We start from the raw sequence: 72,089 nt of genomic DNA on the forward strand, positions 1-72,089 counted from the left end.
AGTCAACATTTTACTGAGCTGTGTGGGGTTTGTTCAACTTTTAAAAGATGTTTGAATGGTGATATACACAGTGATAGATGTTAAGGACTAACATTTATAATAAATACATTTGTATTTATTATAAGATATTTTAATAGTTCATACAATCATACGTATTGGGATCATTTGTATTAATGTGGACCGGAGGGAGAGGGTGACGAGCAGAAGTTTCACTTTCCTTTTTTATTTCAATTCCAACTTTGGTCCTGAAGAATATGTTTCTCTGTTGTCCACGTTCATAAAGCATAAAGCAACAGCATCAGAGCACGGTGCAGAGTCTCTAGATGAGTTTACAGTAGTCCCTCCTTCTTATTAAACATCCATGTTGTAGTCCGCTGTATAGAAAACTGTAGTTTCCATAGTTTCCCCACAGCAGCAGACGCACACAATGACGTCCGCTGGCGCATCATAAACACGTCAGATAGTGAAAGTGCATTCGGATTCTCCGACCCAGGGTTGCGTTCCGATAATCCAAAAACCAGCTCCTAAATTCTAACCCTATCTCCTATTCCTTGACCTCTGAGTGAAACGTCACAGGGCTAAGAGACCGCGGTACTTTAGACTCCGACTGCACTTTCACTATCCGACGTGTTTATGATGCTCCAGCGGACGTCATGAATGTGCGTCTGCTGCTGTGGGGAAACTACAGTTTTCTATACAGCGGACTACAACATGGATGTTCAATAAGAACGAGGGACTACTGTAAACTCATCTAGAGACTCTGTGCTCTGATGCTGTTGCTTTATGCTTTATGAACGGGGACAACAGAGAAACATATTCTTCATGACCAAAGTTGGAATTGAAATAAAGAAGGAAAGTGAAACTTCTGCTCGTCACCCTCTCCCTCCGGTCCACATTAATACAAATGATCCCAATACGTATGATTGTATGAAAAGATCTTAAAATCAATACAAATGTATTTATTATAAACGTTAGTCCTTAACATCTATCACTGTGTATATCACCATTCAAACATCTTTTAAAAGTTGAACAAACCCCACACAGCTCAGTAAAGACTGTGAGATGTTGACTTTATTTGATCATTTCAGTAAAAACTAACGTTCATATTTCTCTTTTTGATTATAATACTGATGAACGTTCAAAACAAAGCACTTTGGCAACTTACCACATACGTTTTAAAATGCTTAATAAGCACCGTAACTTTCATGATATCATTTCTCGGTCATAATCGGTTGTTTCCATGAACGGCCGACTGTTGAGTGACTAAATGCTGCGGCTGCAATGCATTGTGGGGCAGCATTTTCTCCTCTCCTTTCGTCAAGGGAGGTCCAGTGGTTCCTAAGCTAAAGGAGGTTATAAAGGAAGTTTGAAACCTCCTTTCCTTTCATTTAGAGAATTCTAACGGCACTTATCATGGCTGCCACTGAGGGACTTCCGGGTCATTTCACTCCGTTAGGAAGCTTCCTAAGCTAAATGGACTATTGAAACGCAACCCTGATCTCTGTAGATAAATAAAGAACTACGACAGATGTGTAATATTTAATGCAGCCGAACCATTTATTACAATGCATTCATGTGATGACTTTCAAAGAGTAAAGCAAGCACTGCTGAATAAAGTATGATTTTATCTTTTACGAAACCTTTTTTTTCATATGGAATGCAGTTGGAGGTCAACCAATCACAGAGCTTGAGGCAAAGCGGAACAATAGCTGAGGATTCTGGATAGTGTAGTGTCTTCGGCCATCCTAAAGTCTGAACAAATATTTGTTTCTCCGAAACGAAGGGGAAAAACACAAAAGCATTGTACACAATTTAAACCAATCAATGTTGTGTAATTAACAAGGATAATCTGGTATTCTTGAGTTGATGAGTAGTGCAGATATCACTGTAAAATCAATCGACAGTAAGGAGAATACTTACTTCCGGGTGTAAAAGCCTCCGTTATCCAATGGGAATGGATTGCTCTTTGGGTCCGTAATACAATAAAGGGGACATGATCAAATAATATAATTATCTTTTAAATAACGTTAACTAAAGGGAACAAACAAACAACAAACAAACTTGTTATTTTGGTATATTTTGCTTCCATGTTTTCTTTCACTCTAATAGAAATAAAACTTCCAAGAAACACATATAAATGGTGTTCGTTTTACTACCATGTCTGCATTTATCTAAGTAACTATCTGGGGAAGTTGTGAGGTTTCACCTGCAATGCCTTGATAACTGCATGCAAGCTGTAAACTCGAGGCACTGGCAGTTTAGTAATTTGTTCATCACCACTCACCTTCCAAATAAGCCAAGAAAAGCCAGGCCCTTTCTCATTTAACTAATTCCCCTCCTCGACTCCCCTCCTCGAGACTTAGTCCCGCCCACAGGAGATGCGAGCGAAGGACTGAGGAGGGGAACCGAGGAGAGAGGAGGGGAAGCAGCAGGCGCTTAGAGAAATGAGAACTCCTCTCCTCTGAGCGGTCATTTTAAAGAGACGTCCATTAATGATGACAGGAGGCACAGCATGTGTTCATGACCACTTATATATTTACTTTGATTCATTCACAGTGCGGTATAATGAGACAATAACAGGCTACAGATGCGGACACATACACACACACACACACACATATATATATATGTATATATTTATATAAATATATACAATTTCAGAATCAAACAGAGCACTCTCATAATAACGTAACACAATCTCGACTGGATATTCCCCCCATGCGTCACGACTCTTTGAAACATCTCTGTTCCCGGAAATACATCCAGGAAGGAGCCGTGGAGGACATGGAGGACCCATCAGTGTCTCCTCGGTTAGAGCTCCTCCAGAGAGCCTCCTCGACGCTCGATTCTCGGTCCTTGAAGTGCATTTAGAGAAATGAGATGTCCTTCAACATGGCGCGCTGAAATTCATTTCCGGGTCACTACCGGAGGACCGAGGAGTCGAGGGGGAATTGATGAAATGAGAAAGGGCCCCGGCATAACATGGGACGGTAAAGTGGGAGGTGCTTACACCTGTCTGTCTGAAGTGACTGCCGATGTCCGCACCGCTGTGCAGGAGACGTGGAGGGAGGGAGAGCTACGGAACTTCACAGTCTAATCTCCCGACCTGATATTTTAATTTTGTATTCAATCAATATATTTTGGGAAAGGGAAAATGTGCGCAAACAGCAGTAGATTAATTTATTCTATTGTCGTGATTTTTAGTGTTATGAATGTGTTTGTATTTTTTGCACACCGGGACAGAGTTGCACTCTGAACCTCGTTATACTCTGTGTTTAATGACAATAAAAGGCTTTAACTTTATAAAAAAAAAATTAAAAGGGGGAAAAAGGGCACTTTCTCTGGAGGAAGAAAAAGGGCAGGGGCTCAAGCCCACTTTGATGTCTATGTGTGCACGTGCCTGCTCTCATCTATAGAGTGGCGAAGTCCCTCCCCTTCCGGTGGACCTCCATGGGACCTTATTTCGGAAAAATTATGTATTGAAGTCAACGGCGAGAGAAAAGTTATCTTTCGATCCTGTTTGAATTGTGCCACAAATTACACATATGATGTTTGTCAATTTAAAAGATAAGTTTGCAAGTAAAAAAAAAAAGGTTTTGCCGTAAAACTTTGAAGTAACACTTTTGTGTGTGAAACCGCTCAATGAACTACATCTCTGGTCTCGCACAACAACACACGTCACCAAGATGGCCGTCACTACTGTCTTGCCAAACTATCACTATCACCACAATGAAACCAGAGCTGCCAACATTTGAGTTCAGCTCGGAGTGAGATTTTTTTTTTGGTGAACCGAAAAAAGAAACTTTCATGTGTACAGTGTTACAAATGTATTGAACATGTACAAACTAGGGTTTCCCATTAATGTACCGGGCTCTACAGTGGATTACGCACGTACACAGTGTACCCGCAACTCTTACAATGAAGGCTCGATAATCAGCTCACGGCATATAAAATGGCATATAGGTGTAAGCAGAGGTAAAGTGCTATTTTATAAGTGGGGGGGGGGTCCTCACCTCCGGGGAGCATGCCCCCGGACAAAGATTTTTGTTTTAAATATTGAAGTTAAATGCATCAACCTGGTGCATTTTGAGAGCAAAATGAATTTATGGTAAACAGATTTTCTTTTTCTTTATGGATATTTTACAAATCACTCGCCTTTTAAACTGTATTCTTGTTTTACTGTCACATAGTAGGCCTATTTCATAACTGTTTTTCATTTATTCTCATAAATGGTGACCAAAACGTTTGAGACCCACTGAGATAACTAGACTAAAGTTAACTATCTAAACAGAGAGTCCCTTACCTCACTGAGCTGTAGTTATCTCTCTCAGTCTGACAGGGCAGAGCTCTCCCTCTCATTGTTTTAGAAACAGCTTCTAATATCCGTTAAGCTAACCAGATGCTAACAACAACAATGCAAATAGTGAGTTTGGTAGAAATATACTGTATAATAATAACGTTATTTAAGATGATGCCATATTTATTGAAGATTTTACATTATAAATATTCCCCAAAATTATTCAAAAGCATATTCTTCCAAACTCCTTGCTGTAGTATGACACACAGGAGACTATTGATGTGTGTAGTGAGTTTGGTAGTAATACACTGTATAATAGTGATTGAATATTATTGTATTCTCTTTTTTGGGAGTTGCACTTTTCAGACGGTCCCTGAGCACTCGTTTCTTCTCCAGCTGCAGATAGAGACCAATGTAATGTGTCCAGCTCGGAGGACGGCGCGTATTGGCTTTTTATTTGATCAAAATGTGATTGTAGTTCGTTGTCAACCTTACCACGGTACTTAGGAGACGTCATTTGTGTCTGAATAACGTTTTGTTCATGAGTTATTGATCCGTGAAATCAGAATCTCCCAATATCGTTCCAATTTTACTGAACTAAGCCAGAAGACCGTCTCATTTCGTAGAACGCTCGGTTTGCTGTTCCTTCACTTTATTTTTATATTTATATAGGCCTACATTAAAAAAAACTGGCGTCTTCCCTGATGCCTTTAAAACAGCTGTTGTAAAGCCTCTATTAAAGAAACCTACATTGGATAACAACACAGTAGCAAACCACAGACCAATATCAAATCTACCATTTATCAGTCAAATATTGGAAAGAATTGTCTCAGTCCAAATCAATTCCTATCTTAAAGAAAACAACATCTTAGAAGTGTTTCAGTCAGGTTTCAGAAGATACCACAGTACGGAAACTGCACTCACAAAGGTAGTTAGTGACATCAGACTCAACTCTGATGCAAATAACATCTCAATCCTTATCCTATTAGATCTCAGTGCAGCTTTTGATACTATTGATCACAACATCCTAATAAATCGACTTGAAAAGCTTATTGGTTTCTCTGGCTGCGTGCTGAACTGGATCAAAACATATATCAGAGGAAGGATGTTCTATATTAGTCTAGGAGGCCATACATCAGAGAAACATGAAAGCCGCTACGGGGTTGCACAAGGGAGCTGTTTAGGTCCATTACTCTTTTCTCTCTACTGTATATGTTACCGCTCGGCGACATCATCAGAGAGTATGGTATAGATTTCCACAGCTATGCGGATGATACACAATTGTACATATCTGCTGAACCAAATGATGTGACAGCCATAAACTCCATTACCAACTCCCTGACAGCAATAAACAAATGGATGAACGATAACTTTCTTAAATTGAATGAGGACAAAACTGAAGTCCTACTTGTTGGCCCCAAATCAAAAAGAGAGATGCTAACAAATAATCTAGGAAGCTTAACCACTTGGATTAAACAAGTCTCGGTGTCATCCTGGACTCAGATTTGAACTTCAACGCCCATTTAAACAAAGTGACCAAAATAGCTTTCTTTCATCTCAGAAACATAGCGAAGGTAAGACCATTCATAAATCAAAATAATGCAGAGAAGCTAATTCATGCTTTTATATCTAGCCGACTAGACGACTGCAATGCACTATTCACTGGTCTCCCCAAGAAAGCTATTGGAAGACTCCAGCTCATTCAAAACTCTGCAGCTAGACTACTAACGAATACCAAAAGGAGGGAACACATTAGTCCTGTCTTAGCTACTCTCCACTGGCTTCCTGTAACTTTCAGAATTGATTTGAAGGTGCTCCCCCTCCACATCCATGGAGAAGCAGTGGAGAGCGTGCAAGACCTACGGTTCCTTGGAGTCAACATCTCCAATAAATTAACATGGACCTCAAACACCTCAAACCTGTTGAAAAAGGCACAGCAGAGACTGTTTTTCCTGAGGAAACTAAGACAGGCCAGGCTTCCACAAAAACTGCTGGTAAACTTCTATCGGTCGACCATTGAAAGCACCCTGTCCAGCTGCATAACTGTGTGGTACACCAGCTGCACAGCCGCGGAGCGGAGGGACCTGCAACGGGTGGTGAAAGCTGCTCAGCGCATCGTTGGGACTGAGCTGCCCAACCTTGATAACATCTACAAAAGTCGACTGCAGAAGAAAGCCAGCAGTATCATCAGAGACATCACACACCCCGGCCACTCACTGTTCGAACCGCTGCCATCCGGCAGACGGTTCAGGTCAATAAAAGCACGCACCAACAGACTGAAGAACAGCTTCTTTCCCAGAGCTGTGGCCTCCATCACTCCCATCCCTGTCCAACCACTAAACGCACTATAACATGCACACATACAAACACACTACTTCCCATCAAAGACTGCAGCCTAAAATACCATGTTATTTATTTGTATATTTATTAAGTATCAACTGATATTTTTTTTAGTAACTATTTATATTTAAACATTGTAGCTTTATATATTTTAACATTCTGGTAAAGTGCATATGATGACCCTGATTATTATTGCTACTATCTCTGCTTTATCACTGTTTTTATGGATGTGTTTTTATTTATGTTATGTATTGCATTGAGAGATGCCAACTGAATTTCGTTGCACTGATGTGTGATGACAATAAAGATATATTCTATATTCTATTTTCTATTCTCCTCATATACAAAGCTCTAAATGGACAAGGACCCAGCAACATTGCTGACTCTCTAATAAACTACACACCCGCCAGAACACTGTGATCATCAGATGCAGCTCTATTAGAGGTCACCAGAAAGAGTCATAAGAAGATCGGTGATGCAGCCTTTGTAAACTACGCCCCAAAACTGTGGAACACGTTACCCAACAATATTAGGGAAGCTAATACGTTAGACATTTTTAAAAGGCAGCTTTAAACCTATCTCTTTACCAAAGCATTTGACTGACTTTACACTATTATACTGCACTATTCTCTGTGATTGACATTGCACTATTTCTCTATGTTTTATTCCCCATGTTTTTATTTTTAATTATTTTATGCTTTGCTCTTGCTGCTTGTAAGTGTCCCAGTTGTTAGACAGGAGGGAAACAAAGTATTGCTGTGGAGGCATCAGCAAAACATGTTTTAGCCAACTAAGCAAAGCAAAAAAAATGCTACCTCTAGATTTAGAACATTTGCACTTCTTTATCTTGACAGCCTTTTCTGATGGAGACTCAAGCCGTTATAAGTTATAGACTTTGTCCTCACAAAGGTGTAAAAGGAAGCTGAAAAGCTGTGTAAAAGCATCTAGTCAAATCAAAACCCTGCAAACACCTCCAGCTAAACTTTGGTGAATGATAGCAAAGTTTTATCCAGAGTAAGCTTTTTAGCCTGTTTTTGTTTCATCATTACACTAAGAAATGCAACATCAATACAGTTGTGGATATTCACATAGCATTTTACTCATGTACAGTAGGCTACTCTCTGTTTATGCTACGTTATACTTCCAATCCACTACATTTTAAAAGCCAATATTGTACATATATAACTACATTCATTTCACCACTTTACTATTTAGATTTATATTAGTAGCTAATACAAAATACAAATGCTCAAGATGATCAGAGGTGCAGTACTCAGATATAGTACTTCAGTAAAATAGAGTACAAGAGTGTAGGAATACTCTGTTACAAGTAAAAGTCCTGCATTCAAAATGTTACTCAAATAAAAGTACACAAGTATTAGCAACAAAATATGACTTACTTAGTATAAGTAGCGACAGTAAAAGTAGTCATTGTGCAGATCTGATCCAGATCTCTGTAAAGTAACTAAAGGTATTACGTACATGTAGTGGTGTAAACGTAGTTGATTTACCTCTTATTGTAATGGGTAGAAGTACAAAGTAGCAAAAAAATATATTAAGTAAATTACTATTATCTTAAAATGTTACCTAAGTACATTAGCCTACTTGAGTAAATGCACTCAGTTACTTTACACCACTGCAGAAAGCCAACATTAGCAGGATGACCCAGCCGCCCAGATGATGCACGCGCTGCTCATCGCGTTGCTCCTCCTCGAGCTTTCGATTGAAGAGCGTAAAGGGACTTCAACCGGAAACCAAACTTTTTCTTCGAACTTTTTTTTCCTCTGAAGCAAAAGAGGAAAAAGGCACGAGAGTGATAAACGCCACGGTTCCTTATTTCCTTCATTTACTTGTGCTGTTGGAGATGTGTCAGCTGCCGACCTACAGGGGAGAAGTAAAGCGTTTGTGGCGAGGATAAGGGCGACGGCGAGTGATTTTAGGCTGCTCCCCTCACATAACGGATTGTGGTCCTTTATCATGGAAGATGTGAGTACTCCCTTCACTCCCACCGTGTGGGCTGGCAGCCCTTTTACCGCCTTTGCAACGCAGTTTTGTCGTGTTGAGATATTTAAGCGAGACTTCAGTAGGCATTAATGTGATGTTATAAAACTGTAGAACAATAACGTTACTGCAAGGGCGCGACCGACTTATTAAAGCAGCCAGGGCCCATAGAAAAGTTGTGTACTCGAACCGCTATTTTCTGGATATGTTAAAATTACTTCTAAGAAACAGTTATGTTAAGATAGATTCCAGTCTGTCTGCTGCCGAAAACTTAAGTCAACAGTATTTGGCACAAAGCACCTGCCCACCTGTCAATCTGTTTCCTCTACTTGTTGGTCAGAGCCCATAAGAAACACTACTGTAGAGCACCGAACTCCCTTTAAAAGTGTTACATTTAATTTGTTCGCTATATGTGGGTGTTAACATATAACTTTCAAAGCATAAAATCAGTCCTTGTCTGAGTCAGATTGCTCCTGCGGTGAATTCGGCATCATTACAATATCCATTTAGCACATGGTGTGAATTGCATTTCAAGATAACTGTTCATTTCGGCAGGGGAGGTTTTAGGGAATTACAAATGGTCAACAAATGAAATATAGCTGTTGGATTGTATCTTTGCCGAATTTGCTGTGATAGCGGTATGTGTCAGAACAAATGTTAACAAACGCTTAATAACGTGTCTTGTTTTCACAATAATAAAGTTACATTTTATTTTCCATATCTATGAACGAGGTTTGGCGGGCCGTTGTCAACAGGGTAAAAGAACATCTTTAACTTTCCTCACAAGGCAGACCTTTGTTACTTGATTGATTTGTAGTATCTTAATTATATTCATTTATTAATGTAATCTTCAAACTGAATTAATCAACTACATACTGTTTACTACCTCAATGTAAATGTCATGTGGCATTTTGAGGAAGCAAAGCTTGTTAGAAAAAGGAAGTCAAGTATATCACCTACTCTAAGTAAGGAACTTGCAAACAAGCATGCGTACACCGCTCTTTCCAGTGTAGCATTGCTCAAAAACGGCCTTCCCTTCTCCATCTAGAATCTGATCATTAAATGCAGCTTTTCTTGAACTTTCCTTTTTTCCCTAGAATCACTCTCCAGTTCAGACTATTAAGTCTAACTATAAACCATGAAACAGCCTCAACCCACATTTAGACAAAAAATACCTTCCCCCTTATTGTCACATGCATCTTCCACTATAAACTGTGTGTTGGCATGTAGTGAATACAGTGAGACTATTACAACTGTGACTTCATCAAAGTGAAATGTTGAAGTCAAACGAAGTAGTGCTTTAGCTACAAATAGAGCATGTTTAAACAGTTTCAACCAGGTATAGACATTAAGAAATGCACTGGTCATATTTCCAGATTCGTAATTGATTTGCCAGAATCTCTTCTTAAACAGGAACAACAGAAGCATGAGGTCACTGTCATGGGTTGGGGTGTGATGACTTATAAAGGTTGCATCTTTCATTACTTCTTGCATTGAATCAGTCCAGTTTTTAGTGGATGGCTTTGTGTCAGGATTGTGATCTGACTTCTGCAGCAGATGGTGCCGGGACTCCTGCATTGCAATACCTTTTTAATCAACCTTTGCTTTTTAATCAACCTGTGTCAGCCTTTAGATAAAAAATAATCACTTTATGACATTTTAAATATTTAATAAACATCATTATCATTTTATATTGTGACATCTGAAGTCTTGGATTTAGATCTAAGACTCTTCAATCATAAAAAACAGATTAGTTTGTTTGACAAAGTTATGTAAAAGGTTTTATTATATGGCAATGTTAGTGATATTTTATTAAGACAGGGTGAATCATTAACCTTAAACCCTTACAAGCTTTATGGACATCTTGTGAGGTGCGAAAATGATGTTCAGTGTGATTGGTGAATCCAGATGGGCAAGGCCAATATTACTTAAAGTGCATGAAAGTGATCCAGTAGAATATGTAACAAGAGTATGTCCTCATTAAAAACTGTTTATTCGAGTCCGTCAGGCGAAATGTATTTTATTTTGCTAAAGTAGAGCATTATCACTATGAAGTGAAAATGCTCTTATTGCTTAGGAATTTGGACAACGTTGTATATGTAAGTGTCCCAGTTGTCAGACAGGAGGGAAACAAAGTATTGCTGTGGAGGCATCAGCAAAACATGTTTTAGCCAACTAAGCAAAGCAAAAAAAATGCTAACGCTAGATTTAGAACATTTGCACTTCTTTATCTTGACAGCCTTTTCTGATGGAGACTCAAGCCGTTATAACCATCTCTGCTCTCCCTGAAGCCAACACACTCCATTTCAAATGTATGATTTTAACCCGAGAACACTGGAGTTGCAAACTAACTATCCAATCAATGTGTTGCCTTTGGCCGGAGCATAGATAACTGCTTAATTTTCCGATAAGAAACATAGACTGTCCGGCAGCAAAATAAAGTGGTAAAATATTTGAAATATAATGTAAACTTTTGCTGCTGCAGTACAATGCTTACTTTCTCTTCAGTAACTCCTTTCTGTTTTCCAAACTGGGGTTATACCGAACGCCACCTACTGTAGATAATACACTTACTATGGATAAGTATCTCAACCACTCTTCAAAACTTTCAAAAATATTCCTTTAAATTGCCTACAGTAAATAAATGTGGGCTTGCTGACATTTTTTTTATTCAATAGATTACCGGAGTAAGACGGCAAGAAAAACGATGTACCGTGGTAATACTAGAAAAATGTGTTTAGGAGCTGTAGTGTATCGTTTTTTATGTACTAAAGCTGAACTGAAACTAGTGCTCGGTGTTTACGACTCACACTCACAACACCCACCACTTGGCTGGCTGCCATCTGTTCCTTTATATGTTGTTCCTCTTCGCTCTACTTCACATTCTGCCTTATCTTTTTCATCTTTCACCCCAAAAACCGCTGCTGTCCTTGCCTGTCTCAGTGCTGTGACTCATCCTTTTATCGCCTTCCCACTGACCTAGAGTGCAGAGTGTGACGTGTCTGCCTGACCCATTCAGAAAAGAGGAAACAGACTGCCACATTATGTGTCAGGCACAAAACAATTAACCCTCTCTCATCATCGTCCTGCCATCCAGGCCTCTGCTACACAATGGATGTGTGTGTGCATGATCTTACTGGGGCACCGCGGACAATTTCTGGGAAAGGGCCTTTTTTGAAAAAGAGTATAATGAATGCATGTGTATGTTCTTGAAATGTTGTGACAGAAAGTCCTCAAAAGATGGAAAAATGCTCTTTTGGAAGGCATTTCGCTCGTTGGTACTAACTAAAAAGGGGGTTGAAGAAGAAGAAGAAGAAGATATACTTTATTAACCCCTTACAGGGACATTTCTTTCCCCACTCTGTTGTGTTTACACACATTACACACACAGGGGAGGATATACATGCACACACACAGAGGATATACATGCACACACACAGAGGATATACATGCACACACACAACCACATGCAGATAGGCAGGGCCGGCCTGTAGCGCTGGCGTTATAAATGTTCGCCTAGGGCGCCAGATCTGGGGAGGTGCTGCACTGGCAGCTCTGGGAGGGGGAAAAACATTTTTGACCGTTGGTGCTCATCCTAATTTTCGGCCTTGATATAACAATATTCATAATTAAGTAAATGTAACACCCCGGTTACACGTTTCATTTGCCCTGTACGATGGGCGCTGTAAGTGATGAAAATGGGGGATGTTGGTTTATCTGGCACCCGCAGCTCACAGCCAAAATGCGAGTGAGCGAGGGAGAGAGGGAGAAAGGGAGGACGCACCGGTACTGGCACTGTTATTATTAGAATCTGGTGCTAGCTGCTCTAACGGATATAAGAAGAAGATGTTTCTACAATGATGTGGAGGAGAGTCCTCTCCAGTCAGACTGAGAGGCTGATAACTACAGCTCAGTGAGGTAAAGGACTCTCTCAGTGTTTAGATAGTTCACTTTAGTCTAAGTTATCTGAAGCTCAAACGTTTTGATCACAATTTAAGTAAACACATATTTCCAAGGCACTCCTTTATAATTATTGGGATAAACAGGTTTGAAATCATTTCAAAATATCGTTTAAAACTGGAGAGATACAAAAATATGAATAAATAAATAAATGTTAACTAGGTAAAATAAGATATGAATCAACAACAAAAATAAAATAAGTTACATTTATTTGTTATTGGTTATGTTCACATACTTATTTGATTATTAAAATGTAAACCGATCTTTTTCATATGGGTGTTTAGAGTTGTACCCCCCAGATCTAGTCTCTAATTCTGCTCAAAGTGCACCAGATTGAAGCATTTCAAACATTTCTTCCCGGGGCGGCATATCCCCGGACCCCCCTAGAGGATGTGACGTCCATCCCCTATTCTATTGTGTATTCCTTGGATACTCTATTGATCTTTATCTTTCTATTGTACGATTCTCTGGCTCCACTCTCAATTCCAAATATTTCATAATTCACTGCTGAACTTTCGATGCCCAACCAATGAGGAGACAGCTATATGTAGCGGAGCAAGCTAGCAGGGAACGTTACCTTAATTTAATTTAATTTCAAACCTTTATTTACCCATGTATCCCATTGAGATCATTGATCTCTTTTTCAAGGGAGACCTGCTCAAGTAGGTTCCACATGAAACATAAAAACATAAACAGAACAACAAAAAGGACATCTTACAGCATCATTACAGGGATTACAATTTACAATAACTATCCACATGAGCAGGTACCAACAGCTTCCGATTGAGTAGCATCCAACCGAGCTTTAAAAACATTTAGTGGCACCAGATTGTTTAGTTTCCATTTCAATTGCAGACTATTCCAAGACAGAGGAGCTGCGCATCTAAAAGCTATCTTCCCTAAGACAGTCCTAGCAGTTGGCACATTTAATAAAACCACAGCATGCGATCTCAGGCAGTAGCCACTTACAATTCGCCGTGAGATCAGGGAGCAGATATAAGATGGAAGTTTCCCTAACATGGCTTTGTATATACAAATGTACCAGTGACTGAGCCTCCGTACAGTTAGCAAAGGCAAACCAGCCCTTGCATACAGGGTACAGTGATGGGTTAATGCTTTACAGTTTGTCACAAATCTCAGTGCGCTGTGATACGCAGCATCTAACTTGACCAGGCAATTGGCAGGTGCATTCATATAGATCAGATCACCATAGTCCAGCACAGGTCAAAAGGTCACAGTGACTTTTCCTGGCCTCAAGCGAGAAACAGGACTTGTTCCTGTAGAAGAAACCTAGCCTAACCCTCAGCTTTTTAAGCAGGTTATTGACATGAAGTTTAAAAGTGAGACAACCATCAAGCCAGATACCAAGGTATGTGTAACAGGTAACCACTTCAAGTTTTATTCCTTGCGTAGTTACAATATCTAAAACAGGCTCTGGTGTCTTTTTAGCTTTAGAAAAGAGCATTACCTTGGTTTTATCACCTTGGAAACTTAAATAACTATTTTCCCTCCAAGGCTCTGTGCCCAACCTCAAAGTGAGCAAAGAGCAAATAGGATATCATGTGAATGCATCTTAAGAGTGTTTGAGGTAAAGATTGTGCAGTTGAGAAACATAATCGGAATGAGTAATGTTACCCGAGTACTCGTTTTGCACATCAATACTTGTAATAGAGTAATTGCATTTATAAATGCAGTCAATTTAGAGTCCGTCGTGCAGTTCCTGTGCATATTTCCGGTGTTGCTGGGGTTGTTGCCAAAGTAGAAATAGCCTTTGTGCATCTGCAACCCCTGTGTGATTGGTAGATTTAGCATGTGTTAGCATTGTGGCTTTGGTCAGGATCACTTCTCTGACTGTGTGTCTCTGAATCTCAAGTTCTTTATAATAATCAAATTCATGTATTGCCAATGTTAAAACGACTAACAGATGTGATGAATTAGTTCAGGTCAGCTAACCTGAACCTTAGCTGAAACTAAATGCTTACCAGGAGAATACAATTGACATCTTGGCATCCGTCTTTCTTCTGTGCTGTAAACTGTCCCCATCTTTCAAAATCCCCGATATTTGCACATGTTTTACCACATCTATGGTCATGGTGCTTTTTAGAAAGGGGCTGAGGCTTTTGAGGCTGGGTAGAGTCCAACGGTATCTCTGTTTATCCAGGCTGCACCACACTGTGGGTAATTTGTTACATATCTGCTAACACACAGGCAAATGTGTAGAGGCAGGATCAGACGGGTCAAAACAAAAACAGAAGTTCTGCACGGGAATGGTAACGTCAAAAGAAAGCTTATGTTGTTGTCTGTGAGCCAGTATTTAAATGTACTTTGGTGATTGCCTTTTGTTTCAGGATCAGGTATTGCCTTCTCTTTTTAGTTTGTGTTGAATTTATTTAGCAGTCTCTACAAAAAGGGAGATTAATCAACAGTGAAAATAAACAATTTATTTACATATTTACATATTTTTTATTTGATTTACATTTATACGTTTAAAAGCATTTGCACCATACATGAGAGTAACAAATGCGTCACTTCCGGGCAAAAAGTACAGCTCCGCCCACTTTTTGGGGAAAACAACGCTGTCATTTGAATGGCGGTCAATACAAATTCTGAAGTTTTTGCCAATCCGATCAGAAATTTAAGAAAACCGTGGATTTGTGTATCTTCAAAGAGCCCGATTACAATGGCCAGTCAGGCAAACAATTACATTAAGCCATTGTAAATCGACGATCGGGCTGGATATATGGTTAAATATAGCCGTTTTTAAGACTTAACTGTGATAGGAAAAACGTGATGAAGAGTGAGGGTGTGGGTGAGTATAGATGTTCACACATGGCCATGACAGCATTATAAAAATAGATTTCCTCCCTGCATGAAACACCACTGATACAGTCTTGCATCACCGTCACATGAGCAAACATATTGAAAAGTGATTGTTACTTTCACTGTTGGTCAAGATAGATCCGATGATTATAGGTCAGTTTTTTGGCCAGTAATTATGATTCTGACTCACTCTGAGAATGTCCTCCAGTTTGATATACTGCAAATTAGGTATGCACCAATACCACTTTTTTTCATACTTATACTAATACCTGTGATTTAAGTATGTTCTGGTAACAAGAACTTTTTGATACCGGTGTTTATCTATAAGCTGTGTGCCTCAATGTGTCGAAGTGACCAGAGTATTTTTTTAAGCAAAAGCTATAAGTATTGCCTTAACATGGCTTTCCCAACATAAATTGTAACAAATAAATACATAGCTATTAATGTACTGAACTGGGTTCGGATATCAGATCACCGAATTTAAATGACAGCCAATAGTCAAACAGTATCCTTGCTTATCGAATGCAAACGTGAAGGCTTTCTCTAGTTGATATAGGGTCAATAACCCTATTTAACCTGACCTCCTGTTGTGATAGATTAACAGAAATGTATTGAAATAAAAATCATCAAGATAATTACGTTAAAAATATACAAGTAGAAAGATTATCCAGTCTCCATAATAGAGGAAACGCAGTGGAGGGTTGTTTTTCATTTGACTGTATGCTACATGACAGTAAAATACAGAACACAACTTAAATGTAAATTGGTGGCTTTATCCTATTGTTGGCTTCTGGGCCCACCTGTGGTCTGTGGTGTGAAATGTAGATCTGAAGCCGTATTGTCTCATCTTAAACAGTATCGTTTTTAGCATGTTATAATGCATATATTGTGTAAAGTGACTGACATGCTTAGAAATCCAATGCAACACTGAATAAGCCTGTATGTCTTTCTGATAGTTGGGTGTGGACAGTTCCATCAACCCTGCAGTCATATGTGGTACACTCCAATCATTTATTGCAATACCTTTGGCTGTAACAACATTGGCTGCAACGGCACAAAACAGGAAGTATATCCTCAAGAGGGAGTCCAAAATATTTGATTTGAGTCATTTGAAATTAAAACTTTTAGGTAGCTTAGTCAAGCAGAGGTAGTGATGTCAGTGATTTGCCAGTAACATTTAAGGCACATTATACCAGCAGAACAACACATTTGTTCAGCTCCACTGTCTTCCATCAGCTGTGAGGGGTTAGCGGTGGTAAAGAGTGAGCTCCAGTGAGGCTTGTGGTGACTTCAAGCTGGGCAGGTCAGCGTAAAACATCTATGAATGCCAGATGCTCCCTGACCTAAAAAATCAGAAAACACATGTCTGCTAAGGTGTGCCTCTTCCACGAAACCCTGCGCTCTGTTTTCTCTTCCTCTTTTAAGACCCAGCATGAGATACCTTAACTGTAGCTTTTAAAATGGCTTTACCACTTGTTCTGTGTTTTATTTTTCTCTGGTAGATGACATTTGAATGTTCATCACAACACCGCAGAGAGGACAGCTAATAGATTGTGCAAACGTGTGTGTGGACAGTTTTGGGTCAAAGTTTTGGTCAGGTCTATGCTTCAGTGCAGAGCAGACTTCCTGTGTTAGACCAAAATATTATCTGATATCACCTGAGTTCTGGGTAATGGAAACCTCTCACTGTTGCATGAGTTGATCAACGCCCAATGCACTGAAGTGATCCACCAAGCCCCATCAATTTCTGTCCATGTTCATCCATGTCAGATGCATGCCAAGGCCACTCTGTGTCTGAGGGCTGTTTCCTGAACTGAACAGTGAGACTGCTATGTCTTTATGTAGTTGTAGTTGCACTACAGTATATCACGCTGTATTAAGGGGGTTTGACAAAGTAGACTTTTTATTTATGGCCCTTCTCACTCTCCGTCTGGCACCTCTCTCCTCCCTGCTTGGCATTCCCTTTTCTGCAGCTGCACTGCTGTTTACCAAGTCCAAACACTTGCAGTTAAGTGAGAGTGGAAAAACATGTTGATGACCTCCAACCTAATCCCAAAAAATAAAAATGGTATCCTGTGGAAGTTCCCCCAACAGAAACAAAGGCTGTGAATGTTGCAGACACCTGCACTTCAGTCAGTGTTTTAGTCCAAATGAGAAAGGAGTTTTGGGGGTTCCTCAACAGTCAACAAGTCTATATATATGCAGAAACTAGTCTGTGTTTCTCCGAGGTTGGCAGTTACAGTGTTGTATGCCTGTTACTGCCAGTGTTAAATGTAGGCCTTGCAAAAATCTGAATGCTGAACTGATACTGATTAGCATTGAAAGAAGTGTCAAATAAATATATAACCTAACCAAGTAGTTGTGTTTTGAAAATCCACCGTTTTACAATGTAAACATCATTTTTAAAACTGCAAGCGTTACGTTAAAACTACTATGCTAGGAAACGTTCCTGTAGGTTGTATTATTGTTGAAACAAATGACTTATTTGGTCGTATGGGTCGGAGGACTTGTTGCCTTCAATTGATCAGATCTACAGTATAAGGTCTTCCCTTGGAGGGGTCATTCTTACTTTTTCGTTAAAGGTGTGGTAGGTAATTCTCTTCAGAAACACTTGTTATATTCCATGGAATGCTCTTAACATCCCGATAGCAATGAATATATGAAATGCTTTGACAATAAATACATTAAAAAAATTCATCTGTGGAAGCCGTGGCGCTGTAAAAAGCACGACCAATCATCTGAGCCGGCTAAAGTAACTGGATGGCCTAACTGCCTGTCAGCCTTCCATCTCGTGCACAAACTTATCTCGTGCCCTCATTGGTCATGTGCGCGTTCGTGTGTGTTGGAGGAGGGGCTCTGTGAGGAAGCCTGAAGGAAGGGGCAGATTTTTTTCGGCTGCGTACTTTCAAATTGTAGTGCACTCGATAGCAGCTGCTCCCATGGTGTTGCTCGCATAGTTAGCTTTTTTCCTTTAACGTGTGTTAATACATCAAATAGAAGCTTTGTTTTAGCCATGTTGTGGTATCAAGTCAAATCAGTGTTATGGTCAGTTATGCTAGAGGAGTGGTTTGAGAAGTTTGTTTCATTTTTATTGTCATTTTTATTTATTGTCTAGTAAAGTTGAAATCTTTTGTAACAGTTGACATTTCTTTAAAGATGTTCTAAGTGTCTTCCATTTTGAAAGTATGTTGCATATACTGGCAAACATTAGCAGTTCCATTTTCGTAATGAATGTTGATGTTTCAGTTCCTTATATATTGTTTAGAGTTTCATTATCCATCACAACAGTGAGTGTGTTTCGTGTTGCCAAGCAGCTGCTGTCTTCATTCTGTGCCCTGATACTACCCTTTCTGGCTGCTTTGTAAAAGGAAGTGAAAGACTATCACCTAACCACCCATCTGTGCACAAATAGTGATGTGAAAACATGTACTATGAAAGGCTAATGTTAGAAAGGTGATAGTGTCTAAAGCTAAATGTGTGTGTGTTTTCAGAAAAGAGGGCAGAAATGAAAATGCCTGATAGTTAGAAAGAGCTGCTGCTCTTTACAAGCCTCAGTTCTCTAACACCAAACTGCTTTAGCAGAACTTGTTCTTCCTACTCGCTGCACAAGCTTCATAACCACATTTTTCTTAGACTTATTAAGAAAAACACCACCATGTCTCACACTATAGAACTACAAGTGGTTAGAAGCAGTATTTAGAACATCTACTCAGAATTTAGGAAATGGTTGGTCTCTGCCTTGACCATTGGAGCTGATATAATTAGACACAGTGTTGAAACAGGAAGAAGTCTCTACAAATGAAAAGCTGATGTCTTACTAATAACTTAGTCATTAACTGAGTCACACACATACGTCCACTCATCACACCAGACACTGCTGTCATCATAAAGTACATTATAACAGTGACGATATCTATATCTATAATATGCTAAGTTATGGCGCATTTCGACTGCAGCGCGGAGCACGGTTTAAGCGTGCCATGACAAACCCGGCCCGTTTTTTGTTGCGTTTCCACTAGGGGTACCTTTTCACAGTTTTTCTGGCCCTCCAAAATCGTGGTTCTTTCTGGGCCAACAACCGGGCTGAATATGCTAAACTAGTGACGTGAGTGGCTATAACTACAACACAATGAACATATTTGACCGTGATTTAATTGTAATACACGTTTCTAAATGATGCCGAAGTAACAACACACTGATACCGGTTAGTAAAAACCATGAATTAATGCTTTGACAAGTCTGCAGACAGACGGCAGGCGAAAAAACTTTTAAAATGCGTGTTTTCTAAATGGAGCTTGGCTAAGCTAACGTTATATATGCTCTGACCGTCCACACTCACAACAACGGCCTACAGACACAAATAAACCAGTGACTGTATTCTCCATGACACAGGCAGTCTGTGGTTTGTACTTGTTTAACTTTTGTCTAGTTTCTGAACAGATATGAGGAGCTGTGAGCTCTGAGCGCTAACAGCTAACGGCTGATGTTTGGTTTTGTGGTTCGCATTGAAGATGACTTCACGGCTCCGCCTACACTGCGTTATTATAGTTACTACCCCAGCTAATAAACTGTAATGGAAACGCAGCATAAAGTGAGCCTGGCCTACCAAGGCCTAACTATACCGTACTAAGCCGTGCGAGGCCCTGCAGTGAAAAAGCGCCATTAGTTCATATTCCTAAATAGATTTTGGGGCTCTATATGGAGGCCAAAATAAAAATTATTTCCCTGAGGCACTATCGAAAACTACAATTTAGTAAAATAAATATCCTTTAATAAATCTTATACCATCATAAATATATTTCAGTTCTACTTTTTACTTTGTTTATCTCACTTACAGAAAAAGAAAGACAGCATGAATCATCAAAAACTCTCATGACATTGAAACACAAATTAAACAAACCTGACATTTTAGGAAAGGGGCTATGCAACAGTTACCACACAATGTGTTCATACAATGTTGTATTTTTGAAATAATTTTCTATCACAACACTATGTTGTATTTTAGCATTACAGTAAAAACATTGGACTACACTTAAATATCATTTTATTTATCACAATATATCGTCATTGCAATATTCAACACGTTAACATATACTTTACTCATATAGTATAGCGCCTATACTGTAGCTAACCATACAGATAAGACTAGAGTCCTTTCCTATACAGACATAATGTTATTCTGTATCCTGTCCTAAATGTGTTCTCCTTCCTCCATCATGCAGAGTGCAAAAGAGGAGCCAGCCCGGAGAAAAGAGCCCAAGTTCCTGGGTAAGGAGGGCTGGGTGAAGAAGGCCCCCGGCAGACTGTTGGCCAGCTACAAGGAGCGCTACGTCCATGTGGAGAAGACGGAGATCGTGGTGTATGAAAATGAGGTACACCACTGTTATGTCTCCTACTCATTCCACTTTTTCACTAAATTGCACCATTTTACAGTACAGAGTTATATAACTGTCATATTCAGAGCATTTTATAGTATATATTTCATTATGAACATACTTAACATGCAATCAAATCAGCTTACAAGCACTTTTATTTATAGTTTAGTGCACCATAATGAATTGAAATTCCATGGTCATTATGAAAATATTATAAGATTTTCATAATGACCATGGAATTTCAATTAATTACAACCTGTTATACTACAAGTGTTAATTTTTTGCTTTAAGTCAAATGAAAAAAAGGTATTATTGACTGTTAACGGTCAGTGAGGGATCACCAATTCTGAAGTAATATGAGACATTACGTTATGAGGAAATGTAAAATGCTTTGTAATATGTTATGATTGTTGAAATAGAGCCTTTTGGGTAATTGTGTGCTTACAACTATAATTAAACAGCTAATGTATTACAGACAAGGGCATCCTAGAATATGTTACATCACACTCTGTTCTGCATTCACATATCACAGAAAGCTCTCAAAGATAATACAGTCACAGAGTTATTCAGAATAAAAACCTACATCACATATGCTATCTCATTATCATGAATCTATATTGGTCACCAGGACAACAGTGAGCAGGTTGTTTGTTTTTTTGCGATATTTGTTGATATAAAAAAAATAAAAAAAGATGTCGCCTTATTTGTCTTCTATTTGAAATGACAGATTTGCAGATGATTGACTGGTAAATGTGTGTTTCAGGATCTGAAGAACTGCTTAGAGAGGCTTGACCTGGAGAACTATGATAAATGTCACGAATTAAAGAGTCCCTTCAAGAAGAAGCACAGACTGATACTGATCCGCTCCTCCAAGCCCGGAAATAAGGTGAGCTGAGAGAGCCTTGTGTGGAAAATAGAGCTCTGTGTTTACAGTAGGCCATGGTGAGAGTGCTTAGTGACATACAGACATCCAGCAGGTCACCCTTGAAAAAGAGATCAATGATCTCAATGGGATTCACCTGCATAAATAAAGGTTTGAAATTAAATGAAAATGACAGAAGCTTCAACTGTCAGGTTTACAAGAAACTAAACTAACATAAGGAAGAAAGGAAGTGAGAGTGATAAACATTCTCCATGGTCATTATGAAAATATTATAAGATTTTCATAATGACCATGTGTTTTGGTCTAGGACCAAAACACATGCTGCGTTTGTCACGCCCTATTTTAAGTTTTAAAACACCACAAAATGATTTAGCTAAAGGGCAACTTCCTGTAAGATCTGGTTGGCTTTAACACGCCCTCTACTAACCCTGACAGTTGTGGTAACAGGATGTGTACAAAAACTGACTTCTGCAAACAGAAGTTGGAAATGATGAAGTTTAGTCACAAGCTTGTTGTGATGAGATTCACTGTCCGTCAATTCAACACACAGTGTAAGAAAATGACTCCTGGCAGGAAGTAAAAGCACTTCTAATAAAATCAGAAAACATTTGACTAGGTTTCAACTTTAAAGGTGCACTAATACATATGTTATGTTAACAGTGGATCAAATTGGAGCTGTGATGTGAATGGAGTGGCTCATATTAACAAACAGGAAAATATAATTTGACAATTCTCCTCAGCTCTACAAATTGTTATACTGTTTTGTCCCATTAGTCTTTGTTTTATCAAAAATAAAAGTCAGATACACCCACCATTCATTACCTACCCAACACACATGTCAACAAGCTGGTGGACATAGTGGAGCATTAAGCAGCTAAATATATTTCTCTAAGGAGTTGGAGGAGACCAAAAGAGTTAAAAGAAAAGGAGTATTGATCACAAACTAGAAAGAGTGCTGTCTCCTTCTCCTATCACAAAAAAGAAGAAGAATCACACTTAAATGTTCCTCCTAACTCCATTTCAGACATAATGACGGAAAATATAACAAGAAAAAAAGGGATTTGTTCATCTCGTATCATACCTAACTTAAGTGGAACATGATTTATCGAGGTATGGAAGTAATTCAGAATCAGACCAATCTTTCTTTATGGGTGGATGCTTTTGAGGCCACAACAATTTCAAAAATATTGCAGACAAGGTAACAGACAAGGTAACAAAGCAAATCCTCCAAAAAACCTCTGGTAATACTGAAGCAGGAGTTGATCTACATTTGGCCGTCAAATGTAGGGAGGAGTCATCAATCTATGACAGTATAAAACAGTCAATAAAATAGGTGTTTTTCATAGGTGTTCATAAGTCTTTAGATGTGTATTTGAGATAGCCAGTCCTTAAAGTGTGCAGTTTCTTTTAAGCACAGTTTCAATGAAGCAGTGTGTTGTGAGATGTTGCCACTTCCTCTTTGAGGTCAGCTTTCAGTTTTGTGTGCTGGCTCTAACAGAGACACCTCTCAGTCTAAGACTGGAGCCACACGAGAATGGTAACATAAACAAACCGAATTCGATATCAAAAAAGTCTTCCGTCCACTCCACACGCAATAGGCACCAGAAACGTGTCCATTCACACGAGACCACTCGAAAGCGCTGGAGATGCTGTAGTACATATGCCGGGCCTGTAAGTGGCGCTGTACTTCTGCCACAAAATACACCAAAAGCAGTGAAGAAGACTTCCTGCGCATGGTTGCCATGGTTGCCCTTCTGTTATTCTCCGCGGTGGACACTCTGGCTCTTTTTCTCCCTCCCCGATGCAAGCGTGTGCTCCTGCTGTAAATCTCTCCGGTAGTCCACCAGCAGATGAAAAACACCCACCTCTCCGCCTCTTCCAAGGGACGAGGGAACCATGCGGCAGAGTTTCCGTTAGATTTTTTTTTTCCGCCGGTCAACATGTCCGTTAAAGTTTCAATCTTCCGGATAAAATTAGAAAAGTGCCAGTCAGAGGTCTTCTTTGTTATTTATTGAGCTTTAAAACAAATTGATACTCTATATAATAATATAAGAATAATAAATGGAGCCTCTCTTTTCCTCCCCGTCTTCTGACAGCCCAGCAGCTGATCTCTGAGCAGGAGAGGTGGGGAGAGGCGGGGCTATTGCGTCATCGTTATCAGGAAATGATCGTATAGGGCGTAGACACAGAGCCGTTTGCCCCCCCAGAGCGTTTCGTCCGCAGATCTACCCACCTTGGGACCCGTTTTCGTTATCGTTTCCTGCGTTTCCATGTCGGCCTCGTGTGGCCGAACCGTCTTCATCAGTGGTTCTCAACCTTTTTACACCAAGTACCACCTGAGAAAATAGTTGTCTCTTCGAGTACCACTCTATGACCAATGTTAAAATACAGTCTATGCACAGTTCATGCAGGACTCGGAGGCAAATGTATTGATAATAACATTATTTATTGTCTCTCTCTCTCTCTACAAGTGAGAATATAAAGAACAAAATAATAACTTATTCTCACACAACAAATGTCAACTGTACACACATGTCATTTCCTGGACCCATACCAACATTTGAATGTAGGCCTCCTGCAACCACCTACATTGTAACAGAAAATGTCCTATTGGGAATTCAGTTTCACAATAATAATGAAGCCTCCAGGAGCAGATGAGCTCATCTTCAGTCTGCTGATGTTTTCTATTGCCATTTCTGTGGAGGCAAAGTAAAAATGAAAAGAAAAAAGATAACAATTAAGGACAAGTGTGTGCTTTTTCAGCTTTTCACCTCGGTCACAGCCTTCTCTCCATTCTCTGCGCAAATGCCTTCTTCCTGAGTCACTTCTCTCCTCCATCACAGCAGCTGTGCGTTGCTGGCGGAGCCTGCGCTTGTGCTCGGTTGATGACTGTCCTCCTCTTTATTCACTTGTTCACTTTCGCTGGTAATATTCTCCTCTGTACCTCTCTTCCGAATACCTCCCGTTTTGAGCCACGTTTTTAACATCATTCAGCTTTCTTCTTTCTTTAGCTTGCTTACAACGTTTGCTAATCGTTCGCCGGTAGTATGGTCGTCATTAGCAACGCCAGAAATAAATAAAAAACATGTTTTTGTTTCTAAATCTAAAAACAACAATAGCCTATTAGAAATGATTTAAACCACAGTTTCAATTATCTCAAGCTTATTTTCATTCGTTGTAGTATTTTGATAGTATGATTTATTTATTAATTAATGTTATTCAATCAAGCCTCAAACTGATGGCACTTGTCCCTATAGCATGTTTTAAATTGAAGTTGTCTGAGGTCCTTACCACCAGCTGCTCTTGCAGTAATAAGTAGTGTACCTTATAGGGGTGTAACGGTATCCGTATTCGTCCCGTACCGTCACGGTTCGGACGTCACGGTTCGGCACATGCAGTCACACGACGAATACGCCTTTTTTTTACGAGTGGGAAAAAAGGTCTGTCATTCAGGGCAGTATCCACTACACTATATATAATCCAGGGGGCGGTATTGCGCCTAAAAGCTGTTTGCCAGCCGCCCTTAAACAACAAATGAAGAACAAGAAGAAAACACAACAAAACGAACAAAATACAAGAAGAAGAAAAGTTAGTATGGCGATTTCAGATAACACACAGGAGCTAGAACCCACCTGCTTCTTTTAAATCAGCTGTGTGGGAACATTTCGGGTTCCCTGTGGACTACAATAACGATGAAGTGCGCGAGTGGTGGATCGGACGAGGACGGTGTGTCGGCGTTGTTCGATAGCAGTGCGGTATGCTAATGGTAACACACGCCAAACATGCTAAATCATATCAGAAGGCATCACCCAGATTTGCCAATCACCGGAGCAAAAGACAGCAGCAGTTCAACAGCTGATCCCCGCTGTTTTTAAGAAGACAATAGGCATGAAAGCCGTGAGACCAAAATAAATAACGGAAGCTTTTGGCATAATGTTTTTCAACGGCTATGCGCTCTTGAAACACTTTCTTATTATTTATGATGTAATATTTTCAAGACATTTTTTAGTTTTACAGCTTGATGAAACCTTTTTGTTTGACATCAGCCATTATAGATAATATGGCCATCTGAGTGTGTATGGTTTGTTTTTAACTGTTTAATACAGTTAATTATTCAAAATGTCAGAGTTCCTTATTTTTAAACTGACACTTGCACTACTGTTCAAAAATAAATAACAACAAACCTGGAATTATGCATTTGGGACTTTTTTTTGCTTTTTCTTGTTGTACCGAACCGTGACCCCCAAACCGAGGTACGAACCGAACCGTGACTTCTGTGAACCGTTACACCCCTAGTACCTTACTGTCCCAAATGTGCTCAATGTAGTGACTGCTTTTCGTCTTTTGTTTACTTAGTTGTGTTTTCTGTATTTTACATGTCTGTGTTATGTGTAAAGGTTAAATCAAATAAAAAATAAATTAAAAAATATATATTTTTAAATATTTGTTGTGTCAGATTTATCCGCGTACCACTAGCGGGAGCTGGCGTACCACCAGTGGTACACGTACCACAGGTTGAGAACCACTGGTCTACATGATAGAGAACTGTAGCGGATACGACTGTTACCGTTCTCGTGTGGCTGCAGCATAAGGTGTGAGCCCTTTAGCTACAAATCCCCAGCCTCTAACTTGTACACACTGCTGCCCACACACAGTAATGTAGAACTGTTTCCATCTGCTGAGATGATGAAGTACTCCACTATCAAGATCCATAAATTCAGAATAAGATTTAGGTTACAGATTAAACATTAATATCTTTGATATGAAGACAATATTTCCGTAATAAAGTAATAGAATGAACATTGGACTAACATTTGCTAGATGGCCATGAGCATTAATGGTTTATGACCTCTAGTTGCTGCTATTACTTCTCTATGTGTTGTCCCAGATTGTCTTGGCAGCCTTATGAAAGCCGAAAATAAACCAAGAGTTTTAATTTTACCTACATTTTCTGAACAAAGGGAAGTAAAAAAAAAAAAGGGAAATGTAGTTACAAAAGATTGTTTTGCGAGATGAATTCCCTTTATCTACCGTTTTAAAACAATTGTGTGTTTGTGAAACCTGGAGTTCCTGAATTGGTTGGTAGTATGAAGTCTGTTGTGGTGGTTCTGTGTGAATGGAGTGAGCGGTCGGACCAGGATGTGAGCAGCTTCTTGGTGGCCTCCCGGTGTCTCCGGGGTAACCTCAGCTCTGCATGGCCAAACAGACTTTCTTAAAGCACCGCACTGTGTCTCACAACCAATCACCTGAGGCTGCTTTTCAACAGTCACCCTCTTCCACTCCCCCCTTAGAACAATTTCTGTCTTTAGGGGGAGATAGTAGGTCAACAGTATAGGCTACATAGGTGTTATATACATCATTTAAGAACCTGAAAATGAATATCAGAAGCTGTTCAGTACTGTGTGTCAAGTGTTTTCTGGGACATCAATCTCTAATTAACATTAGGTTATGGTTAGACCTTTGGTGAAATGTCAACATTTAGTCTAAGAGCAGCTAAAACATGATGATTAAAGTATATAGTGACCATCCCCAAGCTTTAATACAGTATGTCTCATAAATTGCTGGAGCAATTTTTGGGTTGATTACCATTTGCTTCACAGGTTATATGCAAAGGAAACTTGGAAAGCCCGTGGTTGTAGAGTTTCCTAGTGCTGTCATTATCATACGTTATATACAATATTATTTTTATACACTGAGGTTAGTTATTTTAATTGAGTTTGTTTCAAAAAATAATCTCACTACAATAAAGTGTCTACTGTGAAGACTTACATCATAAAACATGAAAGGGTCTCAGCTTTCCAATCGTATCCTAGTTAAGCAATTCCCAAACCCAAAATAAAATGCACCGTTTTTAGAATAGGTGAAAACGGCATATTAGTACTGCATGGAAGCAAAAATAACGGCAGAAATGTTGCGCAAAATTACATGGGATAAGCATAGAGTGGGCCTGTCTGTAAAGGGGAGACCTGTGGGTTCCCCTTTCAGATATCTTGAGGTGAGAGGCAGACCCGGTGCCAGAACAAATCTAAAGGGAGGGCATATGATTTTCATGGGAGGGCACACAAAACCGACATGTGCTGCGGGCCTGCGGCACAATATATATCAAACAGCAAGGCCAACAGCATTGCGTAAATTGCTTATCTTTCTTACAGTGCAGACGCTTTTCTGCTTGCTCTTGCCTCTGCTTACTTTTTATGCTGATTTTCCTATTCTTATTCTCTGAAAACGTCGAGCAGCGGCTCCTGGACATTAACTTATCACTGGGACAGTTAATCTTCGTAAATAGACGGAGGGTTTCAGCCATATTTCAACATTTTTACGACGACGTCAGTCTTACAATAGCGTGGCCTAGCAACAGCTAAAGCCTGGTAGGCTACTGCTATTTAGCTAGTTGGTAGCAAAATGCCTCCGTTCTCTACAGATGACTTCCAGAAACTTATACAGAAGATGGCTGTGTTGGAAATTAAAATGCAACGGTTGGAAGTTAACGTGGAAGTGAATGGACTATGTCGTGGGAATGACACGACTTTACCAGTGTTGCAAAATAATGGAGAAGGGTATGCTAACTCACAGCTAGTTAGCAGCTACAAGGATTCCAAGGAACAGGAGGGCTGTGTACCGGGTAATAAATCTACAAGTGGTAGTCCTCCCTGGAACTCTCTGGGTGCAAAGCCTAAGAGTAAATCATTTCCATGGGATTTGGGAGGACGGATAACAGGCAGAGCCCAGAGCTCCGAAATCTGTGATGCGACCGGCTGGCCTGCATTGTTATCACCCAGGAAGAGCGCCTCTTCAACCCCTATTCATACTAGGAAACAGCAGTGGACAGCTGCTAAAGGGAGAATTACAAACAATCCTCCTAAACCACCAAGTGTGCCAATCCAGAACAGATACGCTCCGCTGACCGAGAACCGGAGATCTGATGACCTGGATAACCTGTCCTCTTCACGCAGCAGGGTAAGGACCAATAGCTACTCTAAAAGTAAAAGGCTAGAGGGAAAGCTAACGACTGGGCCTGAAACTCTGATTGTGGGTGACTCTGCTGTAAGAGATGTAAAAGGTCTGTGTAATAAGAACAACACCAAAGTACTCTGTTTTCCCAAGGATGTGGTCTCTGACTTGGCTGAGAAGATCCTGCATATTGGGGCTGAACATCCGACTGTGAAGAATGTGGTACTGCACATTGGAACAAATGATGTTGTGAAACAAGAGTCAGAAGTGCTGAAAGAAGACTTTAAATGTTTGTTGGAAACTGCCAGCTCTCTAAATGCAGAGGTGTTCATCAGTGGCCCTCTACCGCCAGTCAGAAGAGGAGTGGAGAGATTCAGCAGATTGTTTGCACTGAACACCTGGCTTTCAACTGTCTGTACTGACCATTCTGTTCATTTTATTGACAATTTTAACTTTTTCTGGGATCGCAGACATCTTTTCAAGGCAAATGGAGTTTGCCTGAACAAGTCAGGAGTGAAATTGTTTATCTCTAACATATTCAACTGCCTGCGTCATCAATCTGTTCCCTCTGCCAAGGACAAGCGGCAAGAGGAATCAAAACAGGAGAAAGACACAACACATCACGCAGAAAACCCTGAAGAATTATCACTGCACCCGCCTGAGGAATGTTCTGATTATGGGAGACCTATGAGACAAATGGAGGAGTCTCCACTGCCCGTCACCCCCCCCCCCCCCCCTGTCAACGCCTTTGAGGATACTCCGTTCACCCTTTCACCCTCGCCCACCCTCCTGGAGATCGATGAACACACAAAGGAGATACAGAGGGTTGGCACCGATTCCTTCCTGGAGTTCAAAGACCAAACGAAGGCGATACGCAGGGCTGGCACCATGTCCTTTACCCCCGCTCCTCAACGACGCCCACCAAAATCACCGCGGAGACGCGCACCATCTCCCCCGTCCTCATCACCGCGCCTACGTCAACCACCTCCCCCCCCTGGCAGCATGTCCTCTACCCTCGCACCATCTCGCCCGTCTCCATCGCCTACGTCGACCACCTCCCCTCCCTTCGAGGGGGCATCTGCAGTCTCCGAAGCCTGATAAGGATGTGTGTGTACAAAACACAACAAACTCTTACTGATATGTGATGGGTCCAGGCTCAAGGGCGTATGGCACTCTCAACTCTTTCCAGGACATGTCGGGGCCCTGCCTGCCAGTAGCTTTGCCGATATCTGTGTTGATAGGTAATAGATTAAGAGCGGTGAATCATAGAAACAGGAAGCGCTCAAACGTTTGTGTGAGTGTATCTAATTTAGCAGTGATTCCATGTCAGCCACAGCTTGTTACAAAAAACATGACTGATAGTGTGTTTAACAAACTTAAACTAGCTTTATTAAATGTCAGGTCTTTGGCAGGAAAAACATTTTTAATCAATGATTTTATCACTGAGCACAATCTCGATTGTATGTTTTTAACAGAAACTTGGATTGAACAAAATAACAGTGCAGCTGTTCTTATCGAATCAACCCCTCCCAACTTTAGTTTTATGAGTCAGGAAAGAATGCATAAGAAAGGGGGTGGAGTTGCTATTCTGTTCAATGATTCCCTTCAATGCAGGAAGACATCGTATGGAAACTTTGATTCTTTTGAATATGTGGCCCTTCGGCTGAAATGCTCCTCTCGAGCTCTGTTCCTAAATATCTATAGACCACCCAAATACTGTGCAAGCTTTTTTGATGACTTTACTGAACTGCTGTCTATAGTGTGTATTGACTTTGACCGTCTAGTCATTGTTGGTGATTTTAACATCCATGTTGACAACCCCCAGGACAGAGGGGCTAAAGAACTATTTTGTGTTCTTGATAGCTATGGACTGACTCAGCATGTGACGGAGCCCACGCACAATAAGGGGCACACTCTGGACTTAATTATCTCAAACGGTGTGAATATCTCTAAGGTTGTGGTGACTGATGTTGCACTCTCTGACCATTCCTGTGTTTTCTTTGAGAGCTCTATTTCTGTTCACAAAAATGTTCAAAAAGAGGTAACCACAAAGCGATATTTAACTGAAAATACTAGGGAAATGTTTACTCAGAATTTTTCTTCCACACTTGCCCCTGCTAACATCTCAGTAAATGAGCTAGTAGATCATTTTAATCCAAAAATTAAAAATGTTATAGATGCCATTGCTCCAACTAAGGTAAAGGAAGTGTCTGGCAAGAAAATATCTCCATGGAGAAAGGCCATGACCGTGAAAACAGAAAAAAGAGAATGTCGAAAAGCTGAACGCAGGTGGCGAAAAACAAATCTCCAGGTTCACTTTGAAATCTATAAAGAGAGACTTGGCCTTTATAATTTGGAATTGAAAAACGCACGACAATCGTTCTTCTCTGACATCATTACCAAAAACAACGCACGTGCCTTGTTTGCTACCGTCGACAGACTAACTAACCCCCCAGTGTCAGTAGCCTCTGAATTTCTATCCACCAGGGCGTGCAATGATTTTGCCTCCTTCTTCACTGACAAAATTCAGAACATCAGACAAGCAGTCAGTGCCTCTGCATCAGGAACAGCAAATGTGTTGTCCCTATCTCCACTTAACATCAATTCAGACATCATGACACAATTCCATCAGATTAATGATAAAAACCTAGAGGACATTATTCAACTTCTGAAATCCTCCTCCTGCTGCCTTGATATTATTCCAACAGGATTTTTCAAAGATGTTTTGCCTTGCATGGCCTCAGATCTACTTCATATAGTAAACAAATCTCTTCACTCAGGTATTTTTCCACAGGCCCTGAAAACTGCAGTCATTAAACCGCTCTTAAAAAAGAATAATCTAGATGCTTCAGTAATGAACAATTACAGGCCCATATCAAACCTGCCATTTCTAGGTAAAATCATTGAAAAAGTTGTTTTTCAACAGTTGAGTAATTTCTTGCATTTAAATAACTGTTTTGATGTGTTCCAGTCAGGCTTTCGTCCAAACCACAGCACTGAGACTGCTCTTGTAAAGGTCTTTAATGACATCCACTTAAACACAGACAGTGGCAGAACTTCAGTGTTAGTATTATTAGATCTCAGTGCTGCGTTTGACACTGTTGACCACAGCATATTACTAGACCGACTGGAAAACTGGGTGGGACTTTCGGAAACAGTTCTGAATTGGTTTGAATCCTACTTAAAGGACAGAAACAACTTTGTTTCTATAGGTAAATACACATCTGAGTTGACAAATATGACATGTGGGGTTCCTCAAGGCTCCATCTTGGGGCCTCTTCTCTTTAACATCTACATGCTACCACTGGCTCAGATAATGAAGAACAACAAAATAAGTTACCATAGCTATGCAGATGACACACAAATTTACGTAACAATTTCACCAGGAGACTATGCTCCAATTCAAACACTGAGTAAGTGCATTGAACAAATCAATGACTGGATGTGTCAGAACTTTCTCCAATTAAACAAAGATAAAACTGAGGTAATGGTTTTTGGAGCCAAGGCAGAACGTATAAAAGTTAGCGCTGAGCTTCAGTCTGCAATGTTCAAAACAACAGATAAAGCCAGAAATCTAAGTGTAGTCATGGACTCTGACCTGAGTTTCAACAGTCACATTAAAACTGTTACTAAATCAGCCTACTATCACCTAAAGAATATATCTAGGATTAAAAGACTAATGTCACAGCAGGATTTGGAAAAACTTGTCCATGCTTTTATCTTCAGTAGACTCGACTACTGCAATGGTGTCTTCACAGGTCTCACTAAAAAATCTATTAGAAAGCTGCAGCTAATTCAGAACGCTGCTGCTCGAGTCCTCACTAACACTAAGAAAGTGGATCACATCACTCCTGTTCTGAAGTCTTTACACTGGCTTCCTGTGTGTCAAAGAATAGATTTCAAAATACTGCTGCTGGTTTATAAAACACTGAATGGTTTAGGCCCAAAATACATTTCTGACCTCCTGCTAAATTATGAACCATCCAGATCTCTCAGGTCTTCAGGGACTGGTCAGCTTTCTGTCCCCAGAGTCAGAACTAAACATGGTAAAGCAGCGTTCAGTTATTATGCTCCAAATATCTGGAACAAACTCCCAGAAACCTGCAGGTCCGCTACAACTCTGACTACTTTTAAATCCAGGCTGAAGACTTTTCTTTTTGTCGCTGCTTTTAATTGAACTATTCATATCTTAGACTGCACTGTAACTTTTATCCATGTATTTTTTCTTTTAATGTTTATTTTATTAGCTTTTCTTTTTAATGACTGATTTTAAATGCCATTTTCTTAATCTCTTTCATTTTTTGTAAAGCACTTTGAATTGCCTTGTGTTGAAAAGTGCTATATAAATAAACTTGCCTTGCCTTGCCTTGCCTTGCCTTGCCTTGCCTTTCCTTGCCTTGCCTTGCCTTGCCTTGCCTTGCCTTGCCTTGCCTTGCCTTGCCTTGCCTTGCCTTGCCTTGCCTTGCCTTGCCTTGCCTTGCCTTGCCTTGCCTTGCCTTGCCTTGCCTTGCCTTGCCTTGCCTTGCCTTGCCTTGCCTTGCCTTGCCTTGCCTTGCCTTGCCTTGCCTTGCCTTGCCTTGCCTTGCCTTGCCTTGCCTTGCCTTGCCTTGCCTTGCCTTGCCTTGCCTTGCCTTGCCTTGCCTTGCCTTGCCTTGCCTTGCCTTGCCTTGCCTTGCCTTGCCTTGCCTTGCCTTGCCTTGCCTTGCCTTGCCTTGCCTTGCCTTGCCTTGCCTTGCCTTGCCTTGCCTTGCCTTGCCTTGCCTTGCCTTGCCTTGCCTTTGCCTTGCCTTGCCTTGCCTTGCCTTGCCTTGCCTTGCCTAAAGACGCACACTTAAATACATACACAAATAAAGGGCAACATAGCAACCACTTTTGAAACATTGTGTGCGTGGCAGCACAAACACTGGTAAATCACGAGCAAGGCACACTGGTTAAGGATGGCAGCTTCCTCATCGTTGCACTCGGAGAGAAATAGTAGAGACGGAGACGATGAACTGTTTAGCCCGCCTTGGGCATGGTTTATGTTCCTATGCACTGCAGGTGCATCCTTTCGCTCAGCCGAGCTAACTTAGAACATTATTTTGACCAACTCTGCATCTTTGTACTGCAGCGTATACTCAAACAGCGATAGGAAGAGCCCACTGCCTGAGTCGGACATGCTGTGGAGTGAATCGAGTCACCTCTGAGAGGGAGTTGGTTGACAGCTAAAAAAGCTATAATATCAACGACAGCTGACACGTAATAACGGCTCCGTGCCAGCTGATCTGCACCAAAGTACTAATTTCCTTATTTGTTTCCTCGCGTATTTCTCTCTCTCTCCTCAAACGCTCACATGAAATGTGTTCTTTTGATGCGGCATGCCTTAGCAGTCCTTTATCAGTCTGTAATGCGTATTTCCAGTCGCAAAAACCTTTGACAGTAAAAGCCGCATCAGATGAAGACGTATTTACTTTAAACTGTCTACAGGGGAAACAAAAGGCTGCGTCTGCTTTTAACGAATCTTCAAGCCATGGTCTGTTGTTGTACCATGCAGCGGCAAAAATGCGCTTCTTTCCTGAAAACAATCTCCCTGGAAAACGATCCAGTTTCACCTGTTGGGTTTATTAACCCCAAGATCATCTGGGGCTGTTGGTCTTTGAGCGGTTGCTGGCCCAATAGTACCTGTTGATGTGCTGCAAGGTAGCGTCTGTAGTGGAGGCACCGGCACAGAGGAGGAGGAGGAGGAGGAGGAGGAGGAGGAGGAGGAGGAGGAGGAGGAGGAGGAGGAGGAGGAGGAGGAGGAGGAGGAGGAGGAGGAGGAGGAGGAGGAGGAGGAGGAGGATGCTGGCGGGTGTGGTACAGGGTGTGGCAACGCAGGTGGTGATGGTATGGGACACAAGGAGCTGTGCCTCGGAGGACAGCGTTGGTGGCGGCCGCCTTGATGAGTCAAGGCTTGGGCTCGCTAACTCAGCCCCGGGGTTTGCCGAGGTCAAGCTTGTGACATTAAGGCGTGCTGCTGCAACGGCAGGTGCAGGGTCGCCAGCAGCACCATCGGCTGCAGCTCTTTCATCGCTATTTCGTTTTTAATAAATCCTTAGACCTTTTGAGACAATTTCTGATGTCCATTTTGTAATTCAAACAGAAATGGGAGTCTACAGAATGCACAATAAACAATAAACAAATCCAGAATAGGCGGCAGAGTGTGACGCTGTGATTGGTCTAAATGTGGACGAATCACAAATCACAACAGACACATGCATTTATTTGACATAGCCTGCGATTTTTTTTTTTGTTACTATCTGACATCACATACATCGTAGCATAACAGTTCACAGTTTATTTATAATTAAAAAAATAAAATATATATATTTTTTAATTTTTATCAAATCAAATCAAGTTTTATTTATATAGCACATTTATAAGCAATTTTTGGTGGAGCCAAAGTGCTGTACATATAATAAAAATAGCCTACAGTAGAGACACTTTACAGCAAATACAACAGCACAGATTGTTCAGAATATCAGTATGAGAAAAACGACACCCTCTGTCCTTAGACCCTCACATCGTACAAGGAAAAACTTCTGGAGAAAACCCACAGTTTAGAGGGAACCAATTATAAATAATAAAAAACTTGTTTATTGGGGGAGGGCAGGAATGTAAAATGGGAGGGCCTGGCCCTCCCACGGCGCCAGGCCCTCCCACGGCGCCAGGCATGGTGAGAGGTCAACGTACCTTTGAGAAAATGGGCATTATTAACCTTATTTTTCCATGTATTTTCTGTATCGACAGCTGACATGTCTGTGCTCTGTGTGCCTGACAGGTCCATGATGTGAAGTTCCAGGCTCAGAATGCAGAGGACAAGGAGGCCTGGATTAAAGCTTTGCTCGATGGCATTAATCGAGCAAAGAACAAAATCTTTGATGAGGTAAAAACTTCTTAAGGCAAGACACTACAGGCAAAAATATGTATTTATTTATTATATGATTATTATATTTATTTTTGTATACAGTGTAGGCTATCTTGCTTCCATACCTTCTTTCAAACATGTAGTGCAAACACACACTAAGTTGTTTGTTGTACTTCACTGTGTCTAATTATGTTTGTAGATTCAACCTGCATTTTACAAATACCTCCCTTGCATATTTAAAGCTCAAAAGGATTCAGTAGTGAATGACTGGGCTTCATGTTTTCACAGGTGACGGTTGATGAAAGCATTAATTTAGAGCACGTTACTCGAACAAGGCCCAAAGGGAACCGTAACCGAAGGCCACCGACCAGGATACACATGAAAGAGGTTTGTGTGTGTGAATGTGAGAATCCATTCATGTGTGTGTGAAATAAGACACTGTGTGGTCAGCTCTGATGCTACCGTAAGTAAGTCCAGATTTGACTCTGTGTTGAGTTTCTTGTTTTTCTTGTGCTTAAATGTGGGGTAGGTAATTCACTTCAGAAACACTTGTTGTTATATTCCATGGAATGCTCTTAACATCCTGAATATGAATGAATACATTAAATGCTTTGACAATAAACACATACAAAAATGTCATCTGTGGAAGCCGTAGTACTGTAAAAAGCACGACCAATCATTTTAGCCGGCAAAGTAACTGGATGGCCTACCTGCCTGTCAGCCTTCCATCTGTGCACAAACTTATCTCTGCCCTCATTGGTCATGTGCGCGTTCGTGTGTGTTGGAGGAGGGGCTCTGTGAGGAAGTCTGAAGGAAGAGGCGCACTCGAGCTTGTTTCTCCATTCTTACCTACTCTACCTTTTAGTGGGTTTCTAATAGTATTTACCGTTTCTCTCTACGTGTATAAAGTATACTACATATTATATTTAGCATATCTTAATATATATATATATATAAGGTCTATTTTTATATTTCCAGTAAAGTTTTATTTTGTCCTGATATGTAAAGTGGGGCACTACAATAAAGTGTCTACTGTGAAGACTTACATCATAAAACATGAAAGGGTCTCAGCTTTCCAATCGTACCCAAGTTAAAGCAATTCCCAAACCCTAACCCAAAATAAAATGCACCGTTTTTAGAATAGGTGAAAACGGCATATGCATGGAAAACATGGAAACAAAAATAACGGCAGAACTTTTACACAAAATTACATGGGATAAGCATAGCCTGTCTGTAATTTGATGTAGGTCTGAAAAATTATGTTTCAATTATTATTATATCCATTGCTTATTAACAGAAATATTGTTATTTGTATGCCCTTTTTAACTCATATTGCCTCTGCTTTGCTCTTTTGTATCTTTCTTATCTGCTGAGAATGGAAGTTGACACAATTATAATGCCTTCTCTTTTATTAGAAACCAGCACTTATTTTGTATAACAGCTTTTATTTTTTTTAATTAAGGTTTATTGTTTTGGTATATCTTTTTAAGTTAAATGTATTTTTGCCTCTATAGGTAGCTGATGTGTCGTCTGATGGTATCCTGCGTTTGGACCTGGATCTTGAGAATGCCTTGATGCCTAATGGCACCCAGCACTCCAGTGTGGATGGCACTCAAACCCCGAGAGAGGCCATCAAAGCCTCGACTCCTCCGTCCAATGCCGGTGAAAATGCAGAGAAAAGGGAGGATCCTGAGGATGAGGCTCAGACTGAGCCGGAGGTCAGTCCCCAGAAAAAGGTCATCAAACCTCCCATGCCCCCTACCAAAGAGGCTAAACCTAACCCAACGCCTGAGGATGAGCCTGATAAGGAGGAAGGCTCAGAGAAAAGGGTATGTTTATTGCTAAATACCCTCATCATACAATACTGTTCATATAAAATAGTCTGTAAATAGAGGTTAAATGTCCCTCATTGGAAAAAGTGCAATTTCATGTCTTTAATAATTATAAAGCAGGTCTAAGTGCAATTTAAAACAAGTCTCAAAATGCTAAATCCACAGAGTAATGCAAAAGCCACCATTTTCAGAAACTGCGCCTTTAAACAAACTTTCAGGACAACTGTAGGATTTTGATGTCAAATCTATACCTAAAGATAGTGACTTTTTAATCCGATGACAATTGCTCGACCTGTTGCATATACCAAAAGGGTTTTCTAGCTTCCTGGATTACTTCCTGGTCATGCAGCCTGCTGAATATGCTCATTAGTGTTTCTTCTAATAGCACTTTCTTTAAGACTAATAAACTCACAGATTTGAAATAGATTTTTCTCTGTTGAAGGAGAGTTTATCAGATATCAAAACGTTGTGTATCAGGATTGTTTCTTAGAAAATATCAATAGAAAGACAAAAAGATCATCATGATCATCGTTGCTGATTTTATGCTGCAATACCGCAAGTGGCCACCGTACAATAGTAGATGAAAGACTATTCTATTAGGGCCGGGACTCGATTAAAAAAATTAATCTAATTAATTAGAGGCTTTGTAATTAATTAATCGAAATTAATCGCATTTTTAATCACATATAAATATTTGACCTAAGAACAGTGAGAAGCAATTTTGTTCACATGGATTTTAGTATACCATTAGGCGCATTCACACCGCAGTACTTTTCCCACAAAGGTTCATGAGAACTTAGTTCATGAGAACTCTTTGAACCTGGGGGTGGATTAGGCAAATGAAGCCGCTGACGTCACTTCTTCTTCTTCTGCTTTGGGTTTACTGGCAGGCCGCAAACCACTTCACGGCGTATACTGCCGCCCAAAGTCCCCGGCCGGAAGTCCCCGGAGTTGGGGACTGGCTTCAGTAGAAGCTGCTGGGAGTCCCAGCAGCTTCTACTGAAGCCTTCCGAGTAAATTGCCAGAACGCCGACACCTCCTCATCTCCACCGCTCCCATGTTTTATTTTGTGTTGCCATAAGTTAGTCTCTCTGCGTTTCTGCGCTGGGCTAATGCTAATAATGCTAATAATGCTAATAATGCTAATGCGAGGATATGGCGACAATCTTCACATCTTTCACAAATCTTTTTGGGAGTTTTACGGGGCGTGGTTTGCAATCCGCCCAGCCAATCAGACATATAGCTCTCTTCTCACAAGAGAGCCGTACGAAAGTCCCTGCTCTCTAGCAGGGACTTTCGTGGGGTGAACTAATTTTAGTACCGGCTCTTTTTGGTGTGAACGCGATAAAAGAGGCTAACGTCCACGCTAGCTGCTATATGTTTTGCATTGAGGTAATACTTGAGGCTTGATGTGCTGCGGTGATATGCGAATTCCTTTTTGCATAATTTGCACACAACCGTGCTCTTATCGACGCTTCCATCCGTCCGTTTTTTAAAACAACATTTCCCACTGTTGTTCACTGTGGTTTGTTGTTGTCTGAAGTCATGAACGTTAGTTGGTGCTCCAGTATAATCGGTACGCCTGAAACTCATCCAGTGAGAAACGTTCCGCGGTGCAAAAATAAGTGCGATTAAAATGCGTTAATTTTTTTAACGCGTTAATTTTTGTGTAATTAATTAATCTTAATTAACGCGTTAAAGTCCCGGCCCTATATTCTATACTACATCAATAAAACACCTAGAATGCAGACACAGAAAGGCCAGAAAGAGAGGGGGCTTAAAGAGACAGCCACTAAAATGTAGTGTTTCAGACAGAGGGTGAACATATAAAACCCACAAAATAAAAGTATATTATTTGTCCCCTTTAATGTCTTTTAGGTCCTGAAGCCACCCATGCCTCCATCTAAAGAAGCCAAGCCCACAGCCTCACCTGAAGACACAGAGAAAGCTGAGCAGATGTCTGAAAAGACTCCTGATGCCAGGAAGAAGACAGTTCCACCACCAACCCCTCCCAACAAACCCGGCTCCTGCAGCTCCATTAGCATCCTAGCAGAGGCCTCACAGACCCACCCTCCTACCCCTCCATCAAAAGAGAAGAAACCTTCTGTAGAGCCAGACCAAGAGGTGGAAGGCACAACAGATGAGGATGAGGAAAATGAAGAAAGTGATAAGAAGGAGGCGACAGGAAGAGCTGTGGAAACTGACCTCCCCATTTCTAAAGAAGCTCCACCTAAACCTGGGAGTCCCAGCGCAGACGGGCAGGTATTTGAAGAAGAATCAGGGGAGACAATAAGTAATGGCATTAAAGTATCTGAAAATGACCCACAAATTCCCAAAGAGCAACTCAGAATGAATTCCAGCCCTCCTCCTACACCCAAGAAGAAGCCTGCTCAGCCCAACTCACAACAGGCAGACGACAAGACAACTGTAACCCAGGCAAAAGAGGGACAGGACCCTGCTGCTTCACTGCAAACAGATACCGCTGCCAGTTCACCTGCAGCAGTAGAGGCTCCACCCAAGATTGAGGTCCCTTCAGTCGTCGTCTCTTTGAATACTCCGCTCTCTGACGGCCTCAGCCTGAGTCCGCTGCTCTGTCACCTGCCTGGGGAGAAGAAGAAGAAGGCGGAGGAGAAGTCTGTGGACAGCGGTCAGCACTCTGACGATGACAGCGAAGGCTCTGGCAACGAAGAAACACTGGCAGCTTCCACCGCCGCGTTGAGAGGAAGCAACCCTGGGCTGGATGTGTTGGACGCCAGCGAGGACGAGATTCAGGTTCCCGTCACTTTGAAGCCAACAAAAGCACCACCCAAGCCTCAGGTCAAACCTAAGTTCTTTCCCTGTCGGCACTCCGAGCCCCCTCCTCCGTCTCTTTCACCCTCGACCAAGGCCAGGTCCGCCTCCATTGGAGATCTGCTGTCTGACTCGTCAGTCTGTGTTCAGGCACACACAGCTGTGGCTCGAGGCAACACGGCTCCTGGTGATGATTTCATGAAACTTGAGACTGAAGTGGCGCTGGAGATGGAAAAGACGCAGCAGCTCCTGAGCAGAGTGTCCAAGGCTAAGGGTGGAGCAGACGGGGATGGAGTGCCAGAGGATCTTCTGGCCAAGGCCATGGAGAAGCTGAAGAAGGCTGACCACGTCCTGAGAGAGGTCCATAAACTGAAAGTTGCAAAGGACTCAAGAAACAGGAACAGCTGGTAAATGTCAGCCAGAGCAGGTTGACTGGGACCTTTTTCGAATCGACCATTCGCTAATCCTCTCTTCTGAACAGTGGGTGTTCAATCATAGTTTAGCAATCTGCAATAGGCACGGCAAGCCTGTTAAGCTTTGGATTTCTACACAAACGGTACGGTTTGCAAGGGGCTGAAGTAAAAAGAAATATTGGATATAAAAAGTTTTTTTCTTTTCCTTTCCAAAACTGAAAACGTGAGCGGAAATGTAAGGAATAGATAACATGGTGTATTTGCCCGCTTTAATGTAAGCTGCAATTATTGGCCTTTTTGTGTCTCAATTTGGATACTTCTGTAAACACTTTGACTGTGTATACTGTATGCATTGTGCATGAATCTTGGGAAACTTTTCCAAAAGCTCTTAAGAGACTCGCTACCTTCCATTCTTGTTCAATGCTTAACCGCGTTCAGAGATTTTTGCCAAGCAAGGATTTCAATCTAGGCACGTCCATCTTTTGGTCCTTATGAGCACTCAATCCAGGTACTAATAGTGCACTGCGTTTGACCATAGTTGTTAGTGTGAACGCTCTCAAATGAAGAATTGTAGACACAACAGATGCGTGGCTAACTAGCTTACGCTGCTACTACTGTACCTATAGTCGCAAATGAGCATTACTTCCAAGGTCTTTCAAGTAGCTTAGCATAACTAGCTCCCTTAGTTTGTGAGTTAAAAAAGCAAGCTCAGTTTACATCTAGCACATCCACTTTTTACTGTTATCCCTGTCTTGGATGCTATTAGAGGTTAGCTAACCGTTAGCGGCTCTGTTTTAGGAATGTTGCTCTCTTGCGACCCAAGCCAACAAGCTATGGTTTCGTTTGACAAAGCCTTGTTCCTTGTAATGTAAAAAACATCCATGCTGTGTTTTTGATCAACTTTTTGAGCTAGTAGTAGGGTGTTCAGCTAGCTGATCAAATCTGTGACAGTGTCATTTCAGCGGGCAAAATCAACATTTGTTGGCAATTAAATGCGAAGGTGCTTTTGTCGTAATCTGAGTTAGGGTTTAGCGAACAGTCAATTGATTGACTTTCATTTTGCAGCAGCACATGCAACTCTTCGCTCATAATTAACTATGTGCAATTATTTCTAGTTTAACTCTCTCTGCAGCTGCAGGTAATGCTTAACATTCTACTGTGTATTTTTGTTGTTGTATATGAAATATCAAATACAATTTTCAAGAACAATTACTTGAAAGTTAATCAGATAATTAATAATATAATAACAAAACAGTACTTTCATTGAAAAGAACATGGAAGAAAAGTACTAAAAAAGTGTTAATAATAATCAGGGGTGGTTCTAGGGGGGGCAGGGGGGGCCAGTGCCACCCTAACACTGACTTTGTACCCCCCTGTGGCCCCCCTGAAAATGAAAAAAAAAAAAAGGTTTATGATTAAACGATTTCTTGGCTGACGGAATAGGCGTAACTAACGCTATTTGTCTTTCTAGTCAGACCCATTAGAGCAGGGGTGTCCAACACGTCGATCGCGAGCTACCGGTAGCTCGCAAGCCCTCAATAAGTAGCTCGCCAAGCAAATCCAAAAAGTAAAAAATACACACAAAAAAAAGGAAATGTAATCAAAAGAATCTACCCTATGCATAAACGAGACCGCAATCTTTGCGAACTCTATCTACTTACTACAACTCTATATCTATCTAACACCCCTCCTCCCCCCACCCCCCACAATGGATATTGACCAATCACGTTCTTGCAACAGTTTAAAAGGGGAGTGATTAGTAAAATATGCATAAATAAAAAGAAAGAATGCTAATTAGGTAAGATAAGATAAGAATAAACAAGTTTAAATGATTTGTTATTGGTTGTGATCATATTCTAAAGATGTATGGAGTATTGAAAAGTATACAGCTCCCTTTCATATGAGTGTTGAGAGCTGTATCCATAAATTCATTTTGTGCTCAAAGTGCTCCAGATTGATGCATTTTACTTCAACATTTTAAAAAAATATTTCCCGGGGGTGCATGACCCCGGACCCCCCTAGAGGATGTGAGGTCCAGCCCAAAATAAAGCAGGTTCAAATAATTAAATTGCATACATTTTCTTTAAGTAAACACTGAAAACGGGTCCCACATGACCCAAACAGCACACAAAGTATTATGTTAAAATGTGCTAAATATATACACTGCAAAAAACAATTACTTCATACTGTCTTTGTCTTTTTCGTCCCGCATTTATTGTGCCTAGGGATGCATATCGTTGACTTTTTTACGATACCGATACCACTGAACGATACCGATACTCAACGATACATATCGTGATACTTTGAAAATGTATCATCCCACAATTACTCCCATGAAGCGCTTTACGATATAGTTAACATGTCAAATGAATATTACATTTAATTGTGGGACTTCTTGGACCTTTTAGTACTGAACAAACAATGAAAAATACATAAAAAATATGAAGAAAAACGATTATGGAATATCTTATATAACACCCGCCATCAGGTGTGCCGCATGAATAGCACATATTGTCAATGCAAACAGACCGTTATAATTAATGTTAAACCTGAGATTCGACTAGAGAACAAATAAATAATAGAACTATGTGAGATCTCGGCATTGCACAAACAAACAAATCTCATCTTTAAAATCAACATTTGCGAGAAAAGTTTGAGAGAAAACAAATCCCATCACAGTTCATTTGTGGGACTTTTACCTTTCTAGTATTGAACAAACAATGAAAAATACATAAAATATGAAGAAAAACGATTTCTTTTTTTTAAGTATCGAAACCGGATCTGATTTCGGTACGGCATACCGTAGCCACCAGTAACCGGTATTTCGGTAATACCGGATACCGGTATGCATCCCTAATTGTGCCCCCCTCAGAAAATAACTGGCCCCAGCCTGGCCCCCCCCAGTCAAATTGGTCTAGAACCGCCATAATCAATTACAGTGTATTCTTTGTGGAATCAAGAGGCTTTCACTCCTTTCTTCAGATATTTTTGTTGGCAGTTTTGATGATGGAATATATATTGTACATACGTTATACTCCATAAAGCATGCTGTATTGTTGATGAGGAAAGATGTATTCCTCAAGAGGAATGAGATGCTCAGGAGTTTTCTGAAAGTCCACTTTTCAGACTTATCATGGGATTGAAGCAAAAGGAACAACTGATACTCAACATAGAAGGATTCCAGTTTGTTTTTATACTGATATTGTACATAGCACAGAACAAAGAGCTTGAAGCAGCACTTTTGGCTCATACTAACCCTTTTACAGTTTAATTTGACATTCAGATGTGATTGTATGAGTGGAATGTACTCTGTGATGTTCCACGCAAATTTGCGAGGATGTTTTCTAACATTAGATATCATTTTGTACTCTTTGATAAAAGTTGCTTTGGCCCAAATAAAAAAGGGAAATTATCTGTTTATGTTGTGTGCTTTTTAATTCAGTTGTAGCTCTAGAAAGCATAATAAATATGTATTAAAGAAATGTAAAAAATATATTTTCCTTTGGAAAAAACCCTGCTAAAGGTTTCCAATGTAATGCTATTCAGTTTAATAAAAAACGTTTTGAAATAGTACTGTATTAGTTAACATTGTTTGCAACAATGCAGGTAAATGCGTAAGAAGTCAACTAAATACATGTAAAATACGTAGAATAGGATCAGCTGAAAACAGAATGTCAAAGGAATTTCTGTACAATGATAAAACACTGCTTATGGTAATAATATCGGTAATACATAATTACATATGTGAAATCCACTTCCATACTCGGATGTTAAAACCATACAGTCTATGGTTAAAACATTAAAACAATTATTTGTCGTTTAACTCTTCTCTATTTGGCTTGACAGAAGTTACTCGTTTTATTTTGAATGTTTTGGCCGGAAGTCATATTTTCACAGTTTTACCGAGTGTTGCTTGACAGAAGTAACTGAATACTCAATACTCTAATTTCCCCTCCCAGACTCCTATCCTCGAGACTTAGTCCCGCCCACAGGACATGCGAGCGGAGGACTGAGGAGGGGAACTGAGGAGAGAGGAGGGGAAATTAGAGTATTGAGAAACCTCTACTGGGTCCAGCCTCCTCTCTGCTGGTAAAGATACTACAGCTGTACAATGAGAGGAGGGGTGATAGCCCAGAGTCATAGGAGGTGTCTTTAAAACAGCTCAAAGATGGAGGACGACCTGGTGTCGGAGGATGATATCTGTGAGTATGACACATGAAGGAGCAGCGGGGTTCTGAGGCGGGAGCGAGCTGTCATCTGTCGGCAGCAGGATGTCGGTGTGGAGCAGAGCAGGCAGAGAGCTTACTACACTGTGTTTTACACCATACATTATTTAGTTAAACATTACGGTGGACGCTAAATTTAACTTTGTAGCCGATAAAACTGTATGACACATTTTAACCACATGTTCTGTTACCTTCATAGCCTACAGTCCCGTTGTCTAACTTAATATCTCAACAATCTCATGATATGTTCTTCCTGTAATACTAGTGTATTAGCCTACAGCGGGCCCGGTGTGCGAGATTAAATGTTTTTTTTAATTAACTGGTTTACAGCAGGCAGATGTAGGGCGTACGAAATACACATTTCGATCGCTTCTTCTCTCGTTTACATACATATTTTTGATATATTTGGCTCGATAGGAACACTTTGATGCACATTCAGTACGTGAGGTTGTGGTTACGATGGCGATATCCGGACGCGTACAGCGAGCCGAGGACTATAAAAAGACAAACGAGGTGACTGTGGGACCCTGCTGAAAAAAGAGCATATACCAGAAGAACCAGCATATGTTGTGTTTTGGTCACTTATGTATGCTGGTATGCTGTTCACCAGCATAGACCAATAAGTGACCAAAACACAACATATGCTGGTCTATGCTGGTTTTTCAGCAGGGTTGCAGGATGATAAACTAGGATATCTGATCTCGGTGGGTCTTAATGAGGCTTGATACAGACCTCAGTCACTATTACTAAGCAAATGCCTACTATAATATATGTATATGATATGGCTTAAAGTTTAGGCTACATACATTCGCTCACATTATAAATGATGGTCGGGTTGCATTTTTATGGAACTTTTTAACAATGTTAATGTAGCAAATTCAGCTGTGGTGATCTAATAGGCCTACGTCGTATTCAGGGAAGTGCACAGGTACGGGCTAATGTTGCCCGGGCAACGGCCCGTTTGGCCTTTTTGGCTGACCTGCCCCTCTGGAGAGAGCGAGAGTTTGTTTTTCTTTTTTCTGTTGTGACCGAATCAACATGATGAGCCCACAATTAGTATTGTAGCGTCTCGCTGCGGGAAACACACTTTGTCAGCGCTGTCATCTGCCGGTGCGTTAAGACCACCTCAGTGTCGGATTTTGGAAACTTGATTTTGAGTTGTCTCATGGCAGTTAGGGTATAAGGGACCAACCAGGGGACTTTACTTCCTCTTGATGCGGTCGGTTATTTACAAAAAAACACCTAAATATAGCCTACTTGTTGTTGTTGTGCTTCTGTCTTTCTGTGTTTTTCATCTGTAAACTCCCTCAACGGGGCCGCTCGCTCTCTTTTCTTGATCGCCCTCTCACGGGAGACCACTTCAATGTCCTGCTTCATTGTAGGATTTCTGCCATGTCTCTACCACATTAGTTTGACCATCTCTGTTACTAAGTTATGGAATACTAAATAAATAAGCAATTAGATACCTTACGTTACTGGCTGCGCTCATAAATAATGATAAGAATAATGCATATTGAACTGGTTTAATTAATTAGTGAGTTTATTTAAGGTAATTAGTTAGATGCCCTATTTTATCAGTATGTCTGGACTGCACAGCAGTTACAATGGTCAAACTACATTAGATAGACCCTCCAGAAAAACGCGATTCTGCGATCGCAGAATTTACCGCATAATCAGCAAAATGGCGATTTTTAAAAGGCCGCATATTTATCAAAAGGCCGCATAATCCCCGCATTTTTCCACACAAAGTTGAGGAAAGTTAACTCGTCTTGACGTGATGATGATGATGATGACGCGACGTCATCAGCTCGCGCATCACAGAAGGTAAACAACACCGTAGAGTGAACGTGTGGAGCTCACACGAGAGAGAAAACACCAAGATGAACAAATCTAATCCATCCACCAAACAACTCCCGTTCACTGAGGCATCAACCTCCAAAACCCTTTCGAGGGCTACAAGGAACGAGGTGAGAAGCCTACAAGATTGAAGCTGGTCAGATAACGTGTGTGTGTGTGTGTGTGTGTGTGTGTGTGTGTGTGTGTGTGTGTGTGTGTGTGTGTGTGTGTGTGTGTGTGTGTGTGTGTGTGTGTGTGTGTGTGTGTGTGTGTGTGTGTGTGTGTGTGTGTGTGTGTGTGTGTGTGTGTGTGTGTGTGTGTGTGTGTGTGTGTGTGTGTGTGTGTGTGTGTGTGTGTGTGTGTGTGTGTGTGTGTGTGTGTGTGTGTGTGTGTGTGTGTGTGTGTGTGTGTGTGTGTGTGTGTGTGTGTGTGTGTGTGTGTGTGTGTGTGTGTGTGTGTGTGTGTGTGTGTGTGTGTGTGTGTGTGTGTGTGGTGTGTGTGTGTGTGTGTGTGTGTGTGTGTGTGTGTGTGTGTGTGTGTGTGTGTGTGTGTGTGTGTGTGTGTGTGTGTGTGTGTGTGTGTGACCGCAAAACAAAAAAATGTCCCCGGTTTTCATTTTTAAAATCAAGTTACCGAATCCAAGTAGTCGCCTTAGCTTATTTTGTTATGAGATGTGAATTACTGTTCAATTTAGTTGATGTAATAATCGTTTGGTTTCTTTTACATTAAAAACAAGTTACAATTTTCAAAAGGTCTTTTTTTATCGGGGGGGAGGCCCTTTTTCCAGTTTAGAGCCCCTCGAAATGTCTGTGCACGTCCCTGGTCGTATTGATCCGCGGCACACTCATAATGGCAGGGCTCGAGTGATTTTTGCTGTTGGGACTCGGGTTTGAGTGCAGCATGAACTTTTTTGTTATTTTCATGTCGACACTGAATATTATGTTTGAATAGAGAATTCCTAATGGTGTTTCCCCAGTGTTTGTTTGTATTGTTGGTATGCTGATCTATGCTGGTCTATGCTAGTGTATGCTGGTAACCAGCATAGACCAGCATACAAGTGACCAAAACACAACATATATGCTGGTTTTGCTGGTCAACTATGCTGGTCTATGCTGGTAAACACCATGCTGGTCTATGCTGGTTTTTTCGGCAGGGCAAGCAGCATTTTAAAGTCTAAATATCCCTGCACATGCAGCAATGACATTTCTGCTGCTATCTTTGCAAAACGAGTTAAGACTCAGTCACATCTTATCTGGATGAGTGCTGCAGAATACCGTTTTTATAAGGGATACATGTGTGTGTAGACGTTCATATTAAACATGATCGCTGGCAGATAGCCACAGAGGTCGTAACACAGTTTACCCCGGGCGGATCGCAGTTTACCCCGGGCGGATCGCAGTTTACCCCGGGCGGATCGCAGTTTACCCCGAGCGGATCGCAGTTTACCCCGGGCGGATCGCAGTTTACCCCGAGCGGATCGCAGTTTACCCCGAGCGGATCGCAGTTTACCCCGGGCGGATCGCAGTTTACCCCGAGCGGATCGCAGTTTACCCCGGGCGGATCGCAGTTTACCCCGGGCGGGATCGCAGTTTACCCCCGAGCGGATCGCAGTTTACCCCGAGCGGATCGCAGTTTACCCCGGGCGGATCGCAGTTTACCCCGAGCGGATCGCAGTTTTACCCCGGGCGGATCGCAGTTTACCCCGGCGGATCGCAGTTTACCCCGGGCGGATCGCAGTTTACCCCGGGCGGATCGCAGTTTACCCCGGGCGGATCGCAGTTTACCCCGGGCGGATCGCAGTTTACCCCGGGCGGATCGCAGTTTACCCCGGGCGGATCGCAGTTTACCCCGGGCGGATCGCAGTTTACCCCCGGGCGGATCGCAGTTTACCCCGGGCGGATCGCAGTTTACCCCGGGCGGATCGCAGTTTACCCCGGGCGGATCGCAGTTTACCCCGGGCGGATCGCAGTTTACCCCGGGCGGATCGCAGTTTACCCCGAGCGGATCGCAGTTTACCCCGAGCGGATCGCAGTTTACCCCGGGCGGATCGCAGTTTACCCCGGGCGGATCGCAGTTTACCCCGGGCGGATCGCAGTTTACCCCGGGCGGATCGCAGTTTACCCCGGGCGGATCGCAGTTTACCACGCTGCTTTCAAACTGTGAGTAAACAACGCACGCTTCACTTGGAGGCTGTCTGAAGGTGTACACAGGTCTCAGATGCATGGCCGTATCTACCATTGAGGTCACGAGGTCCGGACCTCGGTAATATTTTCCGAGCTGTGTATAACAAAACTTGTGAAATAATTACACTAAACGGGGTTCTTTGTAGTACTTCCATTTACTGACCATGGGGGCGCTGCATAACTACGTAGCCTCGATTAAAGCAAACAGAAGAAGACGACATGTATCAACAAATCACCGCAGCCCGGACTTGTACCGGAGCAGCGGAGGAGTGATGAGGTATCTAGAGATCTGAGTCCAGCGGGCTACTTGTGTTTCTGTTCATCAGGACATCATATGAGCAGCAGATCCTGTGTGAACGCTCTACGTTAGTCAGTGGACGTCCGACAACATGCACACTAACTTATATTGCAGATATAGGCTATACTTTGGTTTAAATTGCGTGAATAAACTAGCTAGAGAGCTAAAATTAATTACATTCATCCAATGTCAGAAGGATTACCTTTTAACAAACGTTGTAATGCTTTTCTTTTATTTCAATTTGAGTAACACATTGAAGATATAACATTGTGTTGTTTTATTTTTACACTGACTCAGATATAATGAAAAGACTACGTCAGTCGAAGCTCAGCTTTGGTGAGAGAGAGACAGGACAGGCAGAGAAATAGAGAGAGAGAAAGTGATGGAAGTCAGGGAGGAACTGCAGGTATAGTCACACAAAAATAATGTAGGCTTAACAACCCCATATCTATCTATTTATCTATAACAATAGTCTTCATTTACAATAGGCATAATTTTAAAACATACATCTATTGCCGTTATGATGTCATAATAACATACAATTGTATAAAACACAATTTGCTTACATCTTTGTTCTCTTTTGAGAATCAAACAAAACAGATTTAAATAAAAAAAGAATGCAAACAAACAAGTGAAATGAACTAAATTGCTGAATTGCTTTTAATTCACTGGCAGGAGCGACAAGTGAGGAGGAGCAAAAAGTGAACAACGAGGGAGAGATTGAACAAATAGAAAGCGTAGAGGACAGAGAGAGTAATGAACAGGAAGAAGACAGAGAGACTCAAGAAGATGGAAGAGAGGCTGTAGGTTATGGAAAGGAGAGAGACATGGAAAATGAATGTTGACCAGTGGCGAGCCGTCAGGGCCCTCTGTGAGGGCCTAAGATATTCTACAAAATAATATTTAAAAACATTAAAACAAATTATATATTTTTTAATATATTTTTTTAGTTATATTTTTCATTAGTTTTACCAAAATAACTTGATTTAATTGTAATTAAAATAACATTTCCAAAGAAATAAATTCTTTCGAATCTGCCTATTCAGTTTATGTTGGAATGTGAAGAGTTAAATGAAAGAAGCTCATCTCTGCAAGTTACTGTGAAGAGAGGAGCTGTTGGACGTCCAGGCGGTCCAGCTATGAATTCACAGAGGGCCCCGCTATAGTAACTGAACGAGAGAGTAATGTCAAATGACAGTACAATTGACCAATCATATCTTCCCGCTAAATGGGTGGGTGTTATTATCACGGACTTTATGACAAGTTCCGCCCGCTATGAAACGTTTCTTGTTTCCATAGCAACAACAACTTCCTGTCAACAGCGTTAACTCGCCTTCAAAATAAAAGCATGCCAAATTACACTTAAGACATACAACTGCAACGAAAGTAACAAACACAATGCAATATCCTTTTCAATTTCAAAGAACACAAATAGGGTTATTTACAGGTGTTGTTTTGTGTGGTAGAGGGTCGCTTTCATTGATGCGTTTTGCACCCCGGGCCGTTGTTTTGATATTCCGCTGAAGTATACGCTGTGACGTAATAACTCGAGGGAAGGGGTGGGGGTCAGAGGGCCTAGGTATAAAAGTCACGGCTCGCCACTGATGTTGACAATGTTTTGTGATCATTTTAGCCTCTTCTGCATGTCCAGATCATTAATAGTAACAATCAACTGATTCTTATTATGTATTACACTTTCAAAATAATTGATGCTGACATTGTCAGCCCACTGACATGGTTTGAAATCGATATATTATCCAATTTGTGACCCCCCATAGGACTTAAAAAGCACCATAACTAGATCATGAAAATCCCAAAAATCTCGGGGGGTATCCCCCAAACCCCCCTAGCATGTTTGGACCTCGGTATTTAGGAAATCCTGGATACGGCCCTGCTCAGATGGACTTGGTATCACATTAAGAACGATATTCAGTAAGTCTGGCAACAATAGCTGGTTTAAATGATTTATTCAAGCGTGCAATGTTTTGAACAGACATCTCCAGCCACCTCGTTTGTCTTTTTGTAGTCCTCGCTGTTCGCGTCTGGATATCGCCATCATAACCACAACCTCACACACTGGTACTGAATGTGCATCAAAGTCTTCCTACCGAGCCAAATATACCAAAAGATTTATGTAAACGACAGAAGAAGCGATCGAAATGTGTATTTCAGTCGAAGGCCACGCCCCCGACACATCTGCCTATAAACCAGTTGATTTAAAAAAACAGTTAATCTCGAACACCGGCGCCACGAGGGGGCAAAAGGGGGCATTGCCCGCTCAGTTGTATCAGCCCTCACTTTGAGCATTATTCATCCATCAAAAAGTACAATAAATGTCACAATAATTAAATAACTTTAAATAATTATTTTCCCCAATACACGTTGTTATACACTATGTTTAGATCAAATATGTGGGCAGGCAGTCAAGCAACGTGTAAAAAAGCCTCAACCCCAAGTGAGCTTGTAGTCTTAATTAATGTTGGCGTGTGTGCTTAGCTGTAAACACAGTTATTCGATCACTGGGCTGTAAGTCGACAATTTGTTTAGTTGAGGACAACCATAGTCTTTATATCTTAGAATAATGATCATTGGCTTGTCATAGACTAATATTGTTTTATGTGTGTGTGTGTGTGTATGAACACTGCGTGGAGGGTTTTGGGAAGTCATCCACTGGATTTATAGTGTTAAATTCAACAGTGTGTCTATATATATATATATATATATATATATATACACAGCACAATGGTTCAGCATGCAGCAGGGGGGTACTGTCTGTGAACATCATCCAGATCCAGTGCTCCTTGACAGTATATGGTATAGTATTAAAGCATCAGAAATCACCCTATGTTGTTGCTTTTCGCTGCCCTGAAGCACCCCCTGATATCCCTCCTTCCTTATCTCTCATTGCTGACAGTGCTGTGTTCAGAGAAGGAGTTCCATGATGCTGCACGGAGGAACAACACAGGGAAAATGCAGGAACTCATCAAGAAGGGCGTTAACGTCAAGGCCAAAAACAAAGTAAGTCTGCTGAAGGAAAGCACTTTATGTGGTTTCATGCCTTACTTATAAAATAACATTTAAATAAAATACTGTAGTTAGGCAAAAGTACTTAGAAGTTCTCATTCTGCACCTCCCACTTAAGAATAATATTTATTAGGCTATATTATTGGATTGTAATTATTGATAAATGAATATTATATATAGACTATATATACAAGAGCTGTAAAATAAATATGTATATCATTTTTATATCTGAGATGTAGTGTAGTAAAAGTATAAAGTCAAATGCAAATATTCGGGTGAATGACAAGTAGTGCCAAAGAGTAGTACTTTAAATGTAGTTAGTCAAAACCACTAACTACCACTAGTTAGTGATTTTAGTGGTTACTTACCACCTTACTAAGGTGGTAAGTAGAATTTCATTGCATTTTTTAACAGTATTTTAGTTTGTTTGTTGGATGCAGGAGTTCTCTGCCATGTTTCTCCATAGATATACTGTATATATATATATCTCTGTATTGACAGATTGACCGTAAGGCCCTGCACTGGGCAGCCGGAGCGGGGAGCGAACAGGCTCTGCGGATGCTTCTGGAACACGACACTGAAGTGAACGAGAGGGACTCGGTGTGTGAATACGGCTGTAATGACATCCTAATGACAATTTACACTGAATTCATTCCCTAGCATAAAAAATAACAATATATCCCCGAAGAATGATTGCCGTTTTAGTTTGTTAATAAAAGTTTTTACATAAGAAAAAATTGAAAAAGATGTGTGTGTACAGAAATACAAAACCATATGTTAATCATCTTAAGATTCTCTGTAATGCCTTTACTCCCTTGTCATTCTAACAGAACATTTTCAATGACAATAGTGCCAAAACTATATACAACATGTATTGAAATTAATTGATTATTTGAGCTTATACATGATTTGCTGCTTCTTTACCATTTTCACCCAAAAAATGTATGTCTTATTACACACAAAGGAATTGAATAGATGGAAATAATGAGTTATTTAGGAACAGCCACATCAATCCTGTAGCAAATGGGACAGTGTGAGACGCCAGTTGCTGTGTTTTCTCAGTAGAACCCAAAAACACAGAGCAGCAAACAACTACAAAACTAAATTATGTTCACACTTTATTTAAACTCACATACTTTTTCCACATAGTAAAGGGTTATGAGCATGTGCAAATGGATGCAAAATAAGAATGTGGGAACTCCACTTTTGACATGTTCAGGGCACTTACTCATTAATAAACCTTTCTAATACAAGGCAACAAATCCACCACACATTAAGACAGAGACAGACCATGACCAGAAGAGAGTATACTAGTTTCTACACCTGTACTATCAGAGCTCTGCTGACAGTTCTGAATGTGTTTCCATAGTTTGGCATGACCGCTCTGCTCCTGGCCTCCTGGTTTGGTCATCTTAAAGTCCTGCAGATCCTGGTGTCCTGTGGAGCAAAGCTCAACAGTGAGAACAAAGTGAGAGCTGCTTCATTTCATCAACTCCACACCAGAACTATGAGATGTGATATCTATCCGTCTATATCTGTGTGTTAGGATGGTCTCAGTATGCTGCACTGTGCTGCCCAGCGAGGCCACATCAAAGTGTTGGAGTTCATCATGGAGGACCTGGAGGACATCCGGCTGGACCGAGTTGACAAGGTGACTCCTCCTAACCTGACGCAATTTTAAAGAGGCCCTATTCTGCTTTGGGGTGTTCCCTCTCCTGTAGTGTGTTCTATATGTTTTGGTGCATGTAAATGGTTTGTAAAGGTTAAATCCCTGTGCTCCATCACTATATAACACTTGCGCTTCTATAAGCTAGCGCTCCAACGCATTGCATGTGATACGCTAAGGGCCGGGACGTCTCCAAGCGGTTGACCAATCACAACAGAACAAACCAGCTAATCAATCAGCAGACTAGGCTCTCTGATTTTCTGAAACAGGAAATATTAAATGTCTCCGTCCCATCTTTCTTTCCATTTACTATGACTAATAGTTTGTTGTCAGAATATCAGCAACAAATGAAGGTGAGTGGAACATAACCCTTATATTTAAAAGGGACCTATCATGCCAAATGCACTTTTGTACGTCTTTTATACATGAATATGTGTCCCCGGTGTGTCAGGGAACTCACCAAGTGTCATAAAACACAACCCTCTCTCTTTTCCTCCATACCCAAATCTCTAAAAACGGGGCTGCAACGGAGCTGATACAGACTGATCCAGATTTGAAAATAGTGTGACGTCAGTGACGAGTAGCTCCGCCAATATGGCCAATTCTCCACCAATCAGGGGATTGAGAGGTTGCTGTGGCATGGTAACAGCATGGTAACATGATGCTCGTAACTCGGCCCCCTCCTTTGCAGGGGGGCGTGGTCAGCTGCAGCGCATGCAAAGACAGGGTGGAGAAGAGGAAAATGGAGAGAAATGAGGCATGGCAAAAATGCATGATCTGTTTGATATTTTGAAAAAGAAAACGTATAAATATACCTTATATAGGTATGGCCCTACAATATATTATTCAAATATAGCATGATAGGTCTCCTTTAAACACTGTGTGTATACACTATATGTGTTTATAATGTCTGTCTCTCATCAGTCAGGGAAGACTGCGCTTCACCTGGCAGCTGAACATGGACAATTTGAGGTGGTAGAGTTTCTGATTGGAATGGGCTGCACACATGGTCTGAAGGACAAGGTATAGTAACACACACACGCACGCATCAAGTCAGTAATTATACCAAGCCTGCCACCATAACTACTTTTGTTACGATTTCATTGTCCCATAAGTAATTACGATATTATTATATATATTATTGTCATTTTTAAACTATTTAATGCAAATGTTATAATGATCAAATAAAAGCATAGTAATGCAATGTCCCCTTTACAGAGAGCAGCACAGACATTGAAATTGGGATTTCAAAAACATATTGAAGTATCCAAAATAGTAAATAAAACATGAATAAAATGAGTCCACACAACCAAACGGTAAATTAAATGGCTCTCGGTATATGTCAGGGAAAACACTGCTGTTAATGTAAGTGCAATAGAGATGCACAAAAACAATCTTGGTCATGTCCATATTTGATGGAAAAGTGGAGAAGGTAATTTATTTTTTGTCTAATTGTACTTAAGCAAAGGCTAACACTGTTCAATCGTTAAGAGATCCAATATTTATTTGTTGGGTTTCCAAAACCGCACCTCAGCTAATCTAAAGTGAGCTGGAGTGCATCCATCATTCATGATTTAAAGGCTTCTTTAAACAAACCGCATACAGCAGGATGTGTTCTGACGTCATATCCTGTGTATACTGCCAGCTTCATGTTTGCTCCAGCAGCTTTAAGTATCCCAATGCCAGTCTTCACTGAGGAGCTGAGACATTTTTATCTAATGTCTAATTTATGTAGCCAATATTTATAAAAGAAGTCATGCTACTTTTTACTGTGATATCATGAAAAGTGTCTTTCAAAATAAAATGTAAAAGGCCCTATTCTGCTTTTCAGGGTTTCCCTTTCCTCTAGTGTGTTACGTTTTTTCTGTGCATGTAAATAGTCTGCAAAGGCCTGAAAGCCTCCATAGGACTCCTTTGTTTACTTCAGGTACATAGTAACACTCACCGTTCTAATTGCTAGCACATGGTACGTGATAGGCTAAGGGACGGGACATCTCTAAGCAGTTGACCAATCACAACAGAGAACAGTTTCTCAGAATAAAGCAAAACTATGAATTCAAAAGAAAAAAAACTGAGTCAAGCAAAATAAATTAAATTTCAAAAATAAAACTATAAGTTGCAAACAAATCATTTGTGTAATCATGTAAACTATAAGTATTTTTTCTTTGTTTTAACATAGGTTTTTGTTTGCAGTTCTTGTTTCTTCTTTCTCAATGATCAGACTTTTGCTCTCGCTGCAGCTGCAGCTGCATTTTTTTGTTTGAGATTTTGACACAAACATCCCAGGTGGGCGGAACTTTCAGGGGTGCGTCCCCATTGGCTACTCCGTTTTGAGTGACAGCCCACTACACCACAGATCATACAGTGCCACTCATGCAGCAAACTCCGGAGTCCACTCGGCCACGTTAGTGTTGGTGTCTCCTGGGGAGTTTCATGAACATATCGGACTCATTATATGGATTGCTCTGCTTTATACTTGTGATGTGTAGTTTACACTTTATTCCAACTTTAAATATTTTAATACCTGAACACACTGCTGCTGTTAAATAATTTCCCAATTTGGGATTGATAAAGTGTCTGTCTATTAATTGTATAGATTAAAAAAAGGAAATCTATGTATTTTCAAGCTAAAGGTGATACACACTGTATACTATTATTTTTTCAAAAGCATATATTGCTATGTTTAGGACAAACAATTAAAGACTGCTTTAATTGAACAAATTCTACAATATAAAAGTGGCAGATTTGTTTTATTAAACAGAGCAGACCTAGGCTGTATACCAACACAATTAGGAACATACTCACATCTCACTATGTTGGTCTGAAGAGCGGAAGCATTCATACACAATGGATACAAACTGTGTTGTTTCATTCTATATCCTGGGAGAAAATGATATACATTTAGCATTAAAAACTCTACATACTATTCCTAGCCTGAGGAAGATATGAATAATCAACAGATTTGAATGGAATCTCTAACATTTTCATGTAGAATAAAGACAAAAGAGTGATTATACAAATTACATTTATTGAAATTTGAACCAGAAGAAGAAGTCTCAAAGAATGTTTTAAATAAAAGGACATAAAACACAAAGGTGGATAATAATAAAATCTATTAAATGTAAAGACATTTGGTCAAATGAAATGACACTGAGCCAGTGATAACAACGCGTGGATGAAGCTGGTGCAGGTCTTTCTTCTTTTTTTCAGAAAAAATGATGATTTGGTAAGTTATTGTTAAAAAAATCCAGCTTTTGCGGTAGTAGTATGAATGCAAACATGACTGAAACTTAAAAGAAAAGAACAAACGGCTGAGTTGGTGTGTATAGAAACTGTTCACTTCACTTTTTTGGTTTCTACTACAAAGCAGTAATCAGCCCTCTGGATATGTGATGGTGTTTACACTGTGTGTGAAGAGGAAGTGGAATGGCTCTCTGCTGTAATGTGTTATGTCTGGACTACAGGAAGAGAACACTGCCATGCACCTCGCAGCACGGAGCGGGCACACACACATCCTGCAGAAGATGGTGGAGATGGGGGTGGACGTGGACGAGAGGAACAAAGTGAGTGGAGCGGGCCTCACTTGTGTGATTGGGAGACGTCTGATTTTTTTTCAACCTTAGTTTTTAATTTGACAGAGTTTATAAAATATCGTCAGTTTGTGTTGTTAGTAAACAGCAGAGGTGGAAGAAGTACTCAGATATTTTATTTGTATACTTACTTACTTACAGTAACATGAAATACAATCAAAAGTCAACACAAACATCAGCGAAACAGGTTAACTGACATCTTCATACTGTCTAATTGTTCTTTCTTGTTGGATGTTGCTCATCCTCTCCATTTAAAACAAATACTTTTTGTATATTTTCTGGTAAAAGTAGAAATACTACAGTATAAAAAATACTCTGTTACAGGTAAAAGTCCTGCATACAAAATCTTACTTGAGTCAGTACAAAAGTATTGTAATAATAATTTATATGAATAGACTGAATAAACTGTCTTTTGATATAAATATAGAAAACTTAAGAGCTGCAAAGGGTTTCACTTCATGAATCATGCAGGAATACTACACTGGTTTACCTCACAGCTGTTAGTACTCTGCTGATGATCTGTGGTCCAGGCACTACTGGGCACTAGGGTTGTGCATCTCCATCACTGAGGCCGATGCGATGCGCATCTCGATACGTTGCCAACGATACGATACATTAATGATACATTTGAAACACCAGGCGATGCGATGCGATACGATTCACCCCTGTTGCGATACAGTTCGATACGATTTGATTCAACATTATGCGATACGATGCGATTCAACACGATGCAAAAATAATGATACTTCAATATGGTACGACAGAGGATTTTAGTTTTATTCCTTATATGCAGCAAATCATAAATTAACAAAAAGTGCTTTACATATTTGGTTCTCTCTACTAGTACTGCGCATCCCATCATGCTGTTTCTTTTTGACCTTATACAACTCTCCAGAGTACAGTACAATTGTATAACACCTCACAGTTAAACAATTGAAGGATGCATTGCCCAGGATTAACAATGTGCAAATAACAACTACCATAGTCAAGCCCGCCTTAACCTGCCATCAGGCCCTGGGGTTGATAGGTTTTGTAGGCCCCCTATTTAAACAACAAATCAAAGTCATTTATAGCCTCGGCAGGCTCTGTGATCGCACTTCTCCACTCTGCTCTACGCGCGCCTGGTCCTCTCCTCCAGATGAGTGACGTATCGGGCCTCCCTCATGTATTTGTCCGGTTGCCGTTGGCTCCCCTCCACGTAGCAAGTCCTCGTCGTCCTCCCATCTCCTCCAACAGATAATGTCCCTCCTGTCTGTTTTTCCTCTCCCGCTACTCCATCGCTATCAGAACCAGACGGCCTACTTGGCTCCGAGACCCCGCGGCCGGCCCCGCTGCCGCTCGGTACAGAACTAATATGTCCTTCCTCTTCATCCTGGCCTACAGGTTTAAAATAACTTGTAAGCTTCGGCATGTTTTGTAATAGCTGCTTGTCTCGAAACTCCTTTTCCCTCAACAATTTCCTTTTCCGAGCGCCACTCAAACTTTTTCTTCTCCGACATTTTCTCCTAAACAACCTTCATCTGTCACTCAATCACTCGCAATTTGAATAAGTCACATGTGAAACATATTCTCATTCTGATTGGCTGTTAAGTGGTGCCCACTGACTGTTACGGAGTCATCATTTTTGAGAAAAATCTCTGGAATCCATCGATCTGATTGATTAGCGGAGCAAATGATCAAAATAGTATGGAGGGAAGATATTTTCGTTTGGATTACTGGTCTGGGGGAAGCTCACAAGTGTGTGTGTATACGTGTGTGTGTTTGTGTATTTTGCATTTGTGTGTATTGTGTTTGTTTCCCGGGGAAAACACTCACGAGAAACACCGGCTGTTGTTATGCCTGCTGTGACGTCAAGTTACTCCGTTCTCCGCTTGTAATTATGCCGAAGCTTCAAAGCTGTATTTATCATCTGAATTTGCCGAAACAAGTTTAATATTCTGAAAGCCAAGACTTTGTTTATTTGAAATCAGATGAAAACAAACTGTAACGGACCCTGCCGTGTTATCTATGATTACTATACGCCTTACATTCATAATTTCAGCGGAGGGAGGGAAAGCGGCGCTGTGGAACAGCAGAGTGGCGAGGGAGAGCTGTCTTCTTCCCTTTACAAGCTTCACAAATGTATTTATCGTGTGATTTTGGAAATAAAAGTTTCATATTCTGAAAGCCAAGACTTTGTTTATTTAAAATTAATTTTAAAAAACACCCGAAATAAAAAAAAGATATATTTGAATTTTTTTTTTAATTGGCTCATGATAGGCCCCCGATCTCCGTAGGCCCCTGGGCTTCAGCCCAGGTCAGCCCATGCATTAAGGCGGCCCTGACCATAGTGCAATACCCATACAGCTGCCAGCCTGATGTGCTTAACACTCATTCATAGGCTAACTCACCAGTGAGCAGAAAGCACTGGTTTCTATATGAACAATAAAAAAATAACCTTTCACAAACAGCTCTTTCATAACTGCTTACAGTAAGGAAGCCATTGAAACTATTATTGGCCGTCACAGGCTGCTGTAAACTAAACACCACTCTCTCTGACAGAACACCTCACTGAGTGATTTAACTCACGTCTAACTTTCAGGTTTCTCTTTTCAGACGCAGACCCCATGTCGCCTCTTTATATGCGTCGCTAAGTTCCTCGTACTACTTGTGTACTTTAAAGCGGCTCTGCATCGTTTACAATTTGCGAGCGATTTTTCAAGTTGACCGTGTTTCTTGAAAAATCCAAAGTGTTGCCAAACGTTTGATGTGTAGGTATTTTCAGTGCGCTGTGTTTCTCTTTCTCCTCGACTCCATGTGTGTTGATAACTGAGACTCTCGGCCTCCGTAGTATTTCTCTTTCTCCTCGACTTCCATGTGTGTTGATAACTGAGACTCTCGGCCTCCGTAGTGTTTCTCTTTCTCCTCGACTCCATGTGTGTTGATAACTGAGACTCTCGGCCTCCGTAGTGTTTCTCTTTCTCCTCGACTTCCATGTGTGTTGATAACTGAGACTCTCGGCCTCCGTAGTGTTTCTCTTTCTCCTCGACTCCATGTGTGTTGATAACTGAGACTCTCGGCCTCCGTAGTGTTTCTCTTTTTCCTCCACTCCATGTGTGTTGATAACTGAGACTCTCGGCCTCCGTAGTGTTTCTCTTTTTCCTCGACTCCATGTGTGTTGATAACTGAGACTCTCGGCCTCCGTAGTGTTTCTCTTTCTCCTCGACTCCATGTGTGTTGATAACTGAGACTCTCGGCCTCCGTAGTGTTTCTCTTTCTCCTCGACTCCATGTGTGTTGATAACTGAGACTCTCGGCCTCCGTAGTGTTTCTCTTTTTCCTCGACTCCGTGTGTGTTGATAACTGAGACTCTCGGCCTCCGTAGTGTTTCTCTTTTTCCTCGACTCCGTGTGTGTTGATAACTGAGACTCTCGGCCTCCGTAGTGTTTCTCTTTTTCCTCGACTCCATGTGTGTTGATAACTGAGACTCTCGGCCTCCGTAGTGCGAAGCAAAGATCAAAGGTCGTCTCTGCTGAGTGCCGACAGGATGAGAGGATATTATATGAATGAATCGTTTGTTTACCGATGCAAAGACGCTACAATCGCTGCATCACGAGTTCAACCCAAACTGTAGCCGATGTGCACTCTTTCAACCGGTGCACTCGCATCTTGAACCTTTATGCCGGTGCACCGATGTGAATCGGTGAATCTTAACATCCCTACTGGGTACACAAAGGTTACTCTAGTTTAGACTCTTTTAAAACAACTTTTAAAAACATATAATATTGCAGCAATATATGGCAGTCCATACAGGAAGAGAAACACTTTGACACGCTCAAACAACCGCTTCACTCGTGCCGTTTTGTTTGAACTTTTATTGCAGGAAAAAAACAAGCAAAAATACAGTACATCCAAATACCAATAACCTTGAATATGATGACGAATTCAATTGATGGTTAAGGACTTTACAGTAGAAAATTGTTGTAGAAACTTGCAGTCAACAGAAAGTTGCAGTCAACAGAAAGTTTTCGTCCCGCCTACACTGAGCAGGTAACCACTTACTCCGCCCAAACTCCAGTGCACGCTCACCACCAATACACAAAAAATAACACATTATAAATAAAAACACATACCGGTACACCTTAATACGGTATAACATTAATGAAATATTTCTCCAAATACCTCCTGGTCAGAGACTACTTGACTTTAGTAAAGAATTTCAACAAATTGGAGATAATTGACATCATTTGTGTCAATATCTTTACAGATTCATAGAAGATTAAGACAACAAACATCTGATATAAAGAATAAACTCCCAGCTATACTCAATACAAAATGCTGTCTTTGGTAAACACACAGGAGGAGGATTGGTATGACTGTTTTGTATTGAGGCTTCATGCTAAGTAAGATAATTATATCAATTTGACTAAAACCTTATAGTGATCTGCTGCAAAAATATTAAAATGCATAACAATTTGAATGGTACCTGTCAGACCTCTACTTAGGCTGATGCTGCTTTTACATGCTCCTTGGACAGTCCAATTTCCTGATTTTGAAATCTTCTTTGGACTTTGCTGTGTTTGTGAGTCTTGTAATGTTGAGAGTTTTTTTTATCATTTTGCTCAGAACGTTATACAACACGTCGATTTCTGCTTTTCGAAATTGTTGTTCCTTCCCAATGTGAATACTTCCAATCGGGGACATTTGACACCACATGAATGCAACACAAATTCCCTATCTTACAATTTTAACAACATATTGACTCATAACATAATTACTGTGTATGCCCCGTGTTTTGAAAAGGCTCCAAAATGTCATGACTCCCTTTTCCTTTGCTACACCCTTTCACGTAGTTTCATGAAAATACTGCCTGTAGTTTTCCATTAACCTGCTGACAGTTTGCTTTCACTGAAAACACTGAAACATTGACTTTATTTAAAAGTATTATGTCAACGAATTTCACAAAACTATATTAGGTTAGTTAAAAGCAATACTATTAAGTTGAATCTTTTATTTAAACTTAATATTATTGCATTCACCTAACCTAATACATTTATGTGAAATCTGTTGACATAATAATAAAGGTCAATGTTTCAGTTTTTCCAGTGTTGTTAGTCCACATTGTCAGCTGTGTTCTCACTTGATCCTGCTTCATATTTTATTTTTCTCTGATCATATCACTGGAATGGCAAACTGACCTTGTGTTTGGCTCACTGCTTGCACATAAAAGGCTCTTTCAAGTTGTCACTTATCTCTGGTAGCCTTCCATAAGTGGTTGTCATGATTTGTTGACATTCAATAACATAATTAAACAATTGACTGACTTCACAACAGCTGCAGTCAGTGTGGAGCGCTGTGCACTGACACGCTCCCTCTCTGTTCCAGGAAGGCCTCACAGCGCTGCACCTGGCCTCTGACGGAGCTCACTGTGAGTGTGTCCGGCTGCTGCTGGAGGCCGGCTGCGAGGCTAACGCTCTGACTAATGTACGCTCTGTCCACTCAATGGCATATATCATTTGCAATAAACACATCATATTGTGACTTTTTAAAATCTTTCCACAGTCTAAAACTATCTTCCTTTTCCTGCCTGCAGAAGAACATGACTGCCCTTCATTACGCGGCTCAGCATGGCTCTGACAGAGAAGCCAGTCTGCTGCTGGAGGCAGGGACCCACAGAGACGCTGTGGACAGTGTAAGGATGCAACACATTTATTAGATTGTATGATGGAGTAGATGTAGATTTTCTATCCTACTCTGCTTTATCTGAGTTCTGTTCTTATAATTATATGTATTTTATGTCTCTTTTATTTTGCATTTATTTTATGTCTTTGTACATTTTTTTTTTATTGAATTATTTAGAAAATTCTTATTTTCTCTTGAATTGACTTTTTCTTATGTCATGAAATGAACCCTATGTATTTGATGTCATCATTTCTAGTATCAGAAACAGGTTTATTGCCAAGTACGTTTAAACACATGTAACACAAATTGTAAGAAAAGGACCAAGGAATAGGACAACTAAAACATATTATAAATATTTACACATATTTTAAATAAACAAAAAAACATATTGTATAATGTGAAAAATAAAATAAACTCCTTTATGTGCAGTATTGGGATGTAAAGTAGAGTGCTGTGCAGATTGTAAAAGAGCTGTGTTGACACATTTACAAGATGAGTTCATAGGATGTGTGCATTAATGTAACATGTGAGTGTACAATAATATAATATACAAATGCTGTCATATAAATGGCAACGAGCATTGATATACAGAAGGTGAAGTGCCGAAGCGGCCATGTTTCTGAGACGTCAATAAATGTGACAAAATCACATTTTCTAACCTTTACGTACTTTGTAAAGCTTTACAAATGCTTGGATGAAAAGTAGTAGTGTCATATATCCTCTATATACATGTTAGAGTGATATTACATATATATTACATACACACAAGCACTCACATGTCTGTCTGTATGACTGTGCCCTGTGACGTGCTTCTCTGTTCAGTGGGGGGGAGAACATGCAGCAACCACTAGTTAGCATCACCAGCAGGGTTATTACCCCCAGTGGCCGTATCACCATCACACTGTGGCAGAGAGCATTGCATTCTGCTACCCCCCCCCCCCTTTATATAAACATCTCTCCCCCTCAGATTCCACTGGGGGACACTAGATGGATGAACATAAAGCTACACATACAAACTGCACCACTTACCGTAAGATCGCCTCATTTGCTAAAACAACATCTAACCCTATCATTAAAAAATGATAATGGCAATGCTTTATTCACAAGTGTACTCTTTTAGATATTTAAAATTATTAAATAAAAATGATTTGGCTAAAAGGATATTCCAGATATTCAAGGTATTCTTATTCTGTTCAGCCTGTGTATTGTTGACTTTAGAAACGCAAAACAGTTCTAGAGTGAGATGGAGAATTTGAGTCGATAATATCAAAAGACAAAATAGATTTTTTGCTTCTAAGGTTCCCACATGTCTAAAAAAGAATTACTAAATAGGGAAATATGTATATTGGCAAGAGTACTTGACATAAAATCACCTATTCTGACACCAAAAACTTGGTTGCAGGCCATGGTGGGTCCTCTGTGTTGACATGTTTATTATCAGGATCAAACTGTGGATGCATATCCATTTAAAGGATCTTTCTCTGTGTTTGGAACAGCAACACAACACAGCTCTGCACCTCGCTGTGTTCCACCACCATGCAGAGGTTCTGCGGCTGCTCATAGGCGCTGACTGTGACCTGGACCTCGCTGACCGTGTGGGTACACACTGCTGACTCTGACCTGTGCATGTTAAAAGGGAGGGTCTGGATATTATGAAGGGGGTTGTATGAAGTTAACAGATTTCATGGGAAGTGGAGCAGGGTGAACAAACGCTGGAGACAGGAAGTTAAACAGAAAATACCCAAAGTGTTGGGGATCCAGGCAGGTCAAGACGAACAGAACTTCCTATTACATGACATACAAGGATCCGGACAAGACTCACAGAAAACCAGGATTTTAATAAAAGCTGAAACTAATGAGGGCATAAAGTGCAGGTTTACAGGAGGTCAGGTGATCGCAGGGCGGATGGGGAACAGGTGAAACGAATAGGTCCAACACGGACAATCGAACAGCCGTTAAAACACAGGTGATAAAAACAGACATATTACTCATAGAAATGTTTTCCAAATAAAACAGGTAAAATAAAAGTAAATAGGATCTTCACACTGATCCATAGTCAGTGTTTCAGCTACAGTAGATGGATATTGGCACGCCCTTGGTTTGGAGAAACACACAGGAGTTAGTGCATGGAAGCTAAGCTCTGTACTGCTGTACACGGGGGGGCAGCAACATGTATTTTAACACCTAATTAAAAATCAATATCATATAAGTGTACGCTTTATTTGCACTGCTTTACCCAGCTGTCAGGGTGTGCCAGCTACCATTCACTGTAGGCAATACAGTGACTGTGGATAAGTACCTCAACAACAACCCCTTTTCCGTACATGTGTGAGATCCATGAGTGCACATTCACAAAGATATGGAGCTAGTTCGCAGAGCGACATGGAGGCTACAGTGCAGCACTCTCTGATATCTGTGGTGTGCTCCTCAGAGACAGCAGACTGCGCTGCACATCGCAGCAGAGCACGGCTGGCAGGACCTGGCTGAAATGATGCTCATCTCTGGAGTTGACCTCAATCTGACTGACAAGGTACCTCATAGCACAATACTCCCCCCCCAGTCAGTGCTGTACTCCAGCAGAATTGCTTTCCATGTCATCAAATCATAACTGTTTTTATATGAAAATAAGAATAGAACTGGTTAACCTTTGTTCTGTGGGTAATTTCTCTTTTGTATTATTACTTTGACTTGTAGATCATACTAACCTGTATACTGCATGGGCGTAGGAAGCATCCTGAATGTGAGGGGGACATTTTTAAGGGGGGGTGTGGGGGTCTCCCCCAAAAAAAAAAAAAATAGTAGATGGTGGTTTGATACTTTTATGTGGCTATACTAGCATGAGGAAAATGATGGGTAAATTTTGTAATTTCATCCAGTAGTAAAGAAAGGAAACATATTTGATTATTAATTGAGAGCCGTCTTTGAATGAATAAAAAGCAGTTTAAATGCCCATTTTTTTGTACATTTATATACAACAATAAATATTTGTGAGTGCATTGAGAGATATTGTTGTGGAGAGTAATTCATATATAAATCGCAAAATACATTTGTGAATCCTTCTGTGAGCATTTATTAATATTGAGACTGATCTGACTCCATACCGATGTTAAGTTCACCTAGAAATGGTATCATTGACTTAAATGTTCAAATAAATGTTGCTCTTCTGTCTATATTGGTCACATGATGCCCCTTGACTGAAATGTTTCCTGTTCAATATCCCCACTGATTTCCTTAACATTCTGGGATGAGAGTCCACATCACAATTTACTCTAAACTGTCATATCCCTTTCATCACTCACCTCAGCAATGGACCTCTCTCCACTGTCCCTGTGTTCTGCCTCTGACTCACTCTCAAGCGCCTAGATGTCAAGAAAGGTGGTGAAGTGATCATTATTGATTGAGCAGTATACTCTTTCACATTGAATCATAACAAGTCATGCTGAATGTAAATACAACTGACTCTAAAGTAAGTCCTAGTCTGTGACATTGGACATTTTGAAGACTCCAAGTCCGAAGCAGTAGGTAGAATATTAGCTAGTCTATGTAATGTGCACAGAAAATAAATAGTTAACTGAATACTGGGATGGAAATTGCCTATAAGCACTCAGTAAAACATAAACACACACAAAAAGCTTCTGAATGATAAGTATAATTAAAACATAATGCACATTACCCTTTTGAGAGAGAGTACCTAAGTTAAAGAACTCAGAAAATAATCTCTTATCAAACTGAGGCTCCAGTAAAACACACTGACTGCGTCTACATCATGGTGTTTACATGAGCACAGAGAGATCGGGTTATTCATGTTCCCTGTTTACATGATAAATACTAGTAACCTGGCATTTCGATGCCTTTTCTCATCTAAACTATTCAGTATTTGTATCTCTCTATCATGACATAAAGACGAAACTCATCTCCAGAAGTGAGACGGCGCCGCCGCCATCACTGTTAACTGATTAACTGCTACCAGCTGATGACTTACTTTCCTCTTCTTTGAAATGTTCTTATGTCCATGTTGTCTGGGGGAGAAAACATTTCAAACCAAGAGATCGTCAGCTTTGATTTTCGCTGTATTAACCATTTCCTGAACACTTGGTGTGTGTGCCTTAGTTACCTCTGCTACCGGCATCGCTTCATACAACAGATCTGAGCTGTCCAACTATGACAACACTCCTTGAACATGCGCGCTATGTGAGAATCTGCCTTGGTACAAAGTAGCAGTGAAAACATGGTACGGAGTTTCATTGATTTGGGCATTCTCTCAATAAGCAAGTGGAATGGATTTGATAGTGAAGCACTGACACAGCGCTCTACAGAGTGCGGCGAGTGGATAGACCGATTCACGGACTTTCCACATGGTAAAAGTGGAGGGGTCTAAACTAATCATTTGAAAAAGTGGGGGGGACTTGTCCCACCCTCATATAATGGCTGTGACGCCCATGGTATACTGTATACCAGTGCTTGAATTGGAATGAAAAAGGTGCCAGTACTCTAAAATCAGCAACTTTTTCAAGTCAATTATATATATACAGCCCACAAACAAGAATTTGGCTACTATAATGCTGGTGGGTTTGTCTCTTTACTACTGTATATTTTAGAAAGGTTCACTGTACTTAACATTTTTTATGATAGGCAGCGGATATGGCTAAAGCTCAGTAAGGTCAATATTAACTGAAAATATAGCAATCAAAGTCTAGATCTTCTGCTGAAGACACATGAAGCAGAGACCTTTCAGGTGAGAGCCCCTCTGGTGGTGTTCAACATTAATGACAAGGAAACAAAGCTCTGGTCAGAAGCATTTTTTATAAAAAGCTTTAACAAAATTAAGTATTTCTGTACATTTTGAATGCAATCTAACTTTCCAACTCAGAAAACGAAAAACGAAAAAGTGCCAAAAGTCTTCTCACATGGCTGAGCTGCTTTGCAATATACTTCACCACTGAAGAATACAAATATGTATAAAGTAAACTATGATGCAATCTAACTTTCCAACTCAGAAAAATGATAAAGAGCATGAACAAAGAACATGTAAAAACAAATGCAAAATTTGCACAATCTAAAATGAGAAACTGTAACTGCAAGTAACAAAGTCTGAGCCATGGTAAAGAGTTACATTGAACACCAAGCTGATCAGATAACTCCCTGGTTGGTCTGAAGTCCTTCTATCTCCAGGATCTGTACAAATCGGCACATTATGCCAAAAGTCTTCTCACTGGGTGAGCTGCTTTGCAATATACTTCACATTGTTAGAAAAGGCTCCAGAAGGCCTTGGGGACATCAGTATCAGGGGCTGGAGCTGGACAGGCTCTTTCATCAGCACTTCTCCTTCCCTTTGCCAGCCAGGACCTCACATACTGTTCCGGATTGAACTGTCCTAGTGATGGTCCATTACATTTAATGAAAACCAGGCTGGACAGTCGGCTGACAGAGAGAGCATTCCTTTTTGCAGTAAGGATATCGTTCATGCAGCTGAATGCCCGCTCACACTCACTAGTGGAGACAGCGATGGTTCGGACTGCTTTCAGTAGAGGCTCCATGGCAGCAGGTGTACGGGATGCCCTGGTTTCCTTGTATTCGCGAAAGCCCTGAACAGTCTCTCTTCTGTCCACTTTCAGCACTTCGCACAAACGTAGCACCTCTACGTCCCCATACTGTACGTCTAACTCCTCTTCAGGCCAACTTCCAGGATGGATAACTTTCATGTCCTGGATTAGCTGATTGTCCCGGGCCTCCCGGCCATGTAATGGGATTTCCCTTGTGCTGACATGAGAGGAGGTTGTGGAAGTCATTCTGTGTCTCAGATTCTCTACCATACTGCGGAAAAACTGACCTGCATGAATCTGTACAAGCCTGCCATTCTCACGCAGGGCAACACCCTTGAAGGACTTCTCAGCTAGAGCTGTATGAACTGTAGTGTGGGCCAGGCATGGTGACCATGGATTCAAAAACTCGTATTTCTCGAGTTAAGAGCCTATCTGCTGTAGGCAGTGTCATCTCTCTTTTTTGGAGTTGCCGAGAGAGGTCGCTGAGCTCTGTGAGCGCATCGTACATCAGTCCCAGATTGCTGACAAACGTTGCAGATGTGAGCACATCATCCAGGCCGTTGTACTTTGCTCTGTCTCTGGAATCCCTGCTCGTGTCGTTTGCAGCATTTGTGAAGTGATCATGAAGCACTCGGTAGTTTTCCCAGACTGCTCTGACGCTCCTTTCACTTGAAGCCACCCAGCGGATGGACAACACACGCCCTATCACCAGGAGACGCTGTCCGACTGCTTGCGCACACTGCGCTAACTGCCTCTGATTTTTGGGGGAGGCATGGAACAAGGAATAGAGTTTGTCAAAAAAGATCTGGAAATGATTGAGCCCTGAGACCTCCTTGACCACATCCCCAACTGCCAGCTCTAGATGATGATTGGAGCAGTGCCACACAAACAGGCTTGGGAATTTACTACACAACTGGGTAGCAACGCCTGTTCTCTTCCCTAGCATGACTGAAGCCCCATCACATGCAAAATAAACGAAACACTGACCTAAAAAGTCCTCGTTAAAATCTCTTCCAAGACACTCCATTAACGCCTTTGTGATGTCATCAGCCGTTGTTCCATCCAACTCGATCAGCTCCCAAAAAAACGTTTCGGGCTCAGCATCAGCTAATGCTGAGCGTAGACACACAACAAGCACCGTTTTACCACTAATAGTGGTAGATTCATCGACCAAAACACAGAGTTTTCTTTGGTTTTCTGTAATGTCTTTTGCCATTTTTTTCTTCAGCTCATGAGCTATGTGGTCGATGATTTCGCCACAGGTTTTATTGGAGTGCAAAACCCTGCCCACGTTCAGCCCATTCAGTTTCTGTACATTCAAATCAATTGGCATGTCTGTGAATGGCCGGCTATGTTTGCCAATTGTATATGCCGTTCGAAAAACTCTGATAGTGGTGTCTAATTCAGATTTATGCATAGACTGCACTTGATGTTGAATAGTTTCACGTGAAGCAGATGTAAGGATGTCAGCAACTTTTACATGGGCTTGTGATTCTTTATGTTCTTTGATTTTTTTTCTCAGGCTAGCTTGTTGTTTGCCCTTGTCAACACCGAAATGAGACACTGCACACTCACCCCATTCAGTTGACAGTTTCAGTCCTTGTCCAGTGTGTATTCCCAAAGATTTGACATCTCTGCATATCCGACATCCTAGCTTCTTATCTTTAAGAAGGAGCCATGCATTGGTCTTGCAAAAAATATTGCACCTGGTCCGTTGTCCAGCAGTCAGGTGCATCGCTTTGCCCGGTGTTGGTGGTGGCAGTTGCGCCAGCAGCAGCTAACGTTAGAGGCTCTGGAGGAGGCGGCGGAGCTAGTGCTAATGCTAATGCACTAGAACTTGGAGCAGGAGGATCAACCAAAGAAAGCTCCCCATCAGACACAATTTCCAACACAGGCACAGCATTCTCTGTATTTGAAGTTTCTTCCGGCGACAACCGCTGTCTTTTTGCACTTTTATTAATCCACGCTAACATTTTAGAAATGCTAATTTGTGACGTGACTTGCTTTCCTTCTCTCGGGGGCGTGCCTGCTCTGTTCTATCACTCTACATAGCCACCCACTGGGTGGGAGTTGCACTGCATAAACACAACACACGTGCATCTAGGTATGTAAATTGTAAAGCATTAAAACATGGTTTTACTAACAGTTTTCAGTATGTTGTTACTTCGGCATTATTATTATTATTATTATTATTATTTTGAAACGTGTATTACTATCAAATCACGGTCAAATAGGTTAATTTTGACATAGTCGTTTCCACCACAGTATTTACATGGAGAAGATAAGCCCCGCCCCCTCTCCAGCAGGTTCTGTTTGAATGACAGGAGTAAACAGCTGACAGCCGCTGTGAAACTCCAGCGGTTAGAGCGATGAGAATGTCCGTTCGGCACCTCATGACGCATCTACTGAGTACCGGGCGGCTGTATATATATATATGGATGTATAATAAGAACGGCGGGAGAGTGTTGAGTACTGGCACGGTGCATGAGTACCGGAGTACCGCCAGCATGCCGGTACTGAGCAAGAAGTGCCGGTACTCCATGGGTCAGAACCAGAAGTGCCGGTACTGCGTACCGGTGAGTACCGGCCCAATTCCAGCACTGCTGTATACATGTATAACTATAATGCTATCTATAATATTTCCAGCAGGGGAAGACCTGTCTGGAGGTGGCCGCCAGAGGAAACCACGTCATCTTGGTCGACATGATCATCAAAGCTGACCGCTTTTATAAATGGGAGAAGGTGAGTGTCCTCACACCATCTGGAATAACTTTATTAAATAACATGACGAAAAAACTCAAATCCAAATACTTTCTCTTCTAGAAACTGATATTGTTCGGTTTGTTAAATAATCTAACATGTGACACTGCTACAGTATAGGGCGTTGCTTTTGATGCATGATTGACAGGTCCTGCAAAAATGTTTTACAGGAGATACATTTGACTTTGTTATTTGTATTTTTCTCCAGAAAAAATACATGGAACTAAGTTAAAAAGTCACTAATGTACAGAATGCTGAAGTACACATAGGAAACTGAGCTTCTCCACGAGACTCTCATTCAGTGGAGCTCAAAGCTCCAGTTTTTCTAAACTTTGTATGAATATTCATATTGGCAGTGACATGAGATTTGTTACCATTCAAGAAGCATCATCCGGTTCTGAAAAGTAAAGGCCATAAACCACTGGTGGCAATAAGCTGTCTGATTTTATAGAAGTCTATGAGGAAATGACTCGACTTCTCACTTGATTTATTACCTTAGTAAAGATTGAATCATGTTTTTATTGTCTCAATCTGTAGTTTGAAGAATTCTTCTGTTTAGCTTGTTATAAAAAAGACAATAAAGCAGCTATATTGTGATCGACAGGTCTCTCCCACTGTGTTGTCGGCTTAGGATAATTATTTATACTTTTACCAGTGTTCTTTGGTTCATTTAAACATGTTGGTGCATAAATATTTTGTATTTAGCGTTGTACAAAGCTACAATGTAATGTCTGGTTCCAAAAAACCTTTTAATT

At 40.8% G+C, this 72,089-nt stretch overlaps 2 protein-coding genes across 2 annotated transcripts in view; both read left to right on the forward strand.

Annotated features, from left to right (window-relative positions):
- Positions 1 to 8,395: 8,395 nt before the first annotated feature.
- plekho2 (pleckstrin homology domain containing, family O member 2) lies at positions 8,396 to 42,138 on the forward strand. Its single transcript, XM_034232691.1, has 7 exons — positions 8,396 to 8,623; positions 20,641 to 20,790; positions 21,557 to 21,679; positions 35,427 to 35,531; positions 35,802 to 35,900; positions 37,028 to 37,342; positions 39,224 to 42,138. Exons 1-7 carry the CDS (start codon positions 8,615 to 8,617, stop codon positions 40,544 to 40,546), a joined length of 2,124 nt encoding a protein of 707 aa, XP_034088582.1. The 5' UTR covers positions 8,396 to 8,614; the 3' UTR covers positions 40,547 to 42,138.
- A 2,397-nt stretch (positions 42,139 to 44,535) lies between these two features.
- The window catches only part of ankdd1a (ankyrin repeat and death domain containing 1A), a 29,803-nt gene continuing 2,249 nt past the window's right edge, over positions 44,536 to 72,089 (forward strand). The window contains exons 1-12 of the mRNA XM_034232693.1: positions 44,536 to 44,750; positions 52,006 to 52,109; positions 52,617 to 52,715; positions 53,485 to 53,583; positions 53,662 to 53,766; positions 54,706 to 54,804; positions 57,246 to 57,344; positions 62,735 to 62,833; positions 62,943 to 63,041; positions 64,528 to 64,626; positions 65,463 to 65,561; positions 71,221 to 71,316. Coding sequence (XP_034088584.1) covers positions 44,717 to 44,750; positions 52,006 to 52,109; positions 52,617 to 52,715; positions 53,485 to 53,583; positions 53,662 to 53,766; positions 54,706 to 54,804; positions 57,246 to 57,344; positions 62,735 to 62,833; positions 62,943 to 63,041; positions 64,528 to 64,626; positions 65,463 to 65,561; positions 71,221 to 71,316 — 1,131 coding nt within the window. The 5' untranslated portion in view covers positions 44,536 to 44,716. The remainder of the gene's footprint in view (positions 44,751 to 52,005; positions 52,110 to 52,616; positions 52,716 to 53,484; positions 53,584 to 53,661; positions 53,767 to 54,705; positions 54,805 to 57,245; positions 57,345 to 62,734; positions 62,834 to 62,942; positions 63,042 to 64,527; positions 64,627 to 65,462; positions 65,562 to 71,220; positions 71,317 to 72,089) is intronic.

Source organism: Gymnodraco acuticeps, unplaced genomic scaffold (genome assembly GCF_902827175.1).
Source record: "Gymnodraco acuticeps unplaced genomic scaffold, fGymAcu1.1, whole genome shotgun sequence".
Taxonomy (NCBI): domain Eukaryota; kingdom Metazoa; phylum Chordata; class Actinopteri; order Perciformes; family Bathydraconidae; genus Gymnodraco; species Gymnodraco acuticeps.

Bases quoted from the DNA above. Each gene is read 5' to 3' on its own strand.
- plekho2 (XM_034232691.1), top strand. The intron at 21,680-35,426 runs GTGAGCTGAGAG...TGTGCCTGACAG, and splicing joins CCTCCAAGCCCGGAAATAAG to GTCCATGATGTGAAGTTCCA. The intron at 37,343-39,223 runs GTATGTTTATTG...AATGTCTTTTAG, and splicing joins AGGAAGGCTCAGAGAAAAGG to GTCCTGAAGCCACCCATGCC.